General features: G+C 39.4%; 2 protein-coding genes across 3 annotated transcripts in view; both read left to right on the forward strand.

Annotated features, from left to right (window-relative positions):
• Positions 1-26,537: 26,537 nt before the first annotated feature.
• rxfp1 (relaxin family peptide receptor 1) lies at positions 26,538-59,301 on the forward strand. Its single transcript, XM_035532284.1, has 18 exons — positions 26,538-26,641; positions 32,079-32,231; positions 44,887-44,970; positions 47,325-47,430; positions 49,481-49,552; positions 50,790-50,861; positions 51,076-51,147; positions 51,541-51,612; positions 51,724-51,792; positions 52,069-52,140; positions 52,753-52,824; positions 53,090-53,161; positions 53,379-53,450; positions 54,082-54,153; positions 55,032-55,261; positions 57,389-57,799; positions 58,299-58,517; positions 59,000-59,301. The coding sequence occupies exons 1-18, from the start codon at positions 26,599-26,601 to the stop codon at positions 59,299-59,301; spliced, it is 2,265 nt and encodes a 754-aa protein (XP_035388177.1). The 5' UTR covers positions 26,538-26,598.
• Positions 59,302-61,446: 2,145 nt separating this feature from the next.
• etfdh (electron transfer flavoprotein dehydrogenase) overlaps positions 61,447-64,523 on the forward strand; it is a 9,524-nt gene continuing 6,447 nt past the window's right edge. Inside the window, exons 1-3 of one of the 2 annotated variants that reach the window (XM_026999360.2) lie at positions 61,447-61,631; positions 62,798-62,977; positions 63,919-64,148. In XM_026999360.2, the coding sequence (XP_026855161.2) occupies positions 61,592-61,631; positions 62,798-62,977; positions 63,919-64,148 (450 nt within the window). In that variant the 5' untranslated portion in view covers positions 61,447-61,591. Of the gene's footprint in view, positions 61,632-62,797; positions 62,978-63,918; positions 64,168-64,523 lie in introns of those variants that run through there. The other variant, XM_026999361.2, reaches the window with a different exon arrangement.

The following is a 64,523-nucleotide window of genomic DNA, read 5'->3' on the forward strand; positions in this document are numbered from 1 at the left end:
TGCACAGTGTAGTGCTCTCCATGCACCAGCAGACTTAGATCACTAAAGGGCTCTGTACTTGGCTTTTCATCAGTATGTTAAAGCAGCAGGGTAGGGGAAAAGCTGAACTCTGCAGGGCTGTTGGGACTAGTGTTCGTATCCCAGTCCCACATTTAACCCACAGCAAATTCCTTCTGATCACCACTAGGTGGTCTAGAGGGCTTTGTCATATACACTGTAAACCTGCCAAGAGACTTCGTGTTGTATTTTGAGCGGTCTTAGGTTTACTCCTATTTGGGTTCCTTTTCACCTCATCTTCTTAGCAAATCAATTGTGGCATGTGTCATTTTGTAAAGATTAGCAGGTTGTTATTGTCATTTCCACTGCATATTGTTCCTCTCCATCAGCAATATCCTCACGTCTATGGGAAGATCACACCCATGTGAATGATCAATTCAATTGCATGGTCAGTGATAGTAAATTTAATTAGGTCTTCTGTTCAGTCTCTATGTATTCCATCGGTATCTATATTTGCAAAAGAAAGGTCTGCTGGGAGCTGTTATGTTCCTTGCATTCCATTTAGATTATTTTGGCATCTCTCTGAGTGATTTTGTCTCTAAAAGACAGTTGTGTAAAGGACAACACACAACTTTATTTCTCTGTGTTTCTCTCTGTGTAAAGTAAGTAAAGATTAAGGTGTTCAGCATTGCTTAAAAAAACCACTCTATAACGGAAGAAAATTTTCAACATAGACTTATATGGTGATCAAGAAATTAGATTACATTTCAGATAAATAAATGTGTGTGTGTGTGTGTGTGTGTGTGTGTGTGTATACGCGTGCACATCCATCCATCCCTGGGGAAGTGCAATGGATGTACATACATCCATATCCTTCTCCAGGCCTGATCTCCTTGCTTACTTTGTGCACAGAGCATGAAATTGCCAGCAAGTCTCTTCTTGTCTTTTAGATATGTCCTTTGCGGGTTTGAACTATCAAAATGACAAAGGTCAAAACTCAGTTTTTGAGTTTGGAACGACCTCATACATACTACAGATTTCTATGTATACTTATTTCTGTTTTGATATATTAGTCTATGTTGATTCTGTATTTATATATATTCATCCATGTTGGTTCTGATTTGATATTTAAATTAATCCATGTTGAATTATGTCATGCATTCTCTCAATGCTCCATTCCATCCACCTGGAGGCTGGTTCATGCCTTTGCATTGGTATGGCAGAGTGTGGATGAGGTGATGGATCTTCACACCTGCTGAAGAAGCGTTCTAGCTGTTCCTTCTCATTGCCAGTGAGATCAATCAGATGGCAGTTTGATAAATATGAAATGTGATAGCTGCCAAAACTTTTTATCACAACCCATCAAATGTAATAGGTTTAATAGATGAGTTAGGATGTATTTTATTGAGAGTTCTGTTAAATAACAACCCACAAAATGCCCGAACCCTTTCCTGAAGAATAAATACAATTCATGAAGTACTTGAGCCTGCTAAACCATAAAATGAGAGCAAAGACTGCCAAGCTACACAGCATGAGAGAAAGAGTGAAAGAAAACATTGACCTCTAAAGTGACGCAAGCAGCCTCCCAGATTCCAGCACACAGCGTCTCTGAACTGCACCTGCTGAAGAGAGGAGACTGAAGCTTAGTGATGACTCTGTGGGGTGGAATGTGACCTTCTTCATACACACTCTAAGCTCACATAGCTCCCCAAATCCCCAAATCCTCTGCTTCAACACGTGCCTGACAGGACGAATGCAAAATGTGGATTTTAAAAATGCACTTTCTTCTGGTGGAAACATTAGGCTTTGTCAATTCTTTTGGCCCGTAGGTTCTACCTCAAAGACTGAGGAAACTGTGCTATCTGAATGGTAATGGTAATGAGCACTGGTAGGGCACAAACAAACTATCAGCCCCCTGCAGATGGTTCTTATACAGAAAACTAGTTATAACTGAAGCTTTTAATTATGACAGGTACTATATGACAGTACACTTCAAGACCAAAAACTTCCATGCATTGTTTTTGTTGGTTCATTCATTTGTTTTATTTTGTCTAGGCTGTGCTACAGGAAATTGCACATCATTTATTTCTGTTACAGTTATTAGGCATGCACACCTCCTATCAGATGTGTATCTGTCACTGCGAACAATCCACACCTGCAAGTCTGGTGTTCTGTACTATACTATAGCCAAATATGGCTCTGGTGAGATGATGCTACACACTCTAAAAATAAATAAAGATATTTTTTAATAGCCTTCCAGATGTCATTTTGCTGTGATGATGTGTGACTCTATTGAGAACCTAGTGCCAAATTCATAAAAGTAAAATTCACCTTAGACTATATTAAATATCAGACAAATCAATAATAATGAATAGGATAAGATGTATGCTTGTTAAGTAGTATGGCTTTGCAGATTCTGGGTTTCTTGGGCATGAAAAAAATGTTACAGGAAGTTTATGTTGGTACTGCTTGTTACTGTATGTACACTGTGACATGTTTGTTTAGGTCTGTGTTAGTAGGTACATTTCTTTGAGTAAAGGAAGGCTTATTCAATTATCTTCACATTATCTCCTATTTTGTATGTCAGGCCTATTAATAATTTATGCTTTCAGGCAGATAATCACACTTACGTGTGTATCTATGACAAAGCATCTCTCAGTAAAACATGATACAATTAGAATAATTAGCCCTGTATTTCAGCAGCTGCTCTAAAATGCACTGTTTCGTGTGTGTGTGTGTGTGTGTGTGTGTGTGTAAAGGATTATGTAATTTAGCAGTAGAGACTCTTTCACATCTTATTTTGTATGAAGTAAACCTAAATGATTAAATAAGACCTCAGACTCTAATTACATGTGCTATTTAGTCTTATCAGAGCTGTTGAGCATTCTGCTGCAGTTTTATAAACTCAGTCATTTGGTCACAGACCAAACAGACAGATAAATAGTGCCTGTTAAGAAAAGTAACACTTTGTTACTGTAAATGTACCATTCAGAAAAATGTGCCAAATCCTACTCTTTTCTTTGTCTGAAGAACAAACTGCAGTCTAGTTCAATTAATTTCATGCATCCCTTGTTGTGATGACTGGCCTACGAAGAATAAAAACCAAAACAAAACTAGGAACGTTACAGCTGAAAAGCTAAACCAATCTTATTTAGAAAAAAACAGACCCCCCACCCTCCCCGCATTTTGTATTCACACCCACAAATGTCTGGATCAAAATAGAAGCAAACAAAGCTTTCTTTTCACTTTTGAGACTATTTGAATTAAAATCTGAATTTAGTAGATGCTTGGTAGATGCTGCCTTTGGCAAGTCCAAAAAAACAAAAATAACAGAAACATACTGTTTATATCTTACATTCTGCTGTTGATATCTCACATTCTGGTGTGCTTAGTAATCAAACGATTGGTGATTTTTATCCTTGCCTCGCAGACTGAAAAAAACCTGGCCAAGCAGACTGCAGTGCAGTAATACCTTTTCCATTTTTCTTATAATGTCTGAATGATTGCATTTTATTCTTTCTATTTTCTGATATTTTACAGGTTTGTACTTTTGGCAGGGATGAAAGTGTTTCATTTCACATTGGGGAGATGTGTTCCCACTAGCCTTCTTATATGACACTGTATCTCTAGTTAGATTTTATATGAATCCTTTTGAATTCCTAAGTTTGATTCTGCTTCCAGAAGATATGCTGTTTGCCAACAAATAGAATCTGTGAAGTATATTCATCTCACATGTCAAAGGAAGCTATAAAAGATTCTTTGCTTCAGAGGTCAGTATAGCTTCTCTCTCTCTCCCTCTCCCTCTCTCTCTCTCTCTCTCTCTCTCTCTCTCTCTCTCTCTCTCTCTCTCTGTGCGTGTGTGTGTAAGAGCACATGCATGTGCACACACATGTGTATCACACATCCAAAAGACTTATTCTTTTAACCCAACTGTTAGGTACGACAGTGATATGCTCACTGTCATCCCTTCTTGTATGAGTGCAGTTTAATTTGTTTTTATTTGGCCACTAAAGTACTCACACTAATTTAAAATGTGCTATTTAGTCTTATCAGAGTTGTCAAGCACTCTACTGCAATTTCAAAGTTATCTTTCATGGCCCAGTTAATATCGTATAATTTCACTGTTACACGTTTGGTATTTCACATAAAGACATCTTATTTGCTCTAGATATCTGCTAGAGTCCTGTCTGTTTTTCCCCCCACTCCATTTGCTAATTGTTCTGTGTAATCAAATATATGCTAATTGAATTTTCTCTAAATCTCTCTTTAATATCTTCAGCTCCTCTGCTTGATAACGTCAATTATCCATTGTCCACTGAGTACCTTATGACTTGTTTAAACGGAAAGGAGCTGGATAGGTGGAAAACTGTTGTTACGTGGTTCATTGCTATCCTAGCAAACGTTTCACTGCACCTTTCCGTGCCAGTAATCAAGGATAATTTTAAGGTTGGCATACATTTTAAATGAATTTGTGGTTCCTTTGGTCACCTGTCAATCTAAAAATAATGTTATAAAAAAAGCTATGGAGATGATAACATTTCCTACATGAGCTTTTATTTGTTACAGTGGCTGTGTTTAGGCAGCTTGCTCTTAATCTGAGAATTTTTTTCTAACTTACCAAAACATGGATGTTTAACTTGATCTGCAATTGCAAAAATAATATTATCTTGCCTGATTAAAATAAGGGTATTAGATTAGATTCTTATAATATATACAAATCACTAAATCTATGAATTAAAAAAAGAAGCGTAATATGTCCTTACACTACCCATTGAACTCTGGGTGCACCTGTGCCCGTCCACCCACAAGTAAGGTAAAGGTCCACAAGTTCTCCTTTTGCAAATATAAAACTAACAGCAAGCCTCCTTCAAAAATAACTAAACAAACACATGGATACACACACGCACGCACGCACGCACGCACTCACACACACACACAAGCACACACACGCAAATATATATAGAAATAAAGATATGGAGGGGAGGAATATATAGTATTGTGGTATATTGATATTTTTCAAGTTAAACTAGCCAGTGCAATCAAAATTACTTGCTGGTCTATCACGAGTATTTAGGTTGGCATTGACTTTCTTTTGATGTTCAGAGTAATAGTGGGTTGCAAATGTTGGAAAAGTAGTGTATTCAAAAAGAAAACACAAAAAGGAAAAGAAGCAATGGAGGCAATTTTTCTTAAAAAATTCCTTTTATATAATTTTTTAAAAGAATCCAGCCAATATTTATAATGCTAATGAAATGGCGAACTTTAGCAAAAATGTTAGTGACTTAGGCTGCTTTTTGTATTGTTTGCAGTGGTGTTCTCATTTTAGTATCTCTACTATGGACTCATGGAATACTGTTGTTGAAGTTCTAAAATAGATATTTTAGATAGTATTAACATTTACTGTGTGTGGGGTTACTTTTTGACTTCTGTGTACATATTTTACACAGAACACATTAAACAGTTATGAAGTGTATTTATTGATTGGGATGTCAATTTAGATCTTTTTTTTAATTTTTATTTTTGCAAGGCCTTTGTGGGGAGAGTGGGTGCAGGGTTGGTATGTAAATGTATCTTAGGTGTCTTATGCTGTGAACTCTCATTGTCAAAGGCACGTTAAACTCTCACTGCATCCTCTCCTCATGTGACTTCTCACCTACTTCGTGCTAACACACATTTGTAGACTTTTTAAAATGTTTGCTTATATGCTTGAAGGCAGAATCAGGCAGATGTGAAACCCCCAGAGCTCTGCACGACTGCTTCCATTAGTCTGACAGTCTGCAACTGACTTCCAAAGCCACAAAGATTGGGATTGGATCTCTAACTTTCTTTAAATTTTATTTCCACTTTCTTTATTTCATTAATTTATTCATGTGAGAACAGGTGATAAGGCATCAAAACCTGAATGAAGTGTCAGAGGTGTGTCGAAAGGAAAGAAAAGGATCTCAGGTGGTGTCCTAGCTATGAGCTCAAGAAATCAGCGGTGACATTTCATCCCCATCCATCAACACGATCTGTTTCTTCCATGATGTTTTAGAGGAGCTGGGAAACTAAACACATCAAATTCAAACTCTAAGGTCTTCTCTCTTCAGTATATACATACATATATATATATATATATATATATATATATATATATATATATGTTCAGGTATCTGAGTTCAGGTATCTGAGCTTAGAAATTATCTTAGACAATGCCAATGTTCAATGCTCCACTGTGACTGCTGAAACTGCAAGAAAGTTTTCTAGGTTCAAAGCAGATGGTCCTTAGAATCGCTGTCACTACAAATTCACTTGAGATGTGTTTCATAATTCTACTGCTTTTATACTATGCTGTTTGTATGGCCACTTGCAGAACTCCATAGCATATGCATGGGTTAGTTTTCCTGACCTGATTCAAGTCAGGATATGGGTTGTTGTATAGCAGTAGAGACTGATCTCACTTCATTAAAATTTCACTCTCGCTCATTGTAGTTCAGTGATTTTTTTGGGAGGTCGGGTTGGCCAATTAGCTGCTGTCTCTTTGACGACCCTGTGCTGGTGACTCCCTCATGAACCTGTGTGAGCTCCCTGTAGGTGGCAGTGGCTGGCATGATGACAACACACACTGATTAGGTGTGAGTATGGGGAAAAAACTAAGACGAGCTGCAGGTTTTCGCTTGGCACTCCTGGTGATTGTGTACTCCAGTGAGTTGCTTTCTGAGCTGAGCAAAGAGCAAGAAAAAAGAAACAAGCTTTAGAAGAGACAAACACCTTCAACACCTGTCACAGACCTCTGTGTCTGCCTTGTTTGGGCTGCCAAATGATGGATCCCTTCCCTGTCTCCTTTTGTCATGTGCTAAAGAAGGCTAGAGAAGGGAGCACCTGATGCATCCTTGTACAGATCAGACACTTTATCTTTTTTCATTCTTAACTCTAAAGTATTATGTGACTCTGGGGACTGAATTAGGACTGAGATCATTACATATGGATATATATCTCTCTCTGTCTCTCTCTGTCTCTCTCTGTCTCTGTCTGTCTCTCTCTCTCTCTCTCTCTCTCTCTCTCTCTCTCTCTCTCTCTCTCAGCTGTGTAATTCAGTTGTGAGATCCTTTTCATTTGGGGAAAATAACTGCACATAAATAATTCATCTATGGTCAGAATGACTGTGGGAGAGAAGCCTGGGTTTGTGCTGAGCTAACACCAGGTACACTGCGTAAATGAACAGGTGGCATCATGGGAAGTACACTCTTTCACTCTATTCACAGCCTGGTTACTATAAAATGCAAAACAAGAAAAGAGCAACAAGCACTGGATTGTTACAGAGGAGAAGTGTGAATGTGTATATGGGTATGAGAAGACACCAGGCATGGCGAGGGCTTGTCTGTAATGAGGGGATTACCTCAGAATTACTGGGTGGGGGGGAGGCTTGGTACCAACACACCGTGGCAGTTCAGGTACTGGAGGACAGCTCATTTTCGACTTCCAACATTTTACATTCACTGGGCCAAATGTTTATTATTGGGTCAAGTTGCTGCTGTTGGGCCCCTGGGCAAGGCCCTTTACCCTCAATTGCTTGAGTTGTATTCAGTTATAATTGTAAGTAGCTTTTGATAAAAGTGTCAGCTAAATGCTGTAAATGCATTTATTTCATACTGTATGCTTATATAGTCAACAGACCAGTTGGTTCTTTGCAGCTGCTCTACAAGTTGCAGGAGTTATAGTAATTCGGTAAATTATAAAAGCAACATCTTCACTCAGTATTATCCACAGCAGTTTGAAGAGCTAAGTCTTCCAGCTTTGGTGAAACACTTTTTGCCATTTTGACCAGCCTGAGAACAAATGCAGAGACAAGGCTCTCTGAGGACATGCTGCAAGCAAATTCTCAGCACTTGAGCCAGCCAGCTGTCAGAATTAGGCTACAGTAAAGTACACTCTGAGCTGTCAGAATTAGGCTACAGTACAGTAAACTCTGTGGTGTCAGAATTAGGCTACAGTAAAGTATACTCTGAGCTGTCAGAATTAGGGCACTGTAAAGTACACTCTGAGCTGTCAGAATTAGGCTACAGTACAGTATACTCTGAGGTGTCAGAATTAGGCTACAGTAAAGTATACTCTGAGCTGTCAGAATTAGGGCACTGTAAAGTACACTCTGAACTGCTGTAGGCTACAGCAATGTGCACAGTAAAGTACAATAAAGTTCTTCTAATGGTGTGGTTCACTTCTAAATTTGGGGTTTTCCTGTTTAACACCTCAAAGTAATCTCTTTCCCTCATTTCCAAGCCCTCGGTGAGTGAAGCCTCAATATAAACAATGTCAGGATTCTGTATAACTTAAAACTGGTGTGATTTTCATGATCATTGCTAGTAATATGATCTTGAGGTAAAAAGCCACATGGCCCACAGTGTGCAATAGACCTGCAATATACCTGCAATAGAGGTTGAAGTACACAATCTGTGACATTAAATCTCCCAAAGAAGAAGAAAGTCAACAAGAGCGGCTATAGTGTACCTGTGACCAGGAAGACAGTACTCAAATCATCAGGAGTGGTATTTTAATATATGTGTTTTTCAAAATTAGGACATGGGAATAACAGCAAAAGGCCTTTTTAGTGCAACTTCTTGCTTCTGTAGAAGACACAGTTAAATACAAATTTAAATTCCATTTATTTCAGTATTAAAGTTTTCAGTAAAATACTGTGGAAAAAGTGGATTGAAAAAACCAACCAACCCTTTAACTGAAAACTGTTCTGCATACTTGGTTCATTATGGCTCTAGCAATATTAAACCAATAAACTATAATTTTGCACATGTGCGTGTGTGTGTGTGTGTGTGTGTGTGTGTGTGTGTGTGTGTGTGTGCGTGTGCCTGACCTCCATGTAATTTGGAGAAGTGGACATAAATTAAAAGACCTAATTCCTGCTTCAGGCTTTACTGAGATTTTTGCTTCGCATCAAGGTCATAAAGCATTGGTATTAGTAAAACATGTCATATGCTACTGCAGAGGAGCACATCCCTCCTAGCAGACAGACTCTTGCAGTTTCCCGAGATAAAACATATGTGGTACTATATAACACTGAATTTCCCAAGGAAGAGGAAAGTCTACAAGGAGAGCTATAGTGTACTGTGACCAGGAAGACACTACTCAAATAATCAGGAATGGTGTTTTTAATAAATGTGTATTTCATATTTAATTAGGGCATGTGAATAACAGCAAAATGACTTTTTACTTCAACTTCTGCTTCTGAAGTAGACACAGATAAATGCAAATTTATTTCAGCAAACTCACTTTGTGAGTTGTAGCTCTGTGAGCTGTAACTTGAAGTAATTGGTCTGGTGCAATGTCACTTTATTCCAGTTGGTCCACTGTGAGAGGTGCAAGGCAGTACACTGCTGCCTTTGCATTGACAGATGCAGCTTTCTATATTATATCTTTCTATGGCTGAAAACTATAACCATGAAGGCCAAGCGCTGATTTCATAATGTATTAATAGGACCTCATTTTAAATCAGGTCCCACACAAATACAGCATACAGCATAGTGTTTATGCTTGATATGTGTAATGCACGTCCCCCTAACAGTTATCAGGCAGTGCAATGAACGCAGATTTTGTCTGGAGCAGTCACTGCGATTCATATATGTTTTAACATAGTTAACACCTACAATTCTGGATAACAGTTCAGGTTGACGCAGCAGTGAGAAGCACTGCACAGCATTGAAAACTACTGTTCTGCACAACCAGAAATAACTTTGAAAATATCACAGCCAACTTTACAGAGAGAATTTTTGCAGTATTCTGTAATACAGTGGCGGGCCATACATTTCAAACCTAGGCCTTCAGTGGTGTCTTACCTAAATTAATCCACCTCTTAATATCATCATTATGGTACCACAGCTGTAGAATCATCAATATTAAACAGAAATGCAGTATAACAGGGTGATGCATCACATTCAGATATCTCATGCAGTTAGGATGAAGGTCATTATTAAATTAAGAAACCCAATTGACACAATTCAACAAGTGTCCTTTCACTGCAGCCATAGCTGCGCCACATATCTCTCATATCATCTCTAGCAAAGGGATCAATATTAACCTAATAACATGGAAAAAAACAGTCAACCCCAGGGATTACAGTTTTCCTGGAGATTTGAAATTAATGCAAATTGTGTGTTTTTGTACAAATTCTATGGGAATGAAAACACAAAAGCATAAATGGCCAAGGGTACCATTAGTTACTGAATTAAAAGTGAAGGACAAACCCTTTCCCTGGCTGGAACAGGCTTGCTAGCTTCAGGGTTATCCGACCTTTCCTCACAATGTTTAGCTTTTCTTGAAAATGGCTTTGTAAGTACATCTGCCATCCAATCAAAGGACGTGAAAATTCGGACATTATTGTGTGCCTGCTGGATGCCCCGGTATCGCCAACTTGAAATCTGGCAACAAATGATAGCTGAAATATAATTGGACATAAACATAAACATAAACAGCTATGAAATGAAGAGAATAGACTATAATTTAATACATATTATTCATGGAAAAATGTATTAAAGTCAGTGATTCTGATAGTGTTTATGCTAGCCCCAACGGCCCACCACTGCTGTAATGAAAATTAACATTGCGTGAAAATTTATTGTGTGAATTTTCCAACTACGTCATACACTGACAGTGCTCACTGGTTCAATTTGTCAGAGCTCTGTGTTATGTAGGGTACACTTCCATGAACACAATAATTTTACCTCTATTGATTTTATGGTACACAAACCAGCAGCTTTTAAGTTTATCTTGCAAAATTGCAATTTTATGGCAACCTTTAGCTCCACCAAGCATTGCAGCTTACAGCTCACAGCCCAGAATCACCCAGGGAGAGCAGCGTCTAGCACAGTATTCTTTCATCATCTGAAGGTTACTGCTACTGCTCAGCAGAGCATGGTGTTCTTCATCTACAGTAAAATGTGACGAAACTGAAAAAAAAAACTCGAAATGTAGCATGAGCCTCCCTCCTGACAGAAACGTGGTGATGAGGATGTGTGGAGCAAAGGGGTGTGTGTTTGAAGGGTCTTTATGTTAGTTTAATCAAAGACATATTACGACAGAGGCGGAACTAGAAGTAGTGTATTCCATCCTTTAATAACATCTGGGGAAATAAAAAACCAACAAAAAAGCTTCTGCTGTATACCAGACATGCCACGATCATCTTTGCATCTCAGCCAACATATCTTAAAAGTTAATGCAAATTTGTAGTTCTTTCAAGGGTGAAATAATAATTCCACAGCCAGACAGACATAAACGTTGAAAGATAGGCCTGTGACATGCAGGTCTACTTGGCATCTGAGAACAATTTACAAGAATTTACATCTCAAATCATGTTCATGTTTTGAACCAAACAACAAATGTTATGCATTAAATATCATGCTCCACTAATATGATAAAATATACCACAATATTGTGAGCATACTTTGCTTAGAGTTTCGGATAGTCTGAGATTGTTCACCCTATTTTGTGATCGATCTCCTTCAAGAATGTAGATGTTTAGTGGACCTTTGTCATTTTCAAAAGGGAAAAAAGCCTGAACGACGGTTACTGTGAGAACCGGAATATATCTCCTGGAATATATCTATGGTGTGAATACTCCCTCACTGAACCAAGGTACTTTCTTTCTTTGTATCTTACTTTCTTTCTTGCGTTAAATATATACCACAGAAATTGCATATGCATAGAATAATGTTGGAAAAGAGAAGACAAAAGTTAAATCATAAACCAACATGCATTGCATGCATGTACAAATGAATGCCCCTGTATAATACCAAATCCCTCCCACTTTCCTGGGTTGTGACTGATCATGCACCCACCACGATGACGTCTGTAGACTCTCTCTTTGAAGCTAATGGATCTAGCTGAGGGCACATTTGCATTTTGCATTCTAGCCTTGACAGTTTTGTCCTCAGCATCTAAAAACATGGTTCATTAATTGTTTATAATATAAAGGCATTATAGAGCTCTTTGATCAGCCATTTAAAGTATCCATACTTTTATTCGATGAATATGTTAACATAAAAATATGCAAATATGAAAAAAATATGTTTTCATATGCAATGGAAATTTCAACTGGAGAGAAATTGCACTGAACAAAAAAAGGATCAATATATGAAATAAGATAATAAATGAATATATCAATATCCTAGTAGAATGGAATCGGATTTTGTACATTGTCTGAAGTGGCTGGTGTCACGTTTCCCCCTGTGGTTTTCTTCGCAGTAGTGATGGCAATAAGTGTGGTGTGGGTGTATTGATTGGGGATTGTAAATATAGGGTGGTCAAAAGAAATGGAGAAGTTGGAACTTGGCAGCCCAGACAAGAGGAAAGGGGCTCAGTTATTTGTTGCCAAAAGTGTTGTACAGGAGGGCAGTGTCAAGTAATGTGAAAGTAATCATCAGTTGCATTGAAAGCACATACTGTATCAGAGTCTGCAAATCCCATTTGATACTTTTTTTGTGTGTAAGGTGAGGTCTATGAGAATTTTGAGGTTGGACTTTAATATTTTTATGTCATGTGAAAGTGATGGTGCAAATTGTGGTCCAGAAATACACGCTGCTACTAATGTTTAAATCCTTTCCCCATTTTCTCATATTGATGAGTCAGTGTTAATGATTCATTTATAAAATCTTTTCTTTTCTTTTTTGTTTCTTCAGATGTCTTGCATTATGTAATGTGGTTCTAAATTATGTTGTTTCATATTAACTTTCTAGGTGATGAGATTTAAATTTTTATTGGCAATGTACTACTGGATCAAGTTCTCTAGTGATATGAAAGCAGAATTTTGTACAATGTGCTCAGATGTGAAATGCTTTTTTGTTCTAACTAAAGAAGAAAAAAATATGCAAAAAAGTAGGCTGTATTTACATAGGTGTGATGAATTACTAAATTTTAAAGCTTTCCACAAAGATGTCAGGGTTGTTACTATTGTTAGGTTTTCAATACAACCATGAGTATTATGACTGTATTAAAATAAATACAATAAATGGTAAATCTGAAGTCTGTAATTCTCTCCTTTTCCCATTATAATGGATACCAAACGATAGTTGCAGAGCTGAGAAATGGGCCTGTGAGGAGGATTCAACATCAACCCACTCCAGCAGTACCTAGAAAACATGACAGGTGCCAGGTCTACACACAAAGAAACAACTGCAACATGACATCCTCCCCTTTAGCCATAGCATCTTGCAGTGTTAAGGGCTTTTTTTTTTTTAGAAACATTTTATGGCTGGGTCTATGTTTGGCTGTCCTGCTGGCCTAAAGGTGTGAATTAAATTTGTACATAGTTAGTTTTCCTTAGTACCTTGTGGGACTATGGACAGGTTTTGTCTGTTGGTAATTCTAAATGGTTTTTCTAGATAGTACTAAGTTATTAAAGCCAAACTACAAAAGCAAATCTATGGTCTGAGACAAAGGTGATCTATGGTCTGAGACAAAAGATAATTTCAGAAGGCAATTTGTAAAGCTAATCTGTGGCCATAATTTTCTCTTACATTAGCTTCCTAGCTTCAATGCTAAACCAAAGAACAAGTTTGGACACACAACTTGTCTATATTTTGGCGTAATGGGGCAACTGGGTGAATTATATTTTCCTATTCTGAAGGAGAAAGGGGTGTAAAGCTGACAAAAACTCATGGAATTAGAAGTGATAGCTCCAACAGTCTGGAGTACAAATACTTATTAATTTGATCAACATTACATGATGGCAGTAATAATCTGATGGGTACAATTAGGTGAGGTTAAAATAGCAAAGAAACCTTTCTTTTAATGGATCTAAAATATGATACTCAATGCCAATTTCTATGACACATCTAAACTCATTTTATACATGTATACATTTGTATATATATATATACAGCTCCAGAAAAAAATAAGACCACTCCAAATTCTTCTTAAATCAGCATTTCCACAAGTACAGCGGCCATTCCATTCAATTGTTTAATTCCCACACACACACACACACACACACACACACACACACACACACACACACACACACACACACACACACACACACACACACACACACACACACACACACACACACACACACACACACACACACACACACACACACACACCTCATGCCACTTAATGAGATGCTGAATAGGTGATCACTTTAACAAAATCCTATTCTAATAAGCAACATTATAAAAACCACTGCTGCTGTTATCACTATTCTCTTGTTATAGAACCAGCTGGATGGGAAAAGCACTGGGGCACGCAAAAACAGGAATCACCAAAACAAAAACCAAAACATGACTAGGATGAGACACCAACAGGAACAGAACAGGCAAGACGCAGAGCAGGGAGAGGACCCAGACGAGACACAGGAGCAGAAACAGAGGCACAGTGAGGAACAGGCACTGGAACAGAAGCAGACACAGAAGCCGGGGCAACAGGACCAGACAGAACAGGACAAGAACCAGGAGCAGAAGCAGGAACTGAAGGAACAGGAGCCGAAACAACAGAAGTAGCAGCAGGAGCGGACACGGAAGCGGGAGCAGAAACAGAACTCACAACAGAAACAGGTTGAGGGTGAGAAATGTGCCGGGAGGGAGGACGAGCAGTACAAAATAGACCAGGCCAGGGACAAAGGGACAGGAACAAAAGCTGACATGGGCACTAGAATGGACACTTGGATGGGCATAGGGACAGAAGCAAAGGGAGACACAGGAACTGGAACGGGCATAGAAACTGGCACAGGGACAGACAAAACAACAGGAGCAAAAACAAAACCAGGCAACGGAGAAGGCAGAAATGAGGCAGCAGGAGCAGGCAACAATGGGGACACAGGAGGCCCACAGGGAACAGGAGACATAGGCTGGGGTGGGATGGGCAGGGAACATGAAGCCTGTGAAACAGGAGGCAGGTCGGCAGACACAGGAGACAGACAACATGACAGTGGCAGCCTTATGAGGCACAGAAGAGCTTCTAGGTGCAACCACTGGGACAAGCCTGGCACAAGGCACGGGGACAGGCCTGGCACAAGGTATGGGAGCTCATGGAGTGACTTCTTCCACTTCAGGAACAGGAACTGGTGGGTCCGGAGGCGTGGCTGCAGCCATCAGTGGCGGCTGGTCCGGGGTGCGGCTGCGGTGTTCAGTGGTGGCAGGTCTGGGAGGTCCGTAGGCTTGGCCACAGGAACAGACCTGGTAACAGGACAGGCGGCATCCACTATGCCAGGAACTGGATCAGGATAGGTGGCATCTCTCACGCCGAGAACAGGACCAGGATCAGGACGGGCAGCGTCTCTCACGCCGGGAACAGGACCAGTATCAGGATGGGCGGTGTCTCTCATGCCGGGAACAGGAACAGGCTGGGTGGCTTACGGGATAGCCACAGGCACTGGTGGGGTGACCCTGGAGGAACACGCTGACATAGAACATTCTCGGCGGCTCCCAAGGCTCATGTGAGTAATAGGGAGCTTGCAGTTGCGCTTTAGTGCACACTGAGTGCCTAGCCATGGATTGTCTGTGCATTCACTCCGCCTACTCACGTCTTGCGCTGCAGGCTGCTCCCCCCTGCTCCCCCCTGCAGTGTTGGTCAAGATGGGTAGACTCTTGGCGCTTACATGGGATCTCATCATCATCATCATCAAAATAAACGTGATCGTGCTTTTTCTGGGAACGAAGAGATGCCCGTGTACCTGCAGCGCCAGGGGATTTGCTGTCTCTGGTTTGGTGGCGCTGAGATGTAACAAACTTGGACTGCATAGAAACAGCCAGAGTCTTGTCCCAGCGGCACAACAACCTACCAGAGTCTCACTCTCTTGCTGCGTCCTTGTTTGGCTGTTCATTCTGTAATGGTGAGCGGTAATGATGCTAAACTAAAAAATGGAACTAAAGAAACACAAGACAGGGAAAACATGGAACATGGAAGCTGGGAGGGACTGATCATGACAGGCACAGATCAGCCCATGCATTTTTATCCAGTTTCAAAAAGAATCTAGGATGGAATCCTAAAAATGGAAACCTAAAAAGCCATTTCAGTAGAGGGAGCTCATTGTCATGTTCAAGAAACCAGTCTGAGATTATTTGAATTTTGTTTAGATGGGTACACAGTGGTTACAAAAGGCTGTGGCATTAAATCAATGCTCAATTATTATTATTATTAATATTAATATTATTATTATTATTGGTATCATGGAGTCCAAAGTGTGGCAAGAATATATCCCCCACACCATTACACCACCAGCAGCAGCCTGACCCGTTGATGTTAGGCAAGATAGATCCATGTTTTCACATTGTTTATGCCAAATTCTGACCCTACCATCTGAATGTCGCATCAGAAATTGAGACTCATCAGATTAGGATATGTTTTTCCAATATACTATTGTCCAATTTTGGTGAGCCTGTGCAAACTATACTTCACTATAGCTTCAGTTCCCTGCTCTTAGTTGACAGGAGTGGCATCTGGTGTGATCTTTTGTAGACAATCTGTTTCAAGGTTCAATGTGTGATGCTTTTCTGTGTACATCAGGGCATTATACACCCATTATTGGTGTGGTTATTTGAGTTACCATTGTCAGCTCAAACCAGTCTGGCCATTTTCCTCTGACCTCTGGCATCAACAAGGCATTTTCCCGGAGAACTGCTGATCACTGGATAATCTTTCTGTTATGGACCATAGAAACGGCTGTGTGTGAAAATCCCAGTGGGTCAACCGAAATACTCAGAGCAGCCCATCTAACACCACTAAACATGTCACTAAATCACCATTGTTCCCCATTCTGAACTTCAGCAGGTCGTTGACCAAATTCCCCACTCACCCTCCTCCAGGCATATTTTTTCTTTCAATCTCTACCAGAGGTCTGGGAGCTTGAGGGTCCTGCATAGAATCTTAGGTGTTCCCAAGACAGCACTCTTCTGTATGGAGATCTCAAAGTTGCTGTTCCTGGGATCTGCTGGAGCCACTCTCCCAGTTTAGGGTTCGCAGCCCCTAGTGCTCTGATTATCATGGGAGCCACTGTTGTCTTCACTTTCCACATATTTTCTAGCACTTCTCTTAGCCCTTGGTATGTTTTTGGACTTTTAAAAATGTTTTTGTGAGCCTTGGTCCTGATGTTGCACTCACTTGGGATTAATACATCTATCATTATGGCCCTCTTCTGCTCTTTGTCAATTACTACTATGTCTGATTGGTTAGCCATTACTATTTTTTCAAGAACTGGAAGTCCCATAGGATCTTAGGTTGGTCATTCTTCACCACCTTCAGGGGTATGTCCCACTTTGACCCTGGAACTTCCAGCATGTACTCAGCACAGATGATTCTGTATATATGCCAGCCACTTGGTTGTGACATTCCATGTATGCTCTGCCTGCTAGCATCTTGCATCCTGCTGTTATGTGCTGGATACCCTCAGCCTACATCTGGGGTCCTGCCTGGTGTGGTAGAGCCTCTATTGCTCTTGTATTCAGAGTTTGTTCCTGTGCTGCCATGATTAGTGCCTCAGTGCTATCTTTCTCTTCAGCCTTTTCCAGGCATTGGGAGGATTGCTCCATATCAGCCACTTCCAGTATTCTAGCAGGGTATCTGATGACTGGTAGAGCATAGGTGTTTATAGCCTGATCGTGTTTTTCCCATTCAGGTGACTTCTCAGGTCTTGCCTCACACTTTGTAGATATTTGGCTGTGGTTGCTTTCCTTGTGGCCTCTTCATCATTCCCATTTGCCTGTGGGATTCCAAGGTAGTTGTAGTTGCCCTCAACATCTGATATGTTGCCTTCTGGTAGTACAATTCAGTTCTGACTACCTTTCCTCCCTTTGTAACTATTTGACCAGGCTTATCTAATTCAAATGACATTTTGATGTCATTACTGTATATCCTGTTGACACGGATTAGTGAATCAATGTCTAGTTCACTTCTGGCAGGAGGTGGCTGATAGTTGCTCCATTTCACTTAGGGGGTTCAGGCCTACGCAGAACAGCAGCAGAGACAGGGCATCTCCTCGGTAAATCCCACACTTTGTATAATGACTTGTGCTATTGGTTTGAAGTCTATGCCATTGCCTCTTCTTTCTTGCTAATGCCTTTCTGGGCCCTGATCATGTATTGAGCCATGTGTCTATTTAACTTAGCTGCAATGATACCTGACAGAAGCTTCCATGTTGTGCAGAGGCAGTTTTTCTGCTGGTAGTTGGATAGAACTGCTCCTTTCTGGGGATTCTTCATGATCAGGACTGTCTAGCCTCTAGTGAACCACTCAGGGTGGCTTCCATCCATTAGCAGCTGGTTCATTTTTGCTGCCAGGCATTCATGTACTGTTCATCTCATCATAATTGAGCCCCTTTCTTGGACGTCTATTAGCAGGTGGGCAGCCAGAGCTGTTAATCTTTCCTTGCCAGTCTCCAAGGCCTCAAGACAACTCAGGTACCTTCATCACCTTCATCATGCCTTTCTGCAGCTGGCTAACTTTTATCTGTGTTGGCTTTATGTTGGCTTCCAACCTTATTCTCCAAGGAGGATACTGCTCCTTGATAGTGTTCATCTTGTAGCCAAGTATTTCAAGTATAACTGTCGCTGTGGCATATGTTAGCTGTTTGGTCTCAGTGACTGTCACAGCAGTGATCGTTCGTAGTGCTGCATTTACATCTTCTAACACATCTTCAGGTACTTCACTTAGTCTTGGTAATATGCTATGTCTGGTACCCAGCTTAGCAATGATCTATCATTTCAGGTCAGTAGCTCTGGTGTTGAGCTCGGTGTATGGGTCCATTGGGTTTTGGTTCCCGATGTCGGGTTGTGGGGATGATGATAATATCACCCTTCTGACCTGTTATCCTGGCTCCCCCTTGCTGTAGCATTAATGGTGTACCTGGCCGATCTTGAGTTATGATAGCAGTTGCTGCTTGTGATGTTGGAACACTAAGCTACTAGTTGTTTTGTTGTTAGTCCAGATGTTGGGTTTTGAAGCATCTATATTTCCCACATCCTCTGCATATACCCCCTCACATTGGAGTTGCTTGTGTAGTAGCATTCCAACAGTCCTCTGTTCTCCATTTTTGTTCTCTCTTCTCCATTTTTGTTCGTAAGTGACTTGTATTTGTTCCAGTAGCACACTTTTTATATAATACTGTTCAAAAGGCTACCATTATATTAGTTGTTTTAACAATAGCAATGACCATATATAATTATTTCTCAGTTTCTTTATTAGTGTCATGGCTGGTCGGCCATCTGCCAGGAGGGATACGCCTACTCCAGAGAGAGGCCGTACTTCATTCCTGCCTCACTCACAATTGCCTACCTATTAACATGATACAACTGTTTCACATTTTCTCTGCTATTTAATTCTACAGGTCCCTGGAGAGGACACTGCACATTAGCCTAGTGCCTAGTGCACCACTACCTAGCGCCTACCTAGCGCACAGCTACCTACCTAGTGCACCACTACCCAGAACCTCTGAACATATTACCTTTTTTGTTGTTTGTGGGTTTACTTATAATTTTGTTGAATGGAGAATAAAGAGCACTTTGGCTCATTTTGAAAATTGTGTTTTTTTTTTATTTTGTCTACGTATTTCCTGTAGTTTCTGTTTGTATCTTAATAAAGAGACTGAGAAACAATTATAAATGGTTATTATACCACTGATAATATAGCAGTATAGCTGTGTACATATGAAGATTTCACATAATTTTATCTAATTTTATATAAAGGTCAGATGAGTACAAATATGTTTTTATATTCTCAGAAGAGTAATGTTACCATTCCAAAATTGCACTCTAATTAACAACATTCACATAACTAGAAAAAAATTGCAATCCCCATCTGAAAGATTGCATCTTTTCATTCAAACGCTTTCACACAGCACTTCACTTAATCAGGCTGATAAACGAGCTTTAGAGGTTTTAAATATTCCTAGATCATGGGTACACATCTGATGCTGGTGCTATTTCACGTTCACTGCTAGCAGATGAAATCTCATTTAATTAATTAGTTCTGTGAATGTATGTTATGATGCACACAGGAAACACTGCCAACAATGAAACCATCTCATACTTTCATCTCCAAATATAGCACACTCAAAATTGGTAGGTGAGATTTGAAAATGATCACAATTCACCTGATTACAGATAAAATGTGTTTTTGTGACATGCTGTTGTGTGGTTTTAACTAAAGGTGAAAAACATGCAGTAGATTCAAGATCTAAAAAAAAAAATATAGTGCAGAAACGCCTCTCTAGTGTGCTGGAGTTAACTTGTGATTTCCTCAGTCTTGCTCTGGAGACACAATGCTGTGGAGGCTGTTCAAATGCACTCAGGTCACAGAGGTCACAATGACCTGCCTCTGAGTCCATTACTGTCTGCATAACTGTGTTGCACCTCCATCGTTATTTCACCTCCTGTCAATCGTATGTACTTATGACCAAAACGGCACTCATGCCAAGGACCTTCTAGTGATCCGCACTTGGCCTCGTATTATTATACAATTATTGTGCTGATAGAAGAAAAGGGTTCACAAAAAGGAGGGGACAAAAATGGGATGACAGGCTTAGGGAGGCAGGTTGCTTGGTAACAGAGGCAAAAAACTAGGATATGATTGGTAGACTAAGTGCCTGTCACAGGATAGGTATAACAAAAAAGGCTAAAATTGAATAGCAAGTAGACAAAATACTTGACACATTTACAGTGCAAAAATGTGGCAGGGTAATTGAAAGACTGGGAAACTGAGGGATTTTTTTACTTAATGATGCTTACTGAGTCCTTAATGATCGCTTAACAGGACAGGTGGCATAGCTGGTGGTTAGTTGGTAGGTGATACTGAGGCTATGACTGACTAAGAATTTTAGTAAAGAGGGATGATTTGCTTGTGCAATTTAATTGAGTGCATGTGTAGACAGTATTTTTCTTTAAGACAACGTGCAGTGAAACTTTGTATTCTATTTTGTAAATGGAAGCATGTTAAAAAATTTGGAGTAGATGCACATCCAGCTTACACCTGTTATAGGGCTTGAAATCAGTCTGCCAGTCCTCAGACAGATTAAAAGCTAAATCTTGTCCTTTTAAGAGACAGTTGCCAGAGACAGAAATAAAAGTATTTGAGCCAAAGAGGATAACACTAGCAAATTTAGTGCAGTCTCTCAAATCATTGGAAAATTCCAGTGATAGGATTGCAACTCATGAGAGTCATGGTAATACTTGCTATAACAGAAAGTGTAGCCCTCCTCGTTAAAGTTTTCCCAAAAATGTGGGAGCACCACAGTAAAGGTGTTGTCATTAGAGTACTTTCTTTTGAGTTCATCCAAGAAAAATGTACTCTTTGGAATTGAGCAAAAGAGTCCTTGGTTTTGGGTTTGGAGGCCATTGCAGCTTCACACTTATCCTTCTTCTCACCTCCCTTTTCTACTCCCTTTTTCCCCCTTCTTCTCTTTTGTCTCCAACTGTTGCTGCTTGCCTGCATCTTTACCATATTCTCCTTTTTCACAAGAATCTCCTTCTTGGGCTGTAGCTCAGCGAAGTATATACAAATGTAATTTTGGCTTGAGAAATGTGGTCAGCTGATAGGAAAAAGAAGGAACATAATCAGGACAGAGGAAAGTGAGCTATCACAAAGCCATATACAAACGCAGAGGATAGCTACAAATAGCTCAGGATTCTCCAATCACATGGTCACCATGAGACAGAGACTTCAACATCCAAATGTTCAAGTTTGGCTCCCTTGAGCCAATGCCTCCACTCCTCGAAGGCTAATTTCATGGCTAAAACTCGTGGTCCCCTACACTGTAGTTCTGTTCCATAGATGTTAGCTTACAGGAAAAGTAGGCAATGGGTTTGAAACCCCCTTTCTCACCTGTATGTTGGGACAACACTGCACCCACACCTGTGTCCGAAGCGTCCACCTCCACCACGAAGGGCCTTTCTGGGTCAGGTTGCTGCAGTACCGGAGCGGTGGTGAAAACGACCTTGAGCCCTTCAAAAGCCTTCTCCACCTCAGGGGTCCACCTGACCCACTCAGCCCATCCTCAGAGTTGGTCTGTGAGGGGTTTTGCGATGGAGCTAAAGTTCCTGATGAACCTCCTATAGAAGTCCACAAAGCCAAAAAACTGTTGTAGTGCCCTACATGTGTATTGTCTCGGCCAAGCCCTTACCGCCTCCACTTTGCCTGGTTGCAATCGCACACTGCCCTCCTGGATGACATATCCCAGGAAGTCTATTTCTCTGCTTTGCAATATAGGTGGTTCCTTAATAGACTCTGGAGCACAGCCTGCACGTCGAGCATGTGTTGGTTCCAGGAAGAGGAATAGATCAGGATGTTGTCTATGTAACTGATGACAGATCTTCCCAAGTACTCCTTCAGAACCTCATTGATGTAGGCCTGACCAAGTTTTCGTAGTGGCATGTAGACATGCTGAAACCAGTTTTCCACCCACCCCCTGCATCAAGTGATACGCACTACGCAAGTCCAATTTGGTAAAATATTTAGCCCCCCCTTAGCTGTTCAAGTGCTGCTGGGACCAGTGGGAGGGGATAAAGGTGCTGAAGTATTAGTTTAAACATGGTCGTAGTCCCCCATCCTTCTTTTTCATGAAAAAGGCCCCAGCAGATGCTGGAGAGGTAGAGGGGTGGATATGCCCTTGCCCCAATGCCTCAGAGATGTACTGCTCCACTGCTCACTCCTCCTGGGATAGGGGATAGATCCTGCACCTGGGAGGCACCTTGCCTTCCTTGAGAGAAATGGCACAATCCCCTTCCCAGTGAGAGGGGAGCAATGTTGCCTTTGTGGGACTAAATACCTGCAGCAGGTCCTCGTACTCTTGGAGGACGGTGACCTGCTTGTCTGCTCCGGGGATCCTGATGGAGGTTGCCAGAAGGGGCACCTTTTGTTTCAAGCAGGTGCCCACTGGAGAATGCAGTTGTCTGGCCATGTCATGTGTGGGTTGTGTGTACGCAACAATGGCAGGCCTAGCATGATCGAATGAGAGAGTGAGGACAGCAGGTAAAAGGCGATGTGTTCCATGTGCTCCCCATTGGTCATGAAGAGAACGCGGGGGATGACATGTACCCCGGACCTACGGTGCCTCCATCCAGAGCCTGCACGCTCAGCAGGGAGGGTAAGGTGATGGCTCTTATCCCCAATCTTTTCACAAACCCCAGTCCATGATGTTACCAGCTGCCCCCGAGTATACTAAGACTAGAGCAGAGCGCAGGTGGTTTTTAAATGACACCTTAACTGGTATTTTATACATCAAGTGTATCGGGGAACAACTCACCACAATATTGCCTTTCTTTTGTTGCCTGGGAAGGTGCCATACTCCTGCTGTGCCCAGCTTCATGGACTCCTCTGGAGGGTCGGTCGGTCCTCCTGTTAAGGTCCCCTACCGGTGTGGTGAACCCTGGCTGAGGCACCAACGCCGCTCTTGCAGGAGGCGGTCATAGGTGATAGCGAGGCACACTACCTTGTTTAATGAGATGCTTCCTGTTTGCAGGTTAGTTCTGCCTGCAACTCTGCCTTTAACTCTCCAAGGAATGCATCGATCAGCATGGGTTCATTCCATCTTCTTCCTGCAGCCAGGGTCCGGAACTTCATGGCGTAGTCAGCCGCTGGTCTGAGACCCTGCCTTAGGTGCAACAGAGATTGTCCACAGAGCCTCCCCTGACAGGGATGGTCGAACACTGCCCTAAGTTCCCGAACTAACTCGGGGCAGTTGCTCTTCACGGGTGACGCATTAATGACTAGCGCTGCATCCCATGTGCAAACTTTCCCCATGAGCCTGGAGATCACAAAGGACACCTTCGCGTGATCCTTTAACCTAGCCTGGTCCCCAAAGAAGAGCTCATACTGGACAACAAACTCCTCACAAGTTTCCCGGTCTCCTTCTTATGCCTCAGGGGTAGCGATCAGTCCTTTTGCCTCTTCAGGCACCGGTGGACTGACAGGGGGATGGCCCGTTGCTCTGGACTCACGGCCAGGCAGTGCACGTACTGCTCAAGTGCCTGCACCATCGAGCGAACCTCCCCGATCTCCTGCTTCTGCTAATCCAGAGACGCCATCTGAACTGCTAGCAGGTGAGCCCAGTCAGGGCTGCTTGCTTCGCTTCCAGGTGGCTGCGTATTCTGTGGCGGTGGCAGCACAGACGAAGCGAGAGGCGAAGTTGAGATAATGTGCTCTTTATTTTCCATGCTACATAAGGTGGGTAGTAAAGTAATCCGCTGGAATGCTATGAGAGCCAAGATGCGATGCACTGAGAGATCTCCTTAGCAACCTTGGCCACTAATGCACAGCGTTGTTCCTCGGGACCTGCGGGTGCATAAATAGGGAGACACAATGATGAGGAGCAGGTGTCTCTACTCAGTAATCAAGCAATTGGGAATGAGTTAGACAAACGGTACGACCCCCTTCTGACATGGGTGTGTCCTTATCGTTGGTAGACCGACCAACTGTGACACCCTGTGACTGAACTTTATGGGTTAGGGAAAAAGATGTGGCGATATCTTTGTCTGTCTGACTGCTCCTTTGTTCTCTCTCGATTTCTCATTTTTTCTTCCTATTCCCTCCTGCATTTCCATTCTGCTCTCGTCTTTGATCCTTTCTTGTCTCAGGCTTCTGCCTGGTCTTTTCTACACCTCTTCCTCAATTGCAGTTCTTTTTGGAATTCACCTCTGATTCAACACTGCTGCACATGGATGTATTCTGAGACAGGGATCAGGAGAGAAGACAGGCCAAAGACATGGGTGTATTTCAATCCCTTGTAGCACTAACACGTCAACTGTGCCATCCGTCTCCAGTCTGCTAGTCAGTGGGCCACAGGAAAAAACCATACCCTACCTGCTAAGCACAAACTAATGTGTGTTTATACTAAAAGATTAAGTTTTTGTTAGGTTTTACCATGTAATGATATACTATGCTTTAATAGTGAATGGGTTGTATAATAGCTATAGCAGAATTAAAAAAGAAAATGGCTCATATTCTTACATATTAGTTTAAAATGTGTCTAAGATGTGATCTTCGTGTTGTCTAAGTCAGAGTATATTTAGACAGTAAAGTTTTTATACCGTTTGCCAAATCCATGCTGGATTTAGAACTCATCATTTTCTTTCAGCGGTTCAGATTGTGAAAGGATTCCCTAGGCAATAAATAGTTTATGTTAAACCTTACAACATATGTTAACCCATTAATCACACTCATAACATAATGGAGGTTTAAACCTGTGAAGGCAGAGTTAGAGTGCTGCTGTTATCCACACCTCTGACCTTCATTAAATGCACTTAATCATGCTGCAACTATAGAAACCTATACACATCTCAGATATCTGTACACTTGATTTCTGATAAATGACAGCAAATGAAAACGTATGCAGCGCAACCCATAAGAAATTAATCAGAGACACATTTTTGGGTTTTACAGCACACTGGGTTTGAAATGACACGATGACCATGTCCACTTTCAAGTGCAAAATATCTTTTCAAGTGCAAAATTATTTCTTTCAAGTTGAGAAATTGTGGCTATAATATTAGCTGTAAATTGAAAGCTGATATCTGTTACAAAAAAGTTACTGTATCCTTTAAAATGAACCATGGAAACGCCCTGGCATTGCACAGGACTATTGGAGAGGGCCAGCTTTTTATCTCTGCAGGAATTTGTGTATCCTATATTTCTCAGGCAACACTTAGTTACTTTCTGAAACCTTCTACATCAGTCTACATGCATACATTCAAACATGCTCACACTTGCATGAACACATACAAGCACATGCATGAATGTATGCATATATATATATATATATATATATATATATATATATATATATATATATATATATATATATATAGTTACACAGAGATGACATTACACATCTCACATATCACACACACACACACACACACACACACACACACACACACACACACACACACACACACACACACACATAAATAAAACTAGAGTATCTTAGCTTCTGACTACTCAGAATTTAAGATACTCTAGTAATCAGAAGGTTGCCAGTTCAAGCCTCATCACAACCAGGTTGCCACCATTTGGCACCTGAACAAGGCCCTTAACCCTCAATTGCTCAAGTTGAATTCAGTCACATGGTAAACGTAACTGCTGTAACAAGGTATTCAAAAATCAAGGTATTCAAGGTATGTCGAATCTGCTAAAATACACCTAACTCGTTTTCACAGGCAATTACACCAATACCTGCCAATAATGATGTAGGCTACAATGGAACGTTATGGTGTTATTTGAGCAGATACACTATAAATCTATTCTAATTACTTACTGTAAACGTGGCTCTAACTACACACCACCCACTGACAACTAGAATGTTCCATATCTGATTTCAACGCTGTGCGGGCACTTCAGATATATCCTGACTGGCTCTGGAGTGCAGCAACATTGTCTGCGAGTGATAGCCCCTAGTTCATTACAGAGCATCCTTTCCCAGCTGGCTACGGCCACGCAGGACGTTTCGATTTTTTTCGTTTTTTCCATTAGCGTATTGTTATAATTCTCTGTAATTATTAATAACACGATGTGTTAATAGGAATACGCTTTATAAGACAGAATTCCTCAGCATAGCTTGTGGAGAAGATCTGAACGATTGTCGGATAATTCGGACTTTGGCTCCCGATTGTTTCATTTGAAACAGGCTCTATGCAAACCGACATCGTTGGCATCCTGTTGTTTGGAGTGTCAGGTAAGTTATTTTTCTGGATTCTCATTCTCAGCTATTAGTTTTTTAAGTAGACTAATGTCATGATTTTTGCGCCCAGGATCCGACGCCTTTATTGTTAAGCATTGTTAATTTTCCGTCATTGAAACCATTCACATTACATGTAAAGCATAAGTTCATCATATCTTCATTTAATCATCAAACTTATTTTGATTATTTTCGATTAGCTAACACAGAGTTATGTAATTGACACTACTTAGGAAAAATACTTACATTCCACTGTAGAGGCTATATCAGCCTATATCTGTCACCAGAATTTTATGGCATTGCATCATATATTAGTATTGTTTTATCGACAGAATTTAGCTACTCCCCTGTCCAGCGATTGCTACACTATAGTAAGAGGGAAAGTAAACTTCAAGAGCGCTTGCGACAGCTAGCGGGACCAACACTTGGATGGTGCCCTCATGTTCAAATGTGCTACAGTTTATAAAACAGAAACAGATTATCGTTGTGGGTTACTATCCGCATACTTACTACACGCTGCTAAATGACTACACCAACGCATCGAAATCTATCTGAATACGCAGAGGCCATAATTCATTTAGCAAATATCATATATTGCAATGCACGACCAAGCTTTTCCGATGCCTGTGAGCACACGTTTACTTGTTACTGCCAAACGTGACAGTCTATGGTACTGTGTTTTACTGAGAACACAGTCACAAGCTTAAATTGCATCTCACGTAAAGGAGCGCTCATGTTTTGTCTTCACAAACAAACATTTGTCTTCGCCGTATATAGCCTATGCGCAGCAGTAATATACAACTGCTTCCAGAGGATAGCTGAGAAAATTTACATAAACAAATTTGATTTATGCATAGTTTTGCTGAATGGAAGAGATGGTCAAAGTAGGACGTTCAGTTCACTTCTGGCTCTGCTTAATGTTGCTTTTCGATGTTGTTCTAGCGATTCGTATGACTAGTCTTCGTTCCTGTCTTGCTTGTTCTACAACAGTTTAAGAACGTCACTTTAGAGACGATAGAATAAAATTTACATAAAATAATTAAATTTAAGTAATGAATATAAATAAATCAGTTAAAACTGTTTAAAACTAAGGAAAACTGTTAAACAATGCTCATTGACTGGTGATTCATGTATTCACAGTCCTAAGCGGGGAAAGTGTTGACTCGAGAATCAAATCGTGTCTGATATGAGATGGCTGTTAAAGAGTTAAAATGCAGACGTTCTTTTTCTAAAACTGTGGTAGGAGGGGTACTGAACTATAATGGTGTAAACCGCTACCTACCCCGCAGCACAACGAAATGGTATGAAAGAACAATGACAAACATTTGAACGGTGCAGTACACGCGCTGCCTCTGACAGTAACTTTCATCTATATAATAGAGAAAGTTTACAATGTTCACAAATATAGGCGTACCTGATTTTTAGAGTTGCATGAACACTTTGCGTATATGCTTATACTGAGAAAAACTGCAGTAAACGTTTGAGTCCTGCAACAAATCGCAAACAAACCACAAACAAACGTTTACGATTAAAGAAGGTTTTGCTGTAAAATTGGCATGCTTTTATGCATGCGAACTCTTTTTTTTTTTTTAGCAATTTTTTTTCCCCCATTCACTAACTTTCGGCCATGCCCCACTAACATTAATCAGGTAACCAATGAATCGAGTGGGACCTTCATTTTGAGCCTGTGCGTGTGACGTTAATATGTAAGGAACCCTGACATATCGCACCAAAGTTAACTCGACCACTCTTACTTTTGATTGAATATCTCCTGCTTTACTGGCTCAGCAGCAGAAGTACACTATATTTTAGATTCACTAGATTTCTGGCACTGCATAATTGATCGTTTGTTAATTCTTATTGCAGTGTTGGTCGCTGCAATGCTTATATTGCCAAAAACTGCAGTAAACATATGAGTGATTTAACAAATCACAAACAAATAACAAATCACTTGTCTTGTGTGCTATAAGCATCCTGACTAGTGTCTGACATTCCAGATAGTTGTTCTGTGGATGTTTTGATGAATGACAGTATTCACATAATCCAACAAACATAAGAAATGATCATAAAAATGCAAACCAATCTTTAATCATGTCATAGGACATATGCTCATGCACAATCACAATATATTTTTTACCCATATGACATGCAGCCTGGGTTTTTATTCTTCTTTTAGTTTTATCTACCTGCAATGTGAGAAGCAATATGATTGCATTTTAAGACTAATCATAAGCAACCAGCAGTTAGCTGGCAGCTGGCAGCCAACAAAAGCAGAACTGCCCTATCTTTCCAATGGGATGTAACATTGCCAGTAACTTTCTTATGACTAGTCAATTTACATATTTCTTTAAAGATCCTGTAATGGAATATGTCACCAGCAGACAGTGTGTGGTGATTCTGGCTGGGAATGAAGCTTGCATCACTCTAGCATCACAACATCAGTGGAGACACTGCATTAAGTTGGCTTCCTGGTGTTAACACAGCGGTGGTAAGGCTGTCATCTACTGCTGCTTGGCTGCTTCAAACATTTTTCAGAGGCCTGAAAACTTCTGAGCAAACTGTACATAAGCTTAACATTTTTAAAATGATATTTGCCAACTTTGTGATTGGAAATGCTCGTTGACTTGATTTAATTTAGGATCCAGTGTTGATCCAAATGGGTTTAGTTACGTCTGCTGTAGACATCACATGCCATTCTGTATATTTTCTGTGGCATCTCTGCTTTACAAGTAGAAAGCGTAGGAGGTGTCATTCAGGCTGGTAGAGAGCCAACAGATGTTAGCAGACATCATTAATCATCATTAAGTGCTGTTTTGAATGCACTCTGAGAGAAGCGTGGTAATGGCAGCGGTGCAGTTTGCCTCAGTGCTTGACACGCAGCAAAGTCATTTTACCATCATGGAGGAGGCATCGCATTTGATTGTTCTTCACTCAGTTAACTGTGCAGGTGTCCATCAAGTGCAATTTTCTAATTATGATGATTACAGTGACATGATTTGAATGGATGTATCATTCCACAGATGCAAATTAAGCACCATCCATTGATGTGAGGACAGTGAGCACAAGCACCATGTAATTAGCCAATAATGTTTATAGGCATAATACTGAACTGAAGGGCAGAGTGCAGAGCAGCAGCTGGGTTTGCACAAACTGTGTTTGCGACAGTCCAAGGGATTTGTTTATGGTGTCAAAATAAAGCCATGCTGGTTAAAGATGAGTAGTTTTTTTCCTGAGAATGTTTTATTTATTAACCACTTTTTTAAACTCTTGCTATCAGTAACATCCTCTTGGCTGTAGAGGTTTTATATCTTGATAATATTTTAGTTAGTTAGTAAGTTTGTTTGTTTCAAATTGTTGACCATGTTTTGAAGTAAAACAGAAGTGAATTGCTAATCATTTTGTGATGTAGGTTCTATAACATGAAGAGGTTAGCATAGTGTCAGCAGTTATAACTGAATATCTAGTGATTGCTGAAGTATAAACAAAGGTTTGGTAGTGAAAATATTTTCTTTAAGGGGTTGGTGTGGGAAAGGGAAATGCTTTTACATTGTTTCTGCTAATAGTATATGTTTTATGTTAAGGTCTGAAAGTCCACTATGAAATGTCCTGATGTCTTTATAAGACTTGCATTGCATGACCTGTTTCATTAAATTTCTTTACTCCATAGGCCTTTTCAGTGCCCAGAGCTGACACTGCTGATTTAATTCCACAGTTGCTGGCTGAGGAGAAACCGCTACACTGTACAGTGCTGAGGTTCTCAGAGTTTAGACTGCTGGCCTCCCTTGTTTATAGTGCCGAATTCTTACATGTCTACCACTTTCATGCAAAAAGAACTACTTTAAAGCAGTTTACCGAGTTATCCACATTTAGGGCCATGATAGAGGTGATTCTTCAAGTTGAAACAACCATTTATTTTGTGGACCTCCCCTCCCATGCAACATCTGTTGCTTGCATGAAGTGTGACAGTTAACATAGCACCCACTGTGTAACAAATAATTCACTATAAAAATATAGTTAAAGGCACTATATACATTAAACTTATTATTATTATTATTATTATTATTATTATTATTATTATTATTATTATTATTATTATATGTGTTGTGTTTACATAGAACTAGATAATATGAATTTAAAGGGCTCCTATTAGGCTGATTTTCAATGTGATATTTTTGGGGTCTATTAGATTAACATGCTGCAATGTTCTAAAAATACATTTTCACCCTTTGTCTGAAATGCTTTGTTAGAGGTCCTGTGTTTCTAAGCCCCAATGAGCCCAGTCTGTTCTTATTGGTCAGCTTGCCCACTCTGTTCTGATTGGTAAACCGCAAAAGAGTGCAGTCTGCATACTTTGCTTGAAAATGATGCAAAATTATTTGTTAGATTTGTTAATGATAATAAATTATCCGAAGTTTATGACTGAAGATTAGATATAAAATTGACATGCTTTTCTGTAGGTGAACTCTTTTTTGGTCTCTTTTCTGCCATTCACTAAGTTTCAGCAATCCCTCCATTAACAGGTAACCAGCCCATCGGGTTATACCTTATTTTTGAGCCTTTTTGAGCCTTTTTTTGTGTGACGTTAATATGTAAGGATATGTAATCTCCTACCAAAGCCAACCAAACTGCTTTTATTTTCGAACGAATATCTCCTTTACAGGCTAACTAGCAGCAGCAGAATAACACTATATTTTAACAGATATTTTATTCCTCTTGATTCAGTATTGTGACTTCTCTGAATTTTAACACATCTTACATATAGCATTTTTAATTATGGCTAGCTTGCTAATTGAACCTAACAGATGTTTCTCATGGCTGCTTTTGACAGGTAATGGATAAGGATATTCAGAGAAAAAAACTAGTTTCAAAGAACAGTGAATACATATTCTTTTGGCATGAATACATCAGTTTATATTCAGATATATATGTACATTTCAAAGATTTCAAGTACAAATCCAACATTATCCTGATATCCTGATTAAGGATATGATAGAATGGAAGATATTTTACTTATGTCCTCAGAGGATTTCCATCACCAAGTTCTGATTGAACCCTCTTTATATACTTTTCAGTGTAGAAGTACTCACAATCATCAGAAACATCTGCTCAGAGAAATGCAATGCAACACAAACCACACAACAAAATGTTCTTCCCATGTTTTGTGCAATTACACATTTCCACCAGAGAGGTCCCCAGTTCCCTAAACCTACATAGTGTACCTTTAAAGTGCTCTGTCAACATTGATGTGGGCCCTTTATTCTCTTTCTCAACATCTCTCAGCTCAGTCACATTTGAGCCCTTGTCTAATGCTCAATACAAATATAAAAATTTGCTGACTAAAAACTGAACCAATTGCTCTCTCTCTCTCTCTCTCTCTCTCTCTCTCTCTCTCTCTCTCTCTCTCTCTCTCTCCCTTTCTTTGCTTATGCTGCAGTGGTGGTAACCATGTTTAATGTGTCAGAGGAGGAGCGGGCCCACTGTCCCCTTGGCTACTTCCCGTGCGGTAACCTGAGTGCCTGCCTGCCTCAGCTTCTGCACTGCAACGGGGTGGATGACTGCGGAAACCAGGCCGACGAGGAGAACTGTGGTCAGTATCCAGCTCCTGGTCCTGGTTCTCTTGCTTTCTCCTGCAGGTTATACTGTGGCCATGTCACTTAATTTCACTTCACCCTCCTACCCCTCCTTGTTATGTTTATCTAATTTTTGCACTACCTCTGACTGTTGCTCAACAAGAATAAGTTAATGTCCAGTTATCCACTTGTCACTTCTCAGAGAACAGGAGAATTACTAATGTTCTCAAATATTTTAATCTTCAGTTGAAAAAAACTAGAGAAATTAGAGACAATACTACAAATGTCACAGACAGTATTTTCATCTGAAAGGTGTTTAGAAAGAGTACATAAAAAAGGTGTTTAGGAAGAGTACATGAGTGCGCTCTATTTGTTGCTGTTGACTGCTGTTGTTAGATGTGTTAAAGGTCTTGGCTATTGCCTCATTAAAAAAAATGTATTAATTATGTAAACATTTCTTGTAGAAAAGTCACAACACCTAAAAATATTTAGTTCATTGGGAAGCAATGGGGTCTTTATAGGGGTTATTATATGGGGTCATTACCTTTTATAGTAATACTCAGGAAAATAGCTTACACTGATGATAGTTAGATATTAAAAATAATAAGTAGAGTTTGTAGTAAAAACAGTAATGAGTTCAGCTTCAAGTTTTATCTTATTCAAGAAAAAACTTGTCATCTTTGTATATGAAAACCACCTCTGGTACGATAAATGCTTATGTCACAAGTATTTGCAGAATTATATCATAATTACATATGGGATGGGCACAGTGTTTAACTTCTTCATGATGCATGTTTTGTCTGACAAGAAGTGAATAGGGGCCCTTGGTTGGGCCTTTTGTTGATAGTGAGCTGTGAAAGGTCACCATAAGGCGAAATGTTAAACTACATTATCACACAGTACCACGACTGAAGAAGACATAGAAGAAAATAACATGTGCTAGTGCTGGTCCTCATCTCTCCAGAGTATGTATACTAAGTGGATAAGAATTCCTTTCACTTTATTCCTCCTTGTATAGAGGATATCTGATTTTTCAGCCAGAAAGTTTACTGTGAAATATTCAAGGAAAATATGGTGTGACTAGTGTGGAGCAGTCTGAAGAATAGCCTGGATTTCTGTGTGGCAATCTGACGTTTTCCAACAAGATTAATAGATGAAAGTGTCCTGGATGCTAAGCTGCTTTTAACAATGTTTTTGGAAAATCACTAAGGCATGTCCTTTAAAAGTAATTTTTAAAAAGTAATGTTAGCAGTTGATGAATAATAAATACATTTTGGATAAACCACTGTGAGATAGGGATGTAAAATGTAGCAGTCCACATGCATTCAGCCTCATTCTTGCTTTCTTTCATCATCCGTGTGACGTGGAGAGGAGCAGCTGTTAATTTGGGTTATTGTACAAAGAAAGCCATTTATCATTTCCACAATGGAGTCTTTGAACTTTCAAAGCTTTATTAGATTATGAACTCAGTGTCCTACAGGTAATATAATAAACTAATAATAATCTTTCACCATCTGATATAAAAACTCAAATCACAATTTAATTTAAACTAAAACTATAGTAATTATAATAATTAACCATCTGGGGTCCAGTGTTATTCTTTGTTGTTGTAAATAACATGCAGTCCCCTGTATTGTGATGCTGGCGGCACAGAGGGAGCGAGCAAGTGGCAATGATAAATTAAAATCTTTATTCTCCATGTCGTACACAAAAGTACAAGCTACAAGGCAGCAGCAAAAAGAAAACAGAGGCAGTTTAGAATGCAGACTTGCACTGCTCAAGACCCGAAGGTAGCACAGTCATCTGATGATGTGCAGCGTTGATGTAAGGAAACTGCGGGCTTAAATAGTGACAGGTAAAACAAGGAACAGGCGAGTAACATTAATACCGGGGCAGGTGCTGTGAGTGGGTATGTGAAGGAGTGGGCAGCTGGATGGCTGGCCTACTGTGACATGTATATAGTATTATAAATACTCTGGTATTACAGCATGCTGATATAGTAGACATCAGAGATTCTGGCAGAATATTCTTCACAGTTGTTTAATTCTGATTACTATCTGTCTTCAATACTGTGATTCACAACTGTTGTTTTGAACTGTTGTTTTCTGGATGCATATGCCGTAATAATTTGGTTGGATATAAATAGTTTAAATTTATATGAACCAACATACAGTCCAAAACTAATCATGCCTATTTTGAGGAAAATTAATGCTCTTTGTTTTGTTGAGAAACCCCTTTCAATTATGGCATCTAAGATTATGCACAAAATCAAGGCTGAAATTCATGCAGCCTACAGAAATAAAGATTAATAAATTTTCCAGCCCACTATACTGGCATTAAGGAGCTACAATCTTATGCTATTTCTGAACACAATTCTGTGTACAAAAAGGATTGTTTCATTTTATATATATTAATATCATTTCATACATTCTATGTTATTTGCAGGACAGTCTGTGGGTTTGACATTGTTCAATATTTAAAAGTAAATGTGTAATTATTTAGATGAGTGTAAACAAATGCAGATTTAGTTATTTGATTTAGTTATTTTCTTTAGAATGTGTTATTGCCAGAAAATATGCCCTTCAAGAATCAGACCATAATGAATATGTGAATTCATAGTTTCATAATTGCAGCTTGTATAACATAATAAAGCATTGCTCTTCTCAGTATTAATATGGTCAGGAAGATTTTAAGAAATTGTGAAATAAGGCATTTTGAATATCATAGTTTATAGAATTCAGGCTATAAATTCAAAGGATGTAGAAGAATTCAAGTATGCACTTCTAAATGCAGGAGGCACAAGCAATGCTTCTTGTTTTAGGATGTACTAAATGTACTTGTGCAGGATGCGCTACCATGGTTGGAGTCTTGTACCTTGGCCGCTCAGAACAAAAAACTTGACTACATTTTCAGAACATATGTAAGATGGTGGAAACAAATAAATATATGTATGATCAAACATGCTGTTCCTTTCTAAATGCAAATGTTGGAGTGCCAAGTCCAACAGCAGCTCAGATGACTCCAATCTGGACCAAGTCAATAATGACACTGTGTACACATGTCTCTGCATTTATTGTGGAATTGTCACAATGTTCAGTAGTTCACATAGATTGCAAATGCAGTATACTCACATGCAATATTTTTGTTATACCAGACACATATTGGACACTTTTACTGCAGTGAAAGAGTAAATGTAAAGGAACATTGTCCTTTGTGCACTTTGTTTAAGATTTATGATAGTTGTCATTTATATTCTCAGCTTTCAAGAGCTACATCTGTGCGTTCATAAGTATGTTCAACTCTCTTGGTTGGAATATTAAGTAGGACTAGATTCTAAGATAAAGTCCTAAGGCAACTTATTATGAAGTTTGGAAAACACAATACAACTTCACTCCAGTTTCTGTAAATTGAATAATACTGCATTGCAATTAGCAATTTTACAGCAAGTTTTGGTTGATTATTAGTGATTGTTTTTCTGATAATCGCTCATTACTATTTAAAGGAATCATCTGAGTAACTGCATTGATCAAATAATGGAAGTCTTGTATATACTATGATATATGCCTCATTATGCAAAGCAACAAAAATTCCCCTCAATCTGTCTGTTTTAGATTATATCCAACAGAATGGAACAGAAGGATAAATGAACATCTTGTTTTAAAGGCAGAAATAATTAGTCCTAGTCAGTCAAATTTGCTGCAACTTCCCTCTGGCTGCCTCCACAGTTCACAAAATAAAAACAAAACCCACTTTGAAATTCTCCAGATTTTTTAAATAAAGATAATCTGTTTAAGTACCACAAAGAAATACAAATTGAAAGACAGAAAAAATAGTTCTTACTCAAAGAACAGTTCCCAAAGACTGTATGTTCTTATGCGGTGTAATGAAATGGTACTGGGAGCTTGCCTATGAGGCAAACTTGGCTTGATGTCACGTCTGCAAACCACTTCCTCCCTGAAACAACCACTTGATCACTGCTTATCAATAGACCACACCCCCTTGGATGCCTTCACCTTAGTACTAATACTTTCATCCAGTGAACTGACTGATTACTACCCTGTTTATACTCACTTTGTGGCATTCTCTTTTTGCAAAGTATACTTTTATACTGAGCATGCCTACATCCTGATTGTTTCCTAATCTAATTTCCAGTTTCTAATCTGATTTTGACAGTTATCTCCCTTTTGGGTAGTGTTTTTTTTACATCTGTTTTCTCATCTCCCAGGGTTGTGTTTTAGATTCCCTGACCTGTTTTTTTGCTTTATTTTTTTGCCTTGCTCCAGTAAACAAATGCCGTACAACTGGATCACCTTGTTTTGTCCTTTTCCATGGTTCTGTTGTCTTCACCTTTCCTGCATTGTTTGCTGCATTTTGAAAATTTCTCATGAACAGTGTTCACCTTTCCTCTAGCTGGCTTGGTTGTGATTTCATAGAATTGAGACTGATGTAGAGATATCTCTCCTCATGCTACCCTAAGGCAGTGCTCTGGCACAGGGTTGGATCAGATCAAATGTACTTAAAGGGATGAAGCAGCAGCCGTGGCAGCTGATGTATTTGACGTCAGTTTATATGAGCAAAACATAAAATGCTAAGATGTCTGTTCACTGTTTTATCCCTCTTGGATGTAACGTAAATGTAGGTATACCACATTTGTCAGACATGGTGATATAAAGTGTATGGCTGAGTAGTACATAACTGTTCTTGATGTAGAGTTAAAAAGCTTGTAACAGAAAAAAATTTAAAAGACAGCTGTGAGGACATGGAACATATCCATAAATTGGTCTAAAATCAAAATAATAATAATAATAATTTTTTTTTTTTGGAGTAAAGTTTTATATTGGATCAAAGTGAAGTTGTGGGATTGTCTTTGAACTAAATTTTGTTCTGTAAATTCAAACTGTATGCTTTTTCTTAAAGAGAAATTCTGTTTCTTAGAAAGAATGAAATGTGTGTATGTACTGAATGTGTCTATGAATTGTGTCATGCGTTAATGATCCAAGCAGAACTGAGAAGCATGAAAGCATAATATACTTTGACATCAGGTGAATTCAGATGCCATTACTCATTCTCCATTTAATCCCCCCAAAGTCTAAGGGCATTTTCTCTGCATATTTTCTTAAATTCACGTTCAGACCAATCCCAGCTCTCTTTCTAATGAGGTACCAAAAAAAAAAAAATCATCTAAATCCAAGACCTTTTCTTTTACCACAACTTGATGACTATCAATTTAAAAGCTATGTCAGCTGTTTGACATTTTTTTCTTTTGAAATATAACAGAATTGAACATCATAGATATTCTGTTTTGTTTTGTTTTAAACTTTCAAAGCTAATCAGTGTTAATGATTGCAGTTAACTGTTCTAGATTTGTTTTATAGGAAAAGACCTTTAAGTGAATTCCAACTTGTATGGAATTCCACAGAGGGGGAGCTGTACAGCATTGAGGGAACATACAATTCATCCATGATTTCCAGCATTACTCTGGTGAGGACTGGGGAGTAGAGTTCAGATGAATTTAATCAGCAACAGTAGCAGAAGCAAGCAGGGGAGACGGTGAAAGATTAAACTGAGATGCTTCTATTTTTTATTTTTTTTTTGGCAAAACACAAAATTATTATAGGTAATTAGCTAATAGCTAATAGCTAATTATTCAAAATATCAAAAACAGGTTAATCCACACCAGAATGAGAGTTGGTGTGCTCTTCAGTGTGGGCAATTACTTAATCATAAGTATCATCAGATAAGCACCCTTATTCTTTGGTGTTTCATTGATTATCCCACACTACCAACAGAGGGTTCAGTGGTGAATACTTGCATCACAGGACATCCCCCTCCACACTTGCTGTACAACTGGTGTCATTTCTTTTGAGCCATAATCAATTACTCGCTCACTTGCCAGCCTCAGAGTGAAACTTGAGCATTTGCCAGAGGGTCTATCTCCAGCCCTCAATCCCTTTCAACACCCTATTGGCTGATAAAGCTGTGAAGGCTCTGTAGCCAACCTCCATAAGGAACACCTTTGTTACACATGGTGTCAGAAGCGAGTTGGTGGTGAGACCATTGGGAGTGTGCTTGGTGTTGCTTGGCAGAATGGATTTTTTTTACCAACCCACTGGTTCTTGGCTTTTCATCAACCCATTGGCTCTTGTCCACTGATCTTGTTTTGTCTGTGCAAAGGCCTTTGCGAATTGTTCCACCCCTTCCTGAACCACACATCACAACTTTCTATAACAAGCTTTTTGCTCTGTGTAGATATCTTTTTGTGCCATATAGGTCTGTAACACGGAGCGATTATTATCGTGGTCCAGGATCTTGGGACCAACACAAAGAGATTGGGAACACATGGTAAATAAAAAGGAACAAAAACACATGATGACAGAAGAGGGAACCAGGCTACAATAAGGAACACAATTTACACAAGCAGAGGAAAGGACTAACAGACTTGCAATAACAAGTAAGAACAGCAAACATGAAAGAGGCTAGGTTAACAAACACAGGCAGAAAACAGTGCTTTGTAGAAACAGAGGCTTGGATTAACTATGACCAACACCAAGACTGCACAAACCCAGGGATTAAATACATGGGTTTACAAGAACTAAACAAGACATCAGGAAGTAAACATTTTTACTACAGTTGCTTGTGTGTAATGTCAGAGCACCATCTCCATACAAGCTAGTATTGCTGAAACAACATGGGAGTTCAAGGCATTTCTTGATATATGAATTAATTATTCACTCCACTTTGTGAACTCCACATCAGATGGGGGAGAAATTGAGGCCACATCATGTGGGGAGAAATCTAAACTGTAGAAACCAAAGCCTGCCAGGAACAGAAGACTTGTCAATACTAGCAAGATGTCATCTGTGTGATGATGGGTTTTCCTTAGTTTTTCAATTTGATCCATGCACTTAAAGCTTGAAATGTATAGTTGTATCTGATAGATCATTGGTGTGACATCTCAGCTGACATCCAGCCAAGCACAAGGCAGCATGCAATCGCACACTCACCCCTACAACACAAATCACGACTCTGGTTCACAACACACCTCTCAACCACATCACAGCTCAACTGCAACTGAATACTGACTAGGCACAACTGTTTTCAATTACTTCATGGCTACATAAATCCAACAGTGCATCATATTACCCTAATACTATGCTGAGATATAACAACCCAGTGTGTTTACTTCCATTCCTGTTTCCATTTGTTCTCCTGTTTTTCTTGTTGCCGAATTGGTGTTGTATCCTTTGATTTTCGCTCCCCTGCTTTGCTGACATGCCACAACTAGAAACGTATGCTACCAAATCAGTTCTGCTGTTAGCAATGTTCTTGTATTATATGTTTGTCTATGCTGTAAGACACATTAGATAAAAGTGAAATATGCAGATGTAAGATGTAAATGTAATGAGAAGTATGGCCAAAAGAAAACTGGACGTTGTCCAATATAATTCACGCTCATATACTCTGTCCCTACGTCCTATAGTGAAATGTGATTTTTCTATTTCATTTTTCATAATAATTTAGTTAACAAAATGAAATTATTTAAGAAACATGGCTGTGATGAAAGAGATCTGTACTACATTCCAGAGGCTCTGTGTCATCTTCTTTAAGACTCTGGGGCAGTGAACATGCTACCAAATCACACAAGCTCATACTTAATACCATGGCAAGATTGGAGGTAAATTCATTCTTTTTATAAAGGCATAGTATGTTATAGTAGCCAGTGTGTTATAGTAGCCATGCACAGCCATGCAGTCTATAGCCAGATCGTACTCAAGAGCTGAGTGTCTTTAAACCTGACAGTCATAATTACATTTTTGCCAAAAGACAGTTTGTAAAATTTCAGCCCTGCCTTGGTCAACTCTAAGTGATAATACTGTGAAATGAAAGCATCTATGAGCAACAACAGATTAGCCATGAAGTGGAAGACCATGCAGTCTCACAGACCAGGGCTGCTGAGTGCAGAAGCATGTAGTATCTAAAAAATGTCCTCTGAAGCAAAGAACTGCGATTCAGAAGTTTAATGAAGTTATCTTCCATGGCCAAGCCGCTGCACACATGTCTGAGATCACTATGCACAATCCCAAGCATCAGCTCGAGTATTGCAGACATTGCTTCTGAACCCTGGAGCAGTGAAAGCATGCTGTCTGGAGTGATCTGGTCAAGAGCATACTGCCTACCATGATACAGAGTCCCAGTTGTGAAGTTTGGTGGAGGAAGGATAACGGTTCGTTTTCAATGTTTGGGCTAAACCCTTTTGTTCCAGTGAAGGGTAATCTTAATGCTACAGAATTCAAAGACATTTTAGACAATTATATGTGTCCAACTTTGTTGCAATATTTCAGAGAAGGCCCTTTTCTGTTCTAATATTGCTGTGTCCCTGTTCTCAAAGCCAGGTCCATAGAGCCTCCACTGTCTCCCTGTAGTGATCTGCATCAGATCTGAAACACTGACACTCACCTACAAAGTCATAACTGGACCAGCTTCCACATATCTAATCGTACCTTCCCGGCACGCAGCTGGTGGATTGAACTTTCACAGGCTGTACAGCTGAGTCACTGGTGAGAGCACATTACCTCTTCATAGAATCCCCAATCCCTTACATATACAATTAAAACATATTTTATTCTATTTTTGTTGAGGGATTTTGCTGCCTTTTCACTGTTTTAGGATTGCTGAATATGCTTGCTGCCATGAACTAGCTAACTACCTAGACCAGTTGTCTAACATCATCACAGAGGCTCCAGCCTGTGCGGATCCACTCCAGGCTTTTGCCATTGTGTGCTTGCCTATTGCTCCCCCAGCTTCCCACTGGCACTGCCTACTGGTCATTGCCCACACCTGCAGGCCATGTCATTAAGACTGCATATACACTCACCCTTCCAAAGCTATTCTGTGCTAAGTGCTGCAAATAGTGCTGTGTATTTCTGAGTCATCATTCCTTGTTTTCATCTCTGTAATTGCTTCATCCTGTATATAGATTCTTTGGCCTGTCCATTTGTACTTTGAGCGTTGAATTGCCAACTATGCACCTGCCTGTTTCTGATCTCAGCTAATTTTAATGACATTTAAAGGTTTATGCTTTGAGGTTTATCTCTAAAAAGGTCTCTCCACACATGCACCCTTCCAGTCAGTGTAACATGGGTCTGAATGTACAGGGAGATGGAAACTAATCCATTCTTCCTGTTCAGTTACAGCATGCCTCACTGTTTGGTCTTAATAGCTGTGGTTTTACTTGGAATATGAAGACTGTGAGAGTTATATATTTACATTCCAGGAATATATGAAGGTCCTTGCTGTTCTCAGGACTGCACTTTTCTGGATGCCGATATTGGATATAGTTTCTGGGATCTGCCTGAGCCACTCTTCCAGTTTGGGGGTGCCCCAGTTACACAGGAACCATTGTTGCCTTATCTGCTGGATTATCTCATGGGCATCTTTGTGCAGCCTGCATCTGGGGTCTTGCCTTGTGTGGTATTTCTGCACATCTTTGTTCTATTTCTAAGAGACTGTTTGCTCTATTGTTGGTGCTTCTGTCATCTAGGCTCTTGTCTTGTTATTGCTTGAAAATGGAAAATTTCTTGAAGACAAGAGGCTCTCCAGACAGAACCCCCCTTCTTCCTTGAAGTGAGTGAGTTATTCCTCTATCCCACTGAGGAACGGACATTTTGCTTGACACCTACCTGACTGCTCTGATTATTGCACTGGTTTTCTGCAAGTCATTGATTAGCTGTGTGCGTTCTCTCGTCAGCCACAATTAGACATTCTCAACCGGCTCTACAAACTGTAACGTGATGAGGCAAACAGGATGTGGGGAAGAGGCACGATTTAGACACACACACAAGCATACATATGACACAGTACACTCGCTATGCACATTTCAAACACCAACAACATGTACTACAACACAGGAGACATATATACACACAAAACGATTGCACATAATACAGAACAGGTGGACGACATGAGAGGGCATGGCAACACAGACGAACAGACATACACAAAGGCGTTTGAAGAGGGGGCGGGGCCATAACATGACACAAACTTTTATGTGTCTGCACACCACTTTCTCTTCCCAACAGAAGACTTATACGTATGATATTTAGGTCTGGTCTTTACATCAAGGACAATTAAGCTGTATTTGTATTGCTAAACTTTGGAGACACAGGAATATTGTGATTTTTACTTAGTAAAATGACAAAATTACACAATATTTATGCCAATAACTTCACAACATCTGTGTGTAAATAATACTTTACAGAATGGTTGTTTTTTCACTGCCCAACAGAGCAATGGTAACTGGTTAGAGGCTGTTTCCTCTGAATGGGTTTTCAGTATTTAAAGCCTGCAGTGTAATGCATAACAATGAGTCTTCAGCCCACAAAACAACAGATGTACCTGCAACATTTAAACACAGACCACACCTTGCCCTCCATTCATTTATTCTAGCAGTGGATTTTCTGAAGGTATACCATTTTTAGGGAAACCAACTCCTAACCTATGTCCAGAAAAATCAGGCAATTACAGAGTGTAGTATTCCTATCTTCCCACTATATTTTGTTGGCAATTACAGAGTCTAGTATTCCCATATACCCACCATGTTCTGTTGTTGTCCTTGGGAAGTCTATGTTGCCAGATGTATGCCATAAAATAATATATCAATATAAAACATTTGTTTTGTCCTTTGACAGCATAGAGAAAGAGCGAGACATTTAGGTAGAACTCATTGACCACACTATAAGGAGCAGTGACATCAAGCATATTCTTATAAACAAATAATAATAATAACAACAACAATAATAATTCTAATGTAATTATTTTTAGTAATTCACTGAAACTTTTGGAAATTCACTGAAGCATCCTGATAAAAAGATAATTCTCATCACTGATAAGTAAGAGCACCCTGTTGGCTGTGCTGCTGTGTAACAAGTTTGTTATCCAAAAACTCCATTATGCAAAACTCACAGTTAGAGGGTACGTGTTTTTGCAAATTTAATGGCAAAATTAATCTGAGTAACATGTTAATATGCAACATATGTTACTCAGATTCATTTTTCAATTTCAATCTATTTATTTCTATTGGAAGTCATGTTAAGTTCAACAATATTAGACACATAAGAAGTTTAGTTGGTCAGTGGTGTAAAAAAAAATAGAAACACAACATAAAAAATACATACCATCCTCCCCTAATTTATTTATAGCAACAGGAACAAAAGACTTCTTAAACCTTGAGTGTGTTATCAGTCTGTATTGCAAGATATTTATATGTTATAACTCTGTACAGATTCACCGTCACTGTCAATAATAGGAACTACTGTCTTGGTTCATTTAAAATCAATGACCATATCTTTTATTTTCTTTACACTGAAGATAACGGTCTCTGCACTATTCAATAACATTTGTCTCTCTGTCAAACAGATTAAACAATGAAACAGAATGAAAATCATTGAGCTCTTTTGAGCTGCTGTTCTTAGGGACCTTGGCACAGTCCACTGACTCCTGAAACAGATAGTGGTATGAAGCTGCAAGTTGATCAGTGTGTGATCTTAGTTTTTAGATATGAGAGAAAGAGAACTGTTAGGTTCATCCAGCTTTTGAATGTGCCAGTGAATTTCATTGTCTGTCCTGAAAAGATCTCTGATGGTTCTTGTCTTGTAGGCATTTTCAATCACTCAACATTTTCAATTCAGCAGTTAGCTGAGTCAGCTATTTTTAAGTTGAAGGACAGCAACCCTGCCTTTCTGCCCCCCCACTGCAGTGTGTGTGTGTGTGTGTGTGTGTGTGTGTGTGTGTGTGTAAGTAGGTCAAGTTTTAGGCCTTTTCTTTCCAAGATCCTAATGTAACTGTGCTATTCCTGTGGAACCGCTCATGTCGTGTCCCAGGAGCTATTGTGCATCATGGCTGGGACCATAACTTGAGTCAGACTTTCTTTCCATGACTATTATTAGTGACATTCCTATTCCTGAATCCATTAAAATAAGACTATAAGAATTAGATTCCAGTAGCTGCTATTCTGGATTCTGTAGTGTAGTGAGACCATCACCTGCTATGGATAAGCTGAAGAAGTCCCTTTTGTCTAGAAGCCTTCTGGAGCCCTCCAGGAATCTTTCTCTTTTAGACTTTATTCCCTTTTTGTTGTTTATCTCTTTTAGGTGTCAGAACTGATTGCCATGGTATGGGTAGGGAGACTGATTTAGATGTCAGGAAGCAGGATGTCAAGGAAAGGAGGCTGCTGCCAAAGATACATGATCTGCATGCGAATTGTCTTTCTCTTTAAATTGAAGCTGCAGTCCAAGTTCACACTGATAAAAGTTTTTGATTCAGTTAATGCAACACTACCGCAAGGAAAACACTGAAATATATTAGTCAGTGCTTCCATGAAATATTAATCCAACTCAACAACATCCATTTATCACTCACCAGGCTCTGCCAAATGTCACAGAGGACCACACAAATTGGTTTTCAACAACATAGATTTCAAATCTGGTTCCTCTTACATGGAAGTGGAGTGAAAAATTATTCTAATATAGCAACAGAACATGTGATATTGCAAAACCATGATGCATTATTTAGCTGTGAAGATCTATAGCATGTTTTCCAAAGAGCAGTATTTAGCAATAAAAAGAGCAAATCATTTTGAATGGATAATTCAAAGATGCTTTTTTGTTTCTCTAGGAGACAACAATGGCTGGCCTCATTTGTTCGACAAATACTTTGGGATTCCAAGTAACGACCTCGGAACCAAATCTAATGCTTGTTGTGAGTATGCTTACCTGGCAGACTTCAAACATTATGTGCACTAGAACATTCCTAAAAATAAACTCTATGTAAATTGCACATATAGTAGTGTCTCAGTGTGCCTGATAAAACATGATAAAATCTCATACCTATAAGCAATTTAACCGTGTATCATGTATTTTTAAATGTTTATTAACTCAGAGATTGGCATTTTTCTGCTTGTGGCCACACAAAGGCAGAATCTGGTAGAAAGTGTAAAATCTAAGCCCATCACCAAGCTTCCATGACAGTCATTGAGAACAGCAGACCCTGCAGTAATTGGATTTTCTTTGGTGAGGCTGATGTAAATGGCCATTGTATATTTTGTCCATTGTATATGGGTGCGGGTGTGTACTCTGTACTCAATATTAATAGCTCACACAAACATGGACTATTTCCCTTGTGGTACTACTGTGAGAATAAAGGTGTATCCTACTTTTGGGACTCAAGTTTGAATAGCAGCCATGTGCCAGCAGACTGAATACACAAGGTCCCTCTAACACCAGTTGCTTTGTACTATGCTAGCCAATCAAGAGCTTTGTCATGAGGTGAACTAAGAAATATCTGAAAGTCAGTAATGATCCAATGTATGCATCTTAAAGCATCTAAAGCATCTAAAATGTTATATCAGTTTACCCGACCAATCAGAATCAAAATGCAAATTATGGTGCACCATTCAAGACTCATAAAAAAAGGCACTAAAAAGTCCTAAGGGAGGCAAAATAAAATTTGCCTTGTTTCATATGAATAAACTATCACTCTCAGCTACAATAACATTTGCTATGTTTAGCTATGTTATCTTTGAGTATCACAGTGTGTGTTAACATTATTAAAACTTTTGCATTCATTCTTAAGGCTGACTAACATAGCTGTAAACTTGAAACTGCTTGAAAATGACTTAACTGTGTTAAGTGTGTTGCATTCTGTGTTATGGGCTGTGCTTTTGGGAAGTTGTTGGATGGGATCATTGTATTTAGCAAATAAACCTTGATAAATCTATTATTTATTTAAATAGGACCAGCACTTATGACTCATCATCTGGAAGGCAAATATATGTCTGATTCTCTCTACCATTGTCCCATTCACACACATGTTAAACCCTCACACAGAGCATCAGTCAGAATCTAGGGTGGCTTTCCCAAAAGCATGGTAACACAAAGATCATTATTAAATGATATAATCCTTTTTGGGATTAGTGGTATGTAAAGAGAATTGGACACATTTGGTCGACAGACTTGTCACACTTGTTTGACTTCAAACTGTCTGATAATTTAAAACAAAAATTCCTTTTTCTTGTAATACTACACAGAACAAATGTGTAAAAAATGTATTAACTCAACTTGTCTTCTTTAAAATTTGTCATTTAAAAGTTTCAAACTTTAATTTCATGCAAAGTAGAGCATGAAAGCAAGAGAACATATTTAACCTTATGCATCTTATAGATCTATTATGTGCCATATTTTTAGGTTAATAATTTCTGGTCTGATTGTCAGCATCTATTCATTAGATTTATCAAATCTAAAACAAACAAAAAAACAAACAAACAGGAAATTAATAGACAACTCCAACTACAACAGAATAAACGTCATTTGAAAAGAGGCAAGGATACATCAGTTTTCATGATTTCTGAACAACATCAAATAATAAATAAATAAGATTTGTATTGGAGATAATCTATTACCATGGCACAGACAAGGACTACATGAAGTACCACTTCAAAGCACTCGATTAGCCACTCTTTATTTATTTATATAGACATTAAAAAACCCTGTATGTGTGTATACTCTCTCTAAAAGGGTTCTAGCTTAATGGCTTAAGACCATAGATTCTTACCTAACATAATAGTATAACACCTCTACCATGGCGACAACAAAGCACTATAGTCAGTGGCACTGGACAAAGGTTGGTGCTAAGTCCTGTAAATGTAAATGTAAGTTTATTTGCTCCAATAAACACTTTGCATTTGAGTTTTGCAAGTCATGTTTCTCTAATCTAAAGTTTTAGTGAAGTCCTGCCTATTTGTTCTTGTTTATATTCTTACAGTTCTCATTTCAGGAAATGTGGTCTTGGATCACTTCACCCCAAAAATATGTGCTTTGCTTACTTCAATTATATGAGCTTTGATGGAATGGAGCTGTTGCAGGGTGCAAAGATAGACTCATTTATGTTCTGCCATTCCATTTTATTGTTTTGAAGTTGGTATTACGTGAGTAGAAATCTGGCCAAAAAGAATGGACGCATGGACAACTTGGTGTTTCATTAAAACCTTTCCTTTATCATCGACATGACAAACTTTTTTTTCTTACTGTTGGTTGATCTTCCTGTCTCTCATCCAGTACTTGGGCTTGTTCCAGTGGAATGTCAGTGCCGGGACTTGGAGCTTGACTGTGATGGTGCTTACTTTAAAGATGTCCCTGCAGTATCCATTAATGTCACCATGATGTGAGTTCCACCCCCTCATGCACATAGCCAGCAGGTCAAGGTTCACTTGAGGTATGTATGGGAAACATAGGATTCAGACCACATGTTTAGATCATGGAATGGGAGATCAATACTTTCTCAGCTGCTAAACAGATGCTTAGCAGGAGTCTTTTTTTTATATTTAACACTGAATCTGTGCAGGTTTGATACACTCTTAGTGTTGCTACAATTAGTACTGCTGCAATGTGTTCACACACTCCATTATATGAGCATCTGGATGGAGCTTAACTTTATATCATAAGGGCAGTTTTCCCTCATCTCTACACTGATGTTCACTTCCCTAAGCTGCTATCATCCACACATTTATTTGATAGGTATTGTTTGTACACATTGCTTGTCAGAAGCTACTGATGATGTGAATCTGGTTACTGATCTGCCCCTGTTCCTCTGCCTGAACCTGCCTCCATTTGACAGCCCTCTTGCATGTATTCTTGATGTCCCATCCATTTTTATATATCATTCAAACCTCAGTCTGATACAACATTACAAAGTGACATTAAATTACGTTTAAACTACATTACATTTCTTCATTGTCAAATACTGCTGAACAATGTAAGATATTCAATATTTTTCTTTATTTTACATTAGTTTACTCCACACTCCTTGTTCTTGTTTTTTTCCCCCTCTGATGTAGCTGTGTATATTTTGGCTTTAGGCTCAGCTGCATTTTAAAATGATCATGTTAAACACATTAAGGACATTAAAGATTCTTCTGGGGGTCAATATACTATGGCCTGACTGGACAGCAAGAGTCTGTGACAATTGCTTTGAGCTTTTAGCTCAGTGATCCCCCTCAGGCTGAAGGCTGTTCACAGTAATATGACTCTTGTGCTATTGTCTATGCATGGAGAAATATCTTATTTGTTGGAAGGACCTGAATTAATTTATAATAAAATAAATCTATAAGAACACCTCTGCCTTTCTGCAGTTTGTTGGCTACTCTAAAATTGTCTTGGTGTGAGTGTGTGTGTGAATGACTGTATGCCTGCATGCTCAGGGATGAATGGTGCACTGTCCTGGGTGCTACCCTCCTTCCCCTTCCTGCGCCTGATGCAGTCCCCCAGGGGTGGTGGTTTCCTGTTGAGAGTATGATGTGTGTAATTGGCAGACACTTCTCACTGGTGCGTTGACTGGATTTAAATGCTATGTGTTGACTGTAAAGTGTCCTTGGGTTCTGAAAAGCCACTATATAAGTATAACTTCATTCATTCAATCATTCCTCCATTTAATTCAGTAATATACAGGAAGGAAAAGACTTATTCTAGCAAAATATAACATTCTTTATAGTGTAATTTAGACATTTGAAAAATGTATTAGTCATTAATCATTTAAGTAACTTACGTTATTTTAATAACTTATGTGACTGTAAAGGTGTTATTAACCTGAAAAGAAAGTCTTTATACTTGTCTTCTTTGTTTCTTGATGGTTGACAGTTGAAGCCAAGTTGTTCTCATAGCTCTACAGGGGCATGATACAGTGCTGCACTTCACCAGAGCCTTCCATCTGTGACCTCATAAACAAGTATCTGGACTTTAAATATAATAGGGCAAAATACAGAAGCTAGGCCAGGGAATGCTACAGTGGATTGATGTGGGAAAATGTTGCAATTGTACTCTGGATTGAGAAAAATTGCAAATAAAAACCTCTTTTAGTTAAAGGGCACTGATTTAATACTGTAGATATATGGCTTGGGCAGTGGGTCATATAAATTTACTGCACTGTAATCAGCATGAATGCAGACATGCACTAATAGAAATTGTTTATAAGTGTCGGCAAGGCTTTGATGTGTTGTATAAATTATTAAATCCTTTAAAAATTGGGGATTTGGTAATGCAATTGTGTATAAGGGAGAGTCCTGGGAAGTGATCATTCAAAACTTGACATGTTGATAATGTAGACATTACATCTGCATTCTCATGATATACACATTCTCATTTTCTTTCACAGATATGTGGACACATGCTTTACATCTCTCTCTCTGTTTCTCTGTCTCTTTCTTGCTCTCTCTCAGGTCTTTGCAGAGGAACCAGCTAAGGAAACTGAATGCTGACATGTTCATTAAGTACCTAAGCCTTCAGAAGCTGTAAGAGCTCTGTTAGTCAAGTGCAGTGACACATGCTTCTGCTCATCTGATATCAAATCATATAATCTGTTTCCATTCACCTAATGCCAAGACCAAACAGACAGGGATTTAACAAGACCCATAGGAATGAAAAGCCCTGCTCTCTTATTCTCATCTTTACTTAGATGCTGACAAATGGACTCAGAGATGCAACCACTAAACCCAGGTCTTGCATTTCACCTTAGAAGGAACTCGAGTAATAGGAGATGATAAGGTTCTTTTGGCTCAGGTGTCTGAATGTGTGGGGATGTTTCAGCATATTTGTCTGGCTGCTGGGGTACCTACTTGTGGTTTGTTTTTGTTTAGCTGCATCACATTTCTGAGTCTCTGTTGAGTATAATAGAATTGCCCCTGTGTTTGCAGTTCTTCTAAGGCATGTCCTTGATCTAGTGACATTTGGAGACTCTGTGAGACAAAGCAAATCTATGCATAATACCACAAAGTGCAGAGGGAATTGCAATGAGAAATCAAAGGCACTGCACCAGACCTGAGAGCCAATTAAGCTTCTGCATGCTTTCAGATTTTATAATTTAGCAATAGTAGCAATACCAACAGAGAATAATTAGATCAGAAAAAAGCCACTGAGGTGTCTGAAAATTCTTGATAGTGTTAACACTTAGTAAAATATCTATTACATTTTTCATTTTTGAGAGAGTATTGAATATTTACCTAAAGAGATTCAAGGAGATTCCCCCACGTTATGCCTTCTGCTGTACATGCCGCATGGTTAAACCAATGTAGAGCCCTGGCCATATCTTGGTTGAGGCTCTCAGTCAGCTAATCTGTCCATCCATGGTTATGAAATTACAATAAATCTTCAGATAAATATTCAGCCTACTAAATGTGAGTCAGTAAGTGCAAGTGAATAAATAAGTCCAGGAGGTGTTTCCCATCTAAAAAAAAAAAACATACAGAAGTCTCAGAATACAGCTAAATATTTTTACATTAAAACAAAATCACTTTTGTTTAATAGATTTCAGTTAGAGAACTGACTTTACTTTTATGGCATTTAGCAGTGTGTGCATGCACGTGTGTGTGTGTGTGTGTGTGTGTGTGTGTGCACGCGTGCACGTGAATGTGTGTGTGTGTGTGTGTGTGTGTGTGTGTGTACAGTGACTTTGCTTAAACTCAAATGATACTGCCTTCCTGATGCACACTTCCTACTAATGTTGTATCTCCCTTTGAACCCATCTTTCAGGTACCTACAGCACAACCGGATAAGAACTGTCGAACCCCATGCTTTCCGGGGCCTTTACAACCTGACACGCCTGTGAGTACTCACTTTGAAAGCCATCAGACAGGTTTTTAGCCCCTTGTGCTGGGCTGGGCTGCCAGACCACACTTTGCTCAGTTTGTGTTGGCTGCCTCCAATCGGAGGATGATAAGCCGAAGGGTTTGTTTGTGCATGTTTGGGAATGGAAATAAAAGACGAGAAGCAGAGTGTTTCAGCTTATTCACAGAGCACCATGTCGTTCTGCTTTCAGATATTTGAGTCATAATCGAATCTCCAGACTAATGCCAGGAGTGTTTCAGGATCTGCACAAGCTGGAGTGGCTGTAAGCACATCTTACCGTCCCGCTTCCAAAATTATGATGTGATCGCTGATGACTGGCAGCACAGGCATAAACCACCATAAAGATGCAGTGAATCAAAAACCACATCTCCTTTGCCTGGGGTGTCAAATGATCATAGCCAAGCATTAGACCAAAGAGTAAAACCTTCATTAACATCAATTTCTTATTATTTTGCTCCCAGTGTTTTAACACCCATTTGTTCTATAAAACATTTATTGAATTTGGCCTGGAAAGTAATTTTATCGCATGCCTAATTAAATGATATCGAATTATAGGGCATAACCTTCATGCATCAGTTAGAGTCCCCTGAGCCAGTGCTGGATTGCTCTACCAGGAACCAATGTTTATTAATGATATTTTTTTCTTTATTTGAAGGATTCTGGAAAACAACCAAATCCAGCACATATCCTCTGTCACCTTCTTTGGCTTACGCTCTCTCGTGCTGCTGTGAGTTTCTTTTAGTTGCACTAGTTGTTCCGCTTTGTGCTAAGACACTTGAAAATGGTAATGTGTGTGCGTGTGCATGCATGTGGGTGCTGAGGTGTCTTATTATTACAGGGTCCTCTTGAACAATGCGCTGACGGAGCTGGAGGATATATGCCTGGAGATGCCACGATTGAATTGGCTGTAAGTTTAATGTATGAAAACATCTACACATTGCTGTTGCCAGTGCTTAATAATAATTGTTTTTTGTCACAAATATTTTTTAAACACTGACATGTGTGTGTAATAGCCAAAGCTACACTGGAATAACATTAGCACTGAACAGTATGTGTTTGTTGAAAAGTGTTTTTCCCCAAAGATGATTCTAATATTCTAACATTCTAATACTATTAGTTTGATTCAGTACAGAATTGTGTTTATCTACATTATGTGTTTGGGTATGTGTGCGTGTGGTTGCAGAGACATGGAGGGGAATCAGATAGAAATTGTGGAAAATATGACATTCTGGTCCTGTAGCATGCTTACTGTACTGTAAGTGTACTTTCAGTAGCCCTCTACACTTCACCCCCCCCCAAAAAAAACACACTTAAAAAAAACATTCTCCTTCTGTCTCTCTGTTTGTCTGACCTGCACTTTCTGTGCTTCCGGATATCAGAGGGCCCTCCTGGGCTTCTGCTGTGCTCTTCGATGACACTGTTCATGCTGCAAATGTATGCATCCATACAAAAATGTTTCCTACAGCATCCAAAAATACACACAACACAACATTTCCCACTTCCTGGCTCTTTATCTGCAGCAATTGAATTTCTGTGATAAGACTGGGCCCTCTTAGAGGTTATGGTACCTTAATCTTTAGAAATGTATTAACGATTAAATGACCATCATAATATTTATGATTAAGCTTAATGTAACACAAATTGTTACTATATGTAATTTTAAATGCATTGCAAACTAATATTGTTCAATATATTATGCTGTAATAACCGCTGAATGATGTTTTCAGATTAATTGATAACATTGCTTATAAATCACTCTTTTCATACATAGTATCGCTCAATGTCTGTAAGACCTCTTGTGTTCAGCGTTCTGTGATGGCTGTTTGTTTCTCAATCTCTGTTTCTTTCTGCCTCTCTGTCTCTGCAGCGTCCTCCAGAGGAACAGAATTAGTTACATCCATGAACAGGCTTTCTCCCTACTCAATAAATTGGGCGAGCTGTACGTTCTGAGCTGCTCACATCTCTTGGCATGTATTTTTGTAAAAAAAAAAAGAAAAAAAAAAGATGTTTTCTGGAGTTTTAGGCTTTGCCAACTTATATCCTGTTTCCTTTAAAAAGGACCAAATCCAGTGGTGCATTTGCTTATCATTTATCCCATTTTTCCAAATTCACTGTGAAATGAGTCTGCTGCTCTTCTTCAGTGTTCATCAGTGGAGCTAATGAAAGTACTTAAAGTCTACAATAAACATTTGTTTTTGCTGCAGAGACTTATCCAGTAACAGAATTGAGACGATTCCACACAATCTTTTCATAAATCTGGGTGACTTGTTGCAGCTGTAAGTCACTCATTTTATGCTGATTTTCTAGCTCTCCTGTCAATAATATGCAACGAATGTACTTGAATACATTTAATCTTGAACTATTCTGAGCTGCTTTCAGCCACTGATGTTTAGTGTCCATGAAGTGTAACTGTGTCAGCTTTGAATATAATCTTGAAGGTCTTGAAAGCATCAGTTCCTACCAATAGTACCTTTATGTCTTCTCACTTCATAGAAATATTTCATACAACCCAATTCTGGACCTGCAAATGGATCATTTTGACCAACTGAATAAATTAAAGTCATTGTGAGTAATTTTTTGTGAACCTACTTCAGCCATAAAATTCTCTGCTGAGTTGATTGAAATTATGAATAGTGCTGTTATTTAGCATTGTGAAAATAAAGAGTTGCACACTGTCTTGAATACTGGGCAGAGAATCACTTTAAGCCTACATGGGTGTCTGTCTTTGTAACTGACAAGCCCAAAGCCCTTTAGTGACAGAAGCAAGACATGCTCTGCTGGAGCTACAGAAACAATGCTGAGCCATGTCACTGAGGAGCTCTGTGGACCATTCCTTTTTCACTTCAGCCTCTCATTGTTGACAACATGAATTTATATGAGACACATGTAAAAAGCCATGGCAGTAATTTGAGTAATGGGATGCTTATAGGTTTTCATAAGCATCCCAATGTTCTTAGCTCTTAGCTAAACTTCACTTGGGCTGTGCTGTCTTCTCTTCTTCTTACAAGAGAGGTGCAGTCTCATTTCAGGTCACACATCAAAGCTTTCTAGAGAAAGCCCCCCCCCCAAAAATAAACATGGCACATTTTGTAGAAGGGAAAAATGCACAGAAGAGTGTAGCATTATAAAGTGCATTTCTAAAATGCTAATGACTGTGGGCTTTTTGGTAGTGTCAAAACAACTATCTGTCTCACAGGAGCATTGAAGGGGTCGAAATTGGGAACATTCACAGACGGATGTTTGAGCCCCTCAAAAACCTTACACACATGTAAGTTTTTTTCTCATCAAAAAGGTTTCATAAACACTGGTATTAGCTTGCCGCTCTCTAAGCAATCTTCATTTCAGTCCAGTTCAGTCCAGTCTTCCCAAGGTTATATGTGACAGAACTGAATTGTAATTTCCAAGAGCAACATTTGAACCATGATGCTTCTGTGCTGACTTCATATTGCATGCTTTTAGGATTACAGTGCAGAATGCAAGTGTGCACTTTATGGTGTAAATACTGATGGGATAAAAACAATGAATAGGTTGTTCCAGGTGCAAAAGAAAATATAGAAGATATATACTATGGAAAATATGATATTATGAAACAATTAGTTTGTCTTTGAATGCCGCCAATGTTTTCTGTTATATAAGAATTTAAGTCTTTCTGTACATATTTACTAAACTCATTGGTATTCTTGTAGAATTCTTGTAGTTCTTGCAGAATTGCTTAGTGGAGGACCTATAAAATGGCACCACTCATCTGGACCTTTTTCATAAAAATATTTCTGCCAGTTCTGCCACCTTGTCTAAGCCAACATTCTGTCATCTCCATTACAAGTACTCAAGGGACATGACAGAATCAGGAACATCATGCAGACAGTTTTCCTCAGCCTGTTTTGGAGACAGAAAGAAAAAAAACCCACTCTGAATAAGAGTTCCTAATATTCAGAATTTCGTTTGAAAATGTAAACTGAAAAATTCAAAAATGAAATTGCCCCTTGAAAACTGTGCTGAAAAAAATGGTTAATATCAGTCAGTAAAATAAATGTGAAGTCAATTTCATCCTCCATCTTGATCCATGTGCTTGTTCTCTCTCTCCCCACTTTGCACCCCAACTTTCTCCCTCTCGCTGCTTCTCTCCCTTCCTCCTCCTGAATGCAGCTACTTTAAGAAGTTCCAGTACTGCGGCTATGCCCCACACGTGCGCAGCTGCAAGCCCAACACAGATGGCATTTCGTCATTCGAGGACCTGCTGGCCAACATTGTGCTGCGTGTCTTTGTCTGGGTCGTCTCTGCCACTACCTGCTTTGGCAACATCTTTGTCATCTGCATGCGCTCGTATATCCGCTCGGAGAACAAGCTCCACGCCATGTGCATCATCTCTTTGTGCTGTAAGAGGGCTTCTCCGTGCCACACAACTTTAATTAATGTTCATGCGACTGCTTTCACCTACTGCATATTGCATTATGCTGGTATTGAACTAACGGTGTTACAGGTGGGATCATGGTGGATTATGTACAGGATCAATTTTTACCTTACAGTAAAAACTTTACAACTAATTAAGGAACTCTGGTTCTGCTTTTTTCTCACACAATGCAGAAGAAGTGTCCCTAATATGCTTAAAAGGATGTACAGTTTTTGCCTCAAACATTTTCCCTAAACATTCACATCTTCTGCTTACTAGAGCTAAAACTGACAAAGTCAACTTGAGAAAACGTGTGTGTTCAGTAAAGTCCTTTGACTTTTCACCATTGGTGTTTGGCCTTGAGCAGAAGTATTTTTATCTTTCTGGTTGCCTTCTGCATGGATCATTTACTCATCATTACTTTACAGAAATGCTTGCAGCAGGCAAATACAGATAAGAATTGTAGCCTTTACATAACCCTAGGCTTGGTATATAACCATAGGGTTGGTTGTGTTCTCTTGGTCCTGAATCAACTGTAAAGAAGAATTTCAAAAAAACATATTTGCGTTCAGAATCAATCATCTTTCCTTTCGTTGCTATTTTTATGCTTTGGGATTTTGGATTGATTATTTTTGATAAACAAGAGTGTCATGGTTTGTTAACATCTTTTTCTGTTGTTTTGACCCCCTCTCTCTGTGCCCCCACCCTTGTGCACAGTGTTGTTATCTGTGAAATGAAAAACTGCTCTTTGATTCTAGCGCTTTGATATTCGATGAATATCAAAGTTCCAACTGTGCCTGAGACTCTATATGCTGAGAAAGAACTGTTGGGGTGGTGATGGTCCAGATCACATTCCAAGATCTTGCTGTAGTTTGTTATTTCTTCTTTAATGTAAACGTCATGCCTCTACAGTAGCAATGGATTTTTTTCATTGATGGTTTAACATCAGCATGTAACATTACTACAGGGCAATCAGTGGAAGACAGCATTCCAAGTAATGCAGTTGGCTTGGTCAGGCAAGGTGTGATGTGGGCCAGAAAAATCAAACATCAGTCCATGTGTTATAAAGAAAGCGCAGTCCTATCATTGAATCAATCAAAAACATTTTATATAATGTTCCACAGGACTGTCCATATCAAAGACACAAGATGAAGTATTGAGGGCTAAGTGCTTTGGAAAAAGGCATAGCCTTGCCATTGAAATTTATAAAGACTTTAAAATATGGAGAGCATGCTATTGTCTGATAGATTATCCAGGATTCATTCTTCTAGTCATGTGGTGGCAGTGTTCAGACACATGTGCTGACCCTCTAGTAACCTCCTGCAGTCTACCTTATGTTAATTCTCACTGCATTTTTGAGGCTATCCTGAGCAGCACAGGCAGCTGTGGTGAGTGGCAGCTCCAAAATGATGCATGACAATGGCTGGCTGTCACCTTGCCAGCTCACGCCTGCTTCCATCAGGGCTTTTAATGAGGTGGCTTACTTGGAACTGATATCAGCATCTTAATGTGTATGACCGGTTTAGAGCTAATTCATGACTTTCCTGAAACTGCCTTCATGATGTGTCAAAGATAGAGATGCAGGGCGTTCAAATTCATTTGAATTAGACCTTAGAAGAGGTCGTTCTGAAAGGTGCATAGTCAGTAAATAACCAAGGTTAGGAAGGTTTAGTTCAAAATATTTTCCATTATGTTCTATTTAGTACCTTATTAAAATGGTAATCAGTAACATGTTGAACTAAAGAACTGTAGAGTCTCTGTAGATTACACAGATTGCTTGGAAGTACTTTTTGGAAGTAATTATGATTCATTTTCCTATAACAATTTATAGAAAAGTATTGAATATTCATTTGATGAACATTCACCTTTTATTTACTTTTATGTCTCTTTTGTTGAGAAGAAGGGCATAGCTTCAACTGTGCTGTGTATCTAACTGCTTTTGAATGCAACAGTACAAATCAGTTGTCTGCATGCTGTCTTACTTCAACTCTTTATATAGTACAAATATAATCAAAATATGCTTTGTCTTTCTCAGCTGACTTGTTAAAGATAAACTAATAAAATAAGTACAGTCATGAGCTGAACCCAGCCTTGCCACTTGTGTCTTGAGCAGGTGCTGATGGCTTAATGGGCGTCTACCTGTTCATGATCGGGGCATATGACCTGAAGTTCCGGGGCGAGTACAACCGCCATGCACAAGCATGGATGGACAGCGTGCCGTGCCAGGTAGTGGGCTCTCTGGCCATGCTGTCCACAGAGGTCTCCGTCCTGCTCCTCACCTACCTCACCTTGGAGAAGTACATCTGCATCGTCTACCCCTTCCGCTACCTGGCACCTGGCCGCCGACGAACTGTCACCATTCTGGTGGCCATCTGGATCCTGGGTTGCATTATTGCCTTCCTGCCGCTGGCATGGAAAGGAGTGTTCAGGAACTTCTATGGGACTAATGGGGTATGCTTCCCCCTGCACTCAGAGCAGCGTGAGTCTGTAGGAGCACAGATCTACTCCATAGTCATCTTTTTGGGTGAGTGTAAGAGCAGGGTTACTAGAACAGCTGCTAGTGTTTCTACGGGCTTAGGGGACTTTTAGTTAGTTTACTGAGATTTGATGATAACTGTTGTATCAACCGTTTGTGTGTTTACTGTACTTTGGCTAGAGAGGCACCTCAGAGATGTTTCCTCATATTATAATATGCATTTCTAAAATCACAAAAGCTCTCGGTGGTGTGCCCTCAATGTATTTGGTGTGATAGTGGTCAAATTTTGATTTTGGAGGAGCATGCAGAAAGACCCCAGAAGCGACCCCTTGACCAAGTGTTTAGTCAGCTCACCAATAACTTTATCTGTTTTGCACTCAAAGGTGTTTGCTGTACTGTGCATTCCAATTACCTGTCTGAATAAATTGCTTTTACAAGATTATTCTTGTAATTCTCTTACCAATTTCAGATATCCATCAAGCTGATTTTGACACACACATTAGTTGTTTGTATTACCATTCAAGCAATGTCTGCTTTTCTCTGTTAGGCCTGAACCTAGTGGCATTCCTCATCATTGTGCTGTCCTATGGAAGCATGTTTTATAACATCCAGAGAACCGGGACACAGACGACCAAGTACAGCAACCACATTAAGAAGGAGTTAACGATAGCCAAGCGCTTCTTCTCCATCGTTATCACAGATTCCCTTTGCTGGATACCCATTTTCATCCTAAAGATCTTGTCACTTATGGAAGTTGAAATTCCAGGTAAGGTCTTTTAGGGTCCTTATATGATCTTTAGGGTTGCTAGATTCTGTGAGGTCAACTGAGATATAGGACAGAAATGGAGGACAGAATTGGGTCCCAATGTGTATGATAGTCTGTGTTTCCTGATAAAACTGAAAATAACTGCAAGAATCATTTTTTGTTACATAGTAACTCTGTTAAAAAGTCATGACTTAATAACAATTTAAATTTTATATCTTCATTCTTTGGTGAAGTGCAATAAGGATACACAAAATGGCTTAGCTGCAAATGTTTGTGTTTTTCTTTCTCTTGATAAATTTGTTTTGAAAGAAAAAAAGAAACAATATATACAATATATAATGTATTTTCTACCCTTTCAATAATGGCTTAGTAAACACTGCTTAAATGAGTCTAGATTTAAAGCCCAACTCCTTCTCAATCCTGCTCAAGCACAGGCTGATGAAGAAAGCTATCTCTCTTCTGCCTGACGTGTCTCTGTGCAGGAACAATCAGCTCGTGGGTGGTCATCTTCATCTTGCCCATAAACAGTGCCCTGAACCCTATCCTCTACACGCTGACCACACGACCCTTCAAGGAGACCCTGCTGCAGGTGTGGTCCAACTACAGGCAGCGCAGAGCCCTGCTCAGCACCCGACCACCCCACATGCCTTCTTGCACCTGGCAGGAAATGTGGCCCCTCAGAGAGAACTTAGCCTCACCTGAGTACCTGTCCCATCGTTCTGAAATGTCCTGCACCTTGGCAACATGCCAGCTTATGCCAGCAGAGGACACGAACGGGACATGAAGCACCGTGGCAAGATCCTGCCGATGACGTCACCTCACGGCAAAGAGCTTGGGCTCATCATTACCACACACATATCTGTTTGTATGTTCATAAATGTATTCATGCATGACCATAATCAGAGTGTAGGGGTAAGAAAAAGAGTGTGTTCAATGCATACAAGTGTGTATGCGCACGTACACAATACAGCACTGAATTTATTTGATAGTTCTCATAAGCCTTTGAATGGGCTGGGTGGGTTTACAATTGATCACAGTTAGACTAATCTCAGAGTTATCACCCCAGATGTTGATTAAAAAATACATCAAATCAAAATGTTTCTTTAATCCATTTTGCTGGATGCTATATTGAGGTACATGCATTTTGTCAGTCATTAATGAATAGTACTCAACTGTTGGCCTGAAAAAACATGCTATTACAATCCTTTGTGTTTCTTTACTTTTTTAAATTCTACATATTGATTTAACAGGATATTTATGATTGCTGCTGCACTTGGCAAAAATCCAAATGAGTTTGAGTATAAATAAAAACAAGGCTTTTTCACAGGTAAACCACCCACATCACAGTTACTAAGAGCACTAACCAAACTCTTTATAGTTGTTAATGTAAAAAAGCAGGGTCTGGGGTTTGTGTCATTAAGGACATGCTATTTCATACTGTGATGCGTGCTTTAGAATTCTCCTTCGTGTAAGCCACTACTCTGTTTAAGAGTTTAGGAAGAGGACATGGCAAGTATTTTTCAGTGCATGATCAAATTCTTTCACAAGGTCTTTCACTGCTGCTTTGTTCATTCATGGATTTGTGACTGATGAGATAACCCCCCCCCCCCCCCCCCATAGTTACATTTTATGTTATGTAATTAGGTGATTATCTAATTACTTAGCAGGGGACAGAAAAGTATAAAAAAGAAAAAAGGAAAAAATGTGGATGCCATCTCAGTTACAGATTAAAGAAAAAAGAAATCTTGTTGACCAATTGTGTGTACCTGCAAAATTTTGTGTTTGTACATTTTGTATTTTAATTGCAACAGACCACTGTGACTTTTCAGTATCATGTTGAATATGCTTACATCTCCATGTTTAATAATGTTGTGAATAAGACATCAGACAAATTTTAAAAGCAGTGATTGCTGAATCACAGTAGTAACTAAAATTTCTTTTATGAGTGGAGAGCCTCATTGGGGCAAAATCTTAAAGCTGATTAGCTTTGGTGGTGCAACTTTTTGTTTTGTCTGTGATTGTGGCTGGCTCTTGTATAAGTGTTCTGGTATATTTATTGATAGAAACCATTAGTGCCAGTCCGACAGGGCTCTTCTTTTCATAATTCATGTGATATTTTGAAAACACTCTTTTTAAATATCTTTGATTTTGGAGTTACTTATTTCCAAATGTAAAAATAAATCTATGTCTAGGAAAGGTTCTTAAGAACATGATTTTGGCTTTCTATGTTTCTTGACACTTTAGCTTTTTGCAAGTTTTACTTTAAGAGTTGAGCCATTAAATTGTCTGTCATGATACTATGAAGCTGTATGTCAGGACATATACCACTTGCTTGAAGGCTGTGAGAACAAACCCAGGAGGACACTATAGAGCTTCCTCTCCTGTAGCCTCCTTTTTTGTAGGAAAAAATGCTGGCCACTTAGGCTTATGTATGTGGGTGAAAGGTTCCAATAAAGCCTAAACATTTATGGCTTTTGGCATCTTAAGCTATATCAGTCCAAAACTGCAGCACATTTTTACCATATTTAGGCTCATATATGAAGATAAACAAGATCATTTTAAATCAACATTTATCAACAATGTGACTGTGACTGATGATGCCTAATTATTATTGTGGAAACTGATATTGATGCCCATATTTTTTCCTAGCCTGTTTTGTTGATGTATTGTCTAGATTGAGAAGACTGAGCCTATTTTAGCTCGCTAATGTAGCTTTAAATAATATTCCGAATATAAGCAATAACTAAACATAAAAAACATGCAATAATTACATGATCTATATAATGTAATCTTTATTTATTGTCTTTTTTTCCATTTTACTGTGCAAAGAATCTAATAGCTGTCGACCATCTTCAGGATTCGGAATTATGTCTCCAATAGATGGCAGTAAGGCACTTTCGGGTATTCAGTCCGTGTTAATGTCTTTACAGAAGAAGACATATTTTGGTTCCCAGTGGGTAACTTGCATCTGTTTATTAGGGAAACCTAGCGAAAGCTTGGAGCGAATTTAATAGGGCTTTAAACATTTTTATATAAGGAGTGCATCAGCTAGTTAGCCATACGCTAACCGGCCAATGTTATCGATGTTCCCGTCCACCATATATTCAGTTCAAGGTATGGTCGCAGCGTTTTCTGATTTTTGAATTAGATTCACATGCTAGCTATTTCGCTACCCTGTTAAAATGTCATCCGGCCACTGTGATTGACTGGCTAACTGCAAGAACACAGCTTTATCAACATTATCAATCATAGTTATATTTCATATGTCAATAGATAAATGCCAAGACTTTATTATTTTCTGGTTATGCAGTTACTAACTATAGCTTACCAGAGATATGTGGGCTAAGAGCGCAGGCTTAATGACCTGCTATGACAATGTAGGGCAAAGTTCATACTAATACACGTCAGCCTGATAGTTTGTCTTTGCCTTCGACCAATTGAATTGTTTTTAGCTCAACACTTTATTTGAATTAACACTAGATATTTAACTCGAAAGCCAACGTAATTAAACAATTAGGTAGCTAGATAACGTTTTCTTATTTTATTGCGCATACCGAGATCACAGCCACTACGGGCAAGAGGCAACAGTTAACTTTTACTCAAAACGTATTCCGTTTCTTCTCGTTAATACGTGAATGAATGAGTGAATACATAAATAAGTATATTACAAAACAGTAAACAAATAAATATACATATAGTAATGTATCTACATCATGTATTTGATTGGCTAATATATGAATTTGAAGGGGCTAACATATTCTAAACCCTATTCTTCTGTTTTATAAATCAGATTTAGTGTGCACTTCCATATTCGACTCTATAATAGCTATAAAGTGGTATTAACCATATGCATGTATTCCATCTGTTGGCCAAAGGTACATGAGTTTGGATAAACTGGATAAATGGCCATGCTGTGTATGTTCACGTTGTTCCCACTGAAGTTTCTTTAAAAATGGCCCTGCAAAGCCTTGTTAACCAGTTCCACTATATGTGCCTTGTGGGCTTTTGAAACAGAGAGCTGTTATGTAAGAGACAATGAAATGAGACAGCTGACTTAGGCAATGTTTAAGAAGCACGTTCTGCTGATTGCTGATTCCTAGTAAACACTTTATCTGTGGACCTAAGGATGGACTTGATACTTGGTGTTATATCTTGCTTTAGTCTGAAAATGTGGTGCAGTGATGTTGAATATAAATTAATACAGATTTCTTAATTGTCAGACTTTCTAATTGTACTCTGCCTAATTGTGTTCTACCTAATGGCTGCTTGCTGTTTTACAGCACGGAAGTGCGTACGTGCATTGAAAGCAATTCAGAGGGCGCGTGTAGCTCTGCCGGCGTCCTTTTTTCCATCTTTACTGCACAAAGACCCTAATGGGAGGTGTTGCTCCTCTGCTCCCATTCCCCGAATCACATCCCATTATACCATCTACTCCCGAGACAAGGACCCACGATGGGAAGGTTAGTCTTAGCTGTCTGCTTCTTTGATTACAGTCTTAATTCCTGTCTTTTTGTGGCCCACCTGCAGATCTTCCGGTGTGACGAGACTAGCAAATCACCCCCCCTTTGGTGGTCACACTCTTGTTTATTTGTCTCTAATGTAGTCTCTTTTCCCATCAGAGAATTCAGTGAGAAATATGAGCGTCTTGCATTCCGGCATATTGAATGTTGAAGAGGGCGTTTTATATCATTCCTTCCATGATGCGCTCAAAAAGGAGAGGGCGGGTGGGAGCAGATCTGGATCATATTATCCAGGGAAATGAGATTTTACTTCGCAGAGTCTCCTGTCAGAATTTTAATGAAGTAAATATAATGATAGACTTGGTTTTGGTGACTCATCCTGTGGTGTTTTTCGTACATGGCTGAGACACGTTTTGCATACAGAGATGCACACTTACTGGTCTCATTACTTGGTGGATAATTGGATTTACTGATTAGATGTGACTGTATCTGATTCTGTGTTAGTTGAAGGATCCTGCTCTTTCCAGCAATACTGGACAATATTGCATTATTGCAACAATTAACAACCTATACATTCTGCTGCCCTAATCATATGGCTAAGAGATAAGAAATATCAGAGAAATAGTTGAGATTAAACTCTTCTAAGACCAGTAAGGAAGCATGTTTAATGGGTGTGTAAAGGATGCTGTGACAGATATGACAGCATAGGAATATGTCGGGTCACTCTTAGTAGTGTGGCCAAAGAGGAGCTAAATGGTCAGTGCCTGCAGAACTCAATTGTGCATCTGCCAAAATTCGCAAGTGACCCATAAGTTGACGGAGTCTGTTAAATTCGAGAGCAAAGTTTCATGGGTGGACAAGGTAAAGGTTGGGCCTACCAAAGCATAGGCTGCATTAGTCGTGTCTGTGTGTGTGTGATTTGTGGCTCCTCCTGCTTTCAGGTGTAGATATGCAGCGCTTCGTCGATGAGGCAGACGTCGTAATTGTCGGTGGCGGCCCTGCTGGCCTATCAGCAGCCATCCGATTAAAGCAGCTGGCCAATCGGCATGAGAAGGAGCTGCGGGTGTGTGTGGTGGAGAAGGCATCCCAGATTGGGGCTCACACGCTATCTGGGGCCTGTCTGGAACCAAGTGCTCTGGAGGAGCTCTTCCCAGACTGGAAGGAGAGAGGGGTACAGCACGCAAACACACGTAAACCATCTAATCACCTTCTACAAACCAGTACACTGACATTCTCAACCTGAGCACAAATCTGCCTTTTACTAGTGGGACAGACAACATTGTCTTCTTGGCTAAAATGGACCCACTACTGGCTTCAAATAATGATTGGTTGTTTATTTCATTTACTGAATCACTAATATTTATATTGTGCTACAATGCTCTTGGTGACCCAAGCTCCAAATAATATTGGTATCTTGTGATTACAACAAAATTTTGCTGATCGTACATTGTTCTGGACATCATTCAGGACATTGTTCAGTCATGTCTGGATACTGCCAGTTAGTAATGATACAATTGTTATCATTCGACATATTATGATGCGTCAT

Source organism: Electrophorus electricus, chromosome 12, assembly GCF_013358815.1.
Source record: "Electrophorus electricus isolate fEleEle1 chromosome 12, fEleEle1.pri, whole genome shotgun sequence".
NCBI classification, from domain to species: domain Eukaryota; kingdom Metazoa; phylum Chordata; class Actinopteri; order Gymnotiformes; family Gymnotidae; genus Electrophorus; species Electrophorus electricus.

Excerpts from the sequence above, each read along its gene's own strand:
- rxfp1 (XM_035532284.1), top strand. The coding sequence starts at position 26,599 with ATGCAAACCGACATCGTTGGCATCCTGTTGTTTGGAGTGTCAG. Across the intron at positions 44,971-47,324 it reads AACCAAATCTAATGCTTGTT|TACTTGGGCTTGTTCCAGTG; the intron begins GTGAGTATGCTT and ends TCTCTCATCCAG. Across the intron at positions 52,141-52,752 it reads TGTAGCATGCTTACTGTACT|CGTCCTCCAGAGGAACAGAA; the intron begins GTAAGTGTACTT and ends CTGTCTCTGCAG.